At 36.0% G+C, this 72,089-nt stretch overlaps 3 protein-coding genes across 8 annotated transcripts; 1 reads left to right on the forward strand and 2 right to left on the reverse strand.

Annotated features, from left to right (window-relative positions):
- Nucleotides 1-2,697: 2,697 nt before the first annotated feature.
- On the reverse strand, nucleotides 2,698-36,512 carry LOC113494494 (PDZ domain-containing protein 8). Of its 6 annotated transcripts, none has more exons than XM_026872862.1 (15): nucleotides 35,428-36,512; nucleotides 26,947-27,118; nucleotides 21,003-21,185; nucleotides 18,991-19,183; nucleotides 18,093-18,303; nucleotides 17,561-17,726; nucleotides 16,478-16,678; nucleotides 16,059-16,262; nucleotides 15,346-15,977; nucleotides 14,488-14,710; nucleotides 13,811-13,919; nucleotides 7,974-8,096; nucleotides 5,001-5,124; nucleotides 3,233-3,422; nucleotides 2,698-2,873 (listed from the first exon to the last, which is right to left on the reverse strand). In XM_026872862.1, exons 2-15 carry the CDS (start codon nucleotides 27,097-27,099, stop codon nucleotides 2,724-2,726), a joined length of 2,862 nt encoding a protein of 953 aa, XP_026728663.1. In that variant the 5' UTR covers nucleotides 27,100-27,118; nucleotides 35,428-36,512; the 3' UTR covers nucleotides 2,698-2,723. The 6 variants fall into 6 exon arrangements, with proteins under 6 accessions (XP_026728663.1, XP_026728665.1, XP_026728666.1 ...); XM_026872864.1 differs by having other exon boundaries at nucleotides 2,804-2,873; nucleotides 3,233-3,438; XM_026872866.1 differs by lacking the exon at nucleotides 2,698-2,873 and adding an exon at nucleotides 4,680-4,721 and having other exon boundaries at nucleotides 3,404-3,422; nucleotides 35,428-36,511.
- A 2,997-nt stretch (nucleotides 36,513-39,509) lies between these two features.
- On the reverse strand, nucleotides 39,510-44,450 carry LOC113494495 (phosphoglycerate kinase). The gene is made up of 10 exons (XM_026872869.1): nucleotides 44,292-44,450; nucleotides 43,998-44,201; nucleotides 43,527-43,753; nucleotides 43,083-43,200; nucleotides 42,731-42,869; nucleotides 42,311-42,445; nucleotides 41,723-41,844; nucleotides 41,433-41,533; nucleotides 40,643-40,741; nucleotides 39,510-39,785 (listed from the first exon to the last, which is right to left on the reverse strand). The coding sequence occupies exons 1-10, from the start codon at nucleotides 44,351-44,353 to the stop codon at nucleotides 39,745-39,747; spliced, it is 1,248 nt and encodes a 415-aa protein (XP_026728670.1). The 5' UTR covers nucleotides 44,354-44,450; the 3' UTR covers nucleotides 39,510-39,744.
- Nucleotides 44,451-44,704: 254 nt separating this feature from the next.
- LOC113494496 (WD repeat-containing protein 5) lies at nucleotides 44,705-55,793 on the forward strand. Its single transcript, XM_026872870.1, has 8 exons — nucleotides 44,705-45,047; nucleotides 45,172-45,268; nucleotides 46,450-46,595; nucleotides 50,168-50,312; nucleotides 52,204-52,306; nucleotides 52,621-52,852; nucleotides 53,534-53,733; nucleotides 55,471-55,793. The coding sequence occupies exons 1-7, from the start codon at nucleotides 44,919-44,921 to the stop codon at nucleotides 53,720-53,722; spliced, it is 1,041 nt and encodes a 346-aa protein (XP_026728671.1). The 5' UTR covers nucleotides 44,705-44,918; the 3' UTR covers nucleotides 53,723-53,733; nucleotides 55,471-55,793.
- Nucleotides 55,794-72,089: the final 16,296 nt, after the last annotated feature.

A 72,089-nucleotide genomic window follows, 5' to 3' on the forward strand; every position in this document is an offset into this window, starting at 1 on the left:
GGTGACTAGCGATGACACAGTTTCAAATATATATATTTTGTACTTTCCCTGATTCATACAGAACAAAGAACTTTGAAGACTATTCAGATTTCCCAACATAATGACGGATGCTTTATACCTACTTCCCAAGAAAATAGCTTGGTTTTGGCTGTGTCATCTCGCATGTGAAAAAGGACATACTGTCCGGAAAGGATGTCTTCTTTCCATTAAAAGGAAACAGAAGCTTGTTTTACAGCCATTTACCAATTACCTCGTCGTCTTCATCCAGACATCATATTCCTGAAAGTGTCATCAAAACTACGGCCCTATCATACGTTTTGCAAACGTAGAGATGACATACAGCATCATGACAGCATCAAGTGTTGTCAGGCAGCCTGTGAGCCAGAAAATGTAGAGTTTGTTCAGAGGCGTCTGAGCACATCACGCACGTGATGACAAATAGCTATCGCAAATATTTTTCAGACATATTTATGATCCGTACCCATTTCATAATCTAGAGCCAAACGATTGTTTTTTAGACATTAGTCTTTTTCGACAGGACATAATATTATGGTTTAGCAAACTCTTGGTAAATACGTTTATTAGAGGGAAGCTGCACCAAAGTTACACTGAATCGCAGATGGGTTACTTTCCTCACAGCTACATCAACAGTTTATGTTCTGTTTCGGCGCACGCGCACCGGTGACGCACCAAATTTTCCGACGGACGACCGCTGACATTTCGCAGAAGTTTTTTCACAACGAAAGTTGAGGTCGATCCTTTGTGCTATTTCAGGAAAATCTGGACAAGAGCCAGTTCCCTCTTCGGTATAGCATTCGACGCAGTTGCACGTATACGGTTCTTTGATCCCTTCGTCCTTGCGTGCGAAATGTATCCTTACTTCGTCGAAATAAGGACCACAATTCTAATACCTGTTGAGTTCTGTAGCTGTTTCTGATTTCAATTTATTAATTTTCTTTGTTTATAGCCTAAATCTAGATGGGAATAATGGCACTCGAGTAAATAATGCATTTTTTATGAGTTCATTTTCATGAGTTATTTCAATGTTAACTTTTTTACTGTTATGATGCCAAACATGAATACACGTGGCATTCTATTTACGCGTAAAAACTTTCAGTCGCGCTCCTAATTCTTAGTTTACCTATAAACAATGTCGCGCGCTATAGACGATTTGAATTATTCCTAATATAATAATATAAAAGGCAACAATTCCTTTCAAAAAGATTTGTCTTAAACCTCAAAGAAAACTTCATTTTGATGAGGTAAACAACTTTGCGGTGTTATTCAAATTGCTGATTATTTCCTTAATTTGGCAAGAGTTAAAGACAAATGTACCTATTTTCTGCTAATTTATTGAATACCTAACTCCAACTCGGAAATGGGATCATTAAATATTTTGTCACTTCTAGTTAATTAACATAGTAGGTACTCTTTCAATGAATTTCGAATGTAGCGAAACCCTCTTGGCAAACAATCCAATAAAGACTGCCAGACAAAACTGTCTACAAGTTGAAACTGTTATTGTTTCGAAATATTGTTCTTTGAACATCTATTTGACTTTTCTTTTTAGGTGGTATTAAATACAAACTAATTGCAAAATATATAATCATAAATCGAATAATCTTAAGTCCCTTGCTCGAACGAGCTACTATTATTGCTTCAACTTCCATTTCTAACTACACTGTGAGATAATTAGATTACATAAATTTCGCCAGAACAGCTTTTAATCGGAAAATAATACATGCTCTTGATATTTGAACGAAATGTATGAAACCGCGAGTCATTCTATACAACGATATGTTGTATGGATGTAACACGCGTGCCCCGTTTTAGAATGATTGATATTTAGAAAACGCTCATCCGGTATATTTACGTACTCACTTTTCGTACTTAATTTTTCTCATTTATCATTTTATCTTTTCATATCGTTAGTTCGTTTTTCTTCTTACTCTTAATAATGGGACGATCCTAACATGTGTCTGACCATTGTGTAAAATACTACCTACGTACCTATCTAGTTAGCATGTATATTGCCTACTGTATTGGCTCAGTTTGCGGTTCTCCAAGAAATAGTCTTCAATTACCTATATTTTATTAATCGTGTCAATCATCAAAATTCAAGCAATTAAGGGCAACACCATAACTAAACGCACTATTAAATAGAAACGACTTGTTTATTTAATACGTAAGGCGTAAAAACTAGCTCGTGTTTTGATCGTCAATGAAGTGCGTAGTTTCGCTATGTTTAATTCGTATTGTACTGTCCAAAATAGAATTAATCTAGCTGTTTCACTAGTTGTCAGTTTTTGTATCAACACGAGAAGCGTTGTCAAGGTCAGTTAAGCGTGAACAGTTGACAGTTTTATGCAAGTGACGAGACTTGTGGCTACTTCCTGATGTTCACCTAATTATTGTGGACTGAGGTAAATTGTTAGTGCAGTACTCTTTGATGTTGGGAAACGTTGTTAGAATAGGTAATGTTATAATTTATGATTGTAAGGAAGTTATTCTATAGATAAGAGTCGAAATTCAGACTCCTCATCTTGTAAAACTGCAAATTGTGATTGGCCATATCTATTTACCTCTTTTCCATTTCCAGTACAAGATTAGAAAAAATAAGCAAGAGAAATGAATACACCTGTAACTATAATGTTTAATTGTTTTAAGGACCTAATATATAAAAAATCAAACTACACATCACAATGAACAATAATTTAATACGATCAAGTGGGTGCGTTGTCGGGGCGTTGCTGCGCGAGTTGCGCTGCTGCACAGCAGTGCAGCATGAGCGCGGTGAGCGCGTACGCACGACCCTCGTTCCCGTCGCCCGCGCTCGCGTCCTCCGCCGACAACTCCTCGCGAACGGCTAGTAACTGATGGAAATAATGTTGGAGATGTATCAACACATTCTTGATCTGTTGGTACTTGATTTACTGTTTGGTATGCAAATAATGCTGTTGCTAAGATCGATTTTATTTGCTGATTTGATTGATACTCGTTCGTCAACTTGACACATTTGGAAAACATTGGGCGGCGATCTTGGACCGAAGCTTCTTTTAATAACAAAGTTTACAAGGAGCACTCGATGCTAGATCATGTTAACATCCATAAGAACCATCAGATGATAGTTCTTATCGAGTCGACGTAAATTTACAGCGAATTAAAATTCTCATCTATCCACCCCTCGAATATCCAAGACCGCGCGAAGTGGAATAGATTGCAGAGCCCTCACCATTTCATGTATCTGTTGCGCGGTGAGCCTGGCGGCCAGCTCAGGCGCGGAGTCCCGCGCGGCCGCGAGCAGCGCGTCCGGCGGCAGCGCGCTGCGCAGCGCCGGCTGCAGCATGGCGCTCACGCCGCCCCTCGCCACCCACGTCGCGCCGCACCCGCCGAACGGGTTGCCCGACTCCAGCGACTGCTTCCTTTACGTCACACGGGCTGCTCGTCAACAAATTGTAGGCTCTTTCTTTCTTTAACCACATTGTATGAGAAGAGTTGGAAATGGAACGACAGGTGAATGGGAGTGACAGAAGTAAACTAAGTGAATTATCCAGGGGTGCTTGCCTTCAGTGCGTGATCCTTTACGTCAGCCGGGCAGCTCGTTGGCCTATAAGTTGTTGGTCTTTCATTTCCTACATCACAATGTGTAACAGGAACATTAGAAAGCGGAAGGATAGTTTAATTTTATTAGTGTTTCATCAGCGCAAAACATTTTGGGATGCGTGTTATTTCATTCTCGTTCTTTCTACAAGTTCTGTCTGTCCCTAACAATGCAATAGCAGCTGTGGCAATGCAACGGATAGCGACATAATATAGGATCAAAAAAGGTATTGATATTTAGGTAATAAGAGCGTGTGGGGGTGCTCTCTAGCTAGCTGGCTGTTGACAGCTTAAGGTTGAATACTGTGGAAGCTTACACAAAACGTTCGGCACAAGAAATTGTACAGAATAAAGGGCTAAAACTGGTACAGGATAAAAGTAAAACAAGAATACGGGTACAACATTAAATAGAAGGATCTAAAACTGCTGAAATACATTTAGTTTTCGATAAATAAAACAATAAACAATCAAGGGTTGAATACACAAACCACAAGAAGAAATCCAAACTACAAATGGAAACATACAGGACCCTATTTTTTTCAAAAGAAGGTTCAAAAGAACCTACACCTCTATCCGTATTGTTTAAAGAAACATTCATTACTAAAAAACAAAAATAATGCATTCGCATCTTTGAATGGCTTCGAAAATTCCAAGATATTTCTTATTAAATTTTTGATCATCCTATTTAGATTTTGGTTAACAATATTTATTATAAATCCATATTTATATCCCGATGATTGATTTACGTAGTAGATCATAGAATTTATAGTTCCCTTTGTGTCTGATTTATATCATACGTACAGCACGTGTAGACTAGGACATAAAGAATGAGCATTCCATATTAGTTCGCAAGACCATACCGATGTAAATGCAAGGTTAATCCATTACTTCTGATCATAGTCTTGTGATTTATCATATAGACTTTTTTACTGATTTGTTGTTTATTCTTTTTAATTAATGTTTGTCCAGCGATCGGGAAAGCGCTCCGATAAATTCTCGAATGACCTTAGCAAAATCAATTGGAAAGGATGGGAATAAAAGGACAAAGAAGTGAGAACATAACAATTACTGTGAAATACCTTGTGTATCTTCAAACGTTGAAGGACAAAATGTTGTGCGAACTAATAAAAACAAAGTATAGTATTATAACGCAACTCTTTAGGAATGTGAAGACATGTACACATTATAACTTGGTATTACCTGTTGTAAAGGTATTTAAAGTAACATATATTACATATGACAACACTCCACAAAGCAGTGACTCCCTTTTTAAGCAACGTCACGACTAAGATTATTGTGAAGGAGACAAATATTCATTTGGCTATAGTACTGGAATATTCAGAAACATTTTTGGAGATGGTAAATCATGGGGGCGGTTTGTTGAGATGCGGTTGACGTACCTGGGTGTGTGGCTGGGCGACGGAGGCAGGGATCTGGAGGAGGCGTTGCTTTTTGGCGCTGAAAGGGAATGAGCGGAGCCGGCGCGTCTTAGTCCAGCCACCAGCGCGCTCATAGCTCCACCACCTAAATACAATCATCCATTTACAAGGTAATACACAATATTTGAGGTGTGGGACAAAATTGGTTAATAATATAAAGAACGTGTGCACGGGAATGGAGAAAAAGACCAAAGAGGACCATGGGTTTAACGTAACGTCTTACTAATATTGTAACAGTGTAATGGTTGACTGGTAGAGAATGCTTTAGGCATTAAGTCCGTGGTATTGTATGAGAAGTGTAAATAAATAAATAATATGTTTGCAATCGTAAAACGGTATCCCTCATCCAAGTGCGCTAATATTATTTTAAGACGCTGCTGTGGGGTGCCTCTTCCGACATTCACAACAATAGGAAAGTTTTTGTTGAAGAAAAAATACTATTTCAGTTTTTTCGTAATTACTCAAGAATTATAAAGAACACTATTTACAAGATTTCCAAAGATCTAATTGGCTTACATAAACCTAATGCAACAAACCTAAATGTAGAAATTATAACAAAATTTAAAATTAATTCTTGGTATTTTGAAAAAGGCATTCTATTTGCCTACATTAGATAGGTACATGCAATCCTTGGTAACAATCTTAACCAGAGCGTTAAAGGACGGGTGAAAAAATTGCTACATTCATAAGGAACTGAACTTTCAACGTTAATGTGTTAAGTAATTAGGAAAATACCCAGTGTCGTGGCACAGGTGGGGTAATATTATAGACTGCGTTAAACTTTGTTGATTTATCGGACGGCGATACTGAAACAATATTTCCTGATGGTTTATCGCGGTCATTGTACATTTGCAACATTTCTTTATTTACTAATTTAGGTTTTTGGGTTTCGTATCCAAAGGACAACAAATTTTTTTTTCTATTATTTTGCGTGCTTTTGGAAGTGGACCATATTAGTTTTAATTGTTTTATAGTTTGTTACCGCTCAGCTTGATATATTAGTTACACAGTATAAGCGTTATGGTCGATTAAACATGACAAGTTATTCTTTTGTCTGTTCGTTTATTTGTTTTTCATAAAAAAAAGATTTGATTTTAAAGCTAACGAGATCGTGTTAGTTCTTCTTTTTTTTAGAGTTTTTATAAAGTTTATTCATATTTAATAAATTCATTTATTTTTTGTCTGCTTCAATAGGCATGATAACTATGAATATATTAGAAAACATGAGACCCAGTGTCTTCCTCAAAACAGAAGAAACAATGGCGTTATCTATAAGAACATTTCGTGAAGGCTCTAAACGTAAAATACTGTTCTTTGACAGAACACTTTAAGAATGATCTGGTAACTAAGCAACCGGCTTACTAACAGTCTACATTTCGCAGTATTATGTACGGTACATTTGTGTGTGACGAAAGTGTAAAGCATAGACATCACAACATTGGACCGGCAGTTAACCAAGGCAGGGCACATAAAACCGTTTCTCTTTTGGGAAGTGACTGAAGTTTTCACACATTGACTTTTTGATTTTTTATCAATACATTTTTAGATCTGGTCGGCAGGTTTTATCCCTGCGCACTGCGATTTGCTAATTTCCACTTTATGATTAAGAAATTCTCGGAATAGTCGTGTTTTTTCTAATAATGTTGATATCCATATCCTTATAATGTTTATATTATCTTGCCTTTTTCCAATAGCCAATGCCTATAGCATAGTTCGGTCCTTTGTGTTATTGGTCCTTATCCCCAATAGGACCAAAATTACCGAAACTATAAGTCCATGCTATATTTATCAATGTGTGAAGCAGGCATAGTCGGTCAGACATCACAGATTAGAAATGGTCTTGTATAATATAATTAACAACCTGTGTATGTCTCAAGGAACAGTGGTTGTAGCCGTCAGCATTCAGATAACTCGTCTGCGTGAGAAACAACAAAAACAACAATATGTTTTAAATACATAAATATAATATACATAACTACATACTTTATTGAATAAAAATACAGAATATAGGCTGAATCAACTTAATTACAAGCGGAATAACAACAGAAAATTTAATAATAATAATTTTAGAAATGTTGTCTAAAACAAAATATAAAACGCCAATTAATACGATGTCAACATGAATGAAGAGATGTTGCCGAAATTTTGTGAGAGTACAAGCAACAAATTAGCTCCACCATTGTTCACAAAATATGAAAAAGGTTAGCTAACAAGCAGTACCTATACCATTACGTCTTAAAGTAAAACATTTGCAATTGTTAAAGCGAGAGACACAAAAAATTGTAGAGCAGCATCTCTTTCCAACAACTGCATAATGTAAGGAGGAGGTGGTATATAAGAGCCAATTGTTATTCATTGTATTAAATTGACCAATGACCCGAAACAGGCTAATTACGGTCTCAATCGTTTGACATCGTTTTGATAATTTAGGTAAAGATAAGATTGAGACGCATGTTATGAATAGGTAATCACAATTTACTTAAAGGCTAATAATAATTTTTGATTAACAAACATTTAAACTATTACAATATAACATTTAAAATATTATATTAACCTTTTTTTTTTTTTCAGAAAATATATACGGTCAAACAAGCCAACTTTGCCAATCAAGGTATCTTTGCCCCAAAAGCAATTTATAAACAAATCCTCTTACATAAGAATCAATTTTAGTTTTATGGCAATATTTATTATTTGGGTGGAAAGTTGATTATAAATATTACCATAAAACTAAAATTGATTCTTATGTAAGAGGATTTCTTTATAAATTGCTTTTGGGGCAAAGATACCTTGATTGGCAAAGTTGGCTTGTTTGAAGGTACCAAAAATTACAAAAAAATACTTTGGATTTAATTTTGCAACGAATTACTTCACACTGATACCATTACTACCAAGCACCAATATTATAAGCTACTATTGTTTTATACATACACTTACCCTCTTCGTGGACGTCTAATGAGTCTTTCCTTTCGGGCTCGTCATCGGAGTCAGGGTCAGCGATGGAGTCAGCTTCAGTCATGATCAACTCCGGTGGTGGACAGCCCAATGTGGCTGACGGATCTAAGAACAGGAGTAAATATGTCTTAATGGGAGACTGATGAGAGAGAGATTGGATTAGAAGCATATGAAAATCATAACAATTTTATTGGAGAATTATCAAGTCTAGATCATCATTGGCCTCATCCCAACTAAGATGGAGTCGGCTACCAGTCTAACCGGTTTCAGCTAAGTACCAGTGTTTTACAAGGAGCGACTGCCTATCTGACCTCCTCAACGCAGTTACCTGGGCAACACGATACCCCTTGGTTAGACTGGTTGTCAGACTTTTTCAAGCTTTTGACTACCTGTAACGACTGTCAAAGATGTAGGAATATCAGCCGGGACCCACAATTTAACGTGCCTTCCGAAACACGGAGGAACTCGTTATGACAAAGATGGTCACCCATCTACGGACCAACCGCGTCAAGCAAAGCTTAACCTGTGATCGATTCACTTATGCGGTTATAGCTTAGCCACGAGCTCCTCTATAAATAATAATCAATTCTAGATCTAATATATAAAATTCTCGTGTCACGGTGTACGAAATTGAAGTTTGAACTCCTCCGAACTTGTCCGAAATCGGACATCTATTTTCATAACCTTATTTTTTTTTATTCTAAACGTTAACGTTTTCAAGCACAGCTAGTTATAATATAATATTTTACAACTTTGACACAACGCCATCTCCTCCACGACCTCCGGTATAGTGATAGACCACTAACCACAAGAGCAGCAGGTCAGTCAACAGATGACAGTGTATGACATCAAATTCTTTTGTAGATACTATAAAATCAAATAATATTTCAAAGACAACACATTTGTTGTAAATTGAATTTGTTTTTCAAATTTAAATGATTTTTGTTTTTATTGACAGTAAGCTAGATTACTTTTTAATAGGAAAGGAGAGCGTAAGAAGATAAGTAAATAAAAAATCATCATGAACGTGATGGGTATCTACAATCACATCCATGACTATTTTTTAGATCGATCGATATAGAAAACAATGCTGACAAGAATTTTATACGGAACAATACCGGCTAGAAACAGCCATTTACTTTTCAATACTGTCACGAACGGGACTAACAATACAGAAATATCTAGACTTTTCTAGATTCAATTCTATGGCTAGCATTGTCAGTTACATTAATGTACGGACAATACTGTCCTTCGATACAAATTGATGCATGGAGCTGACGTTGAATTGATGAGTCCATATTGTAAAATAAACCGGTTAAGTGTGAGTCAGGTATTCGACACTGAGGACTCCGTACATAAACAAGTACGCTACAGAAACAAAAATAACCCAAAAAATGCAACCAACATTTTTTGCCGAACGAAATGTAGCTTAACTTTACTCGAAGTTTGTTCTCAATATTTTTTGTTATACCAGCAAATCTGATGACAGACGGACGGACAGACAGTAAAAGGATTCCATTTTACCCTTTAGGAGCGGAACCCCAAAAACCATTTAAATACAGGATTCACGTTTTATGGTATGATACAGTATTCCATCACACTGACAGCAGGTTAAAGACCTTCTATTGTAGAATCCAAACAGAACAATACAAGTTTCACTTTCTTCGAAACGTATTTCTATCTTTACGACAATCCGAGACCGTTATCCTTATGATTGCATCGTAAATTCAAGTAACTATACTACGTTACATACAGCTCAATAAAGTTACAAGTAAACTGGAACATGCAGTCTTCCGCGTACGCAATGCACGGCAACCTTCTAAATTTTTATAATATTACCGCGTTGGAATACTTCTGCAAGTTGTTGCACTATTTCTTGTGTTATTACAGTAAATTATGCGTAAGTATCTAGTGTTGATTGGCGAAATTATAGTGTAATTAATTACGTAACTAATGTTATTACAAAATTATGTTAAGATAAGTCGTGCGGAAATGGTCTTGTTCTCGTTATTTTTACTGCACGTCTTATGCAGTGCGAAATCTAACTCATTGGAAAGATACTTCTAACACTACATGCACATTGCTCTAATATGTATATTATGTCATAATTGTTATCTACACTATTATTATAAAGCTGAAGTTAATGTTTGTTTGAACGCGCGAATCTCACACATGTTCATAATCACACGAACGAAGTGGCGCACATCAGCTAGTCATTTATATCTCTCCTATTCTTACTTTCATCGCAGTTCCTCATTAGGGATGTCCTAAACATGAAATTATCTTTTTCTTTTGTCTAAAGAGTAGGAAAAAGAAAGTGGTATGTAACTTGTTTTATAACTGATCGATGAGACTTCTATTGGGTTTGGAACAAAGGACCAAGAAAGAAGAACTCAACTAGAAATTGTTAGTCCTTTCATCCAAATACAATTTCAGTTTTGATTTTACTTTGATTTGCAAGTTTCTTTCTGCGTCTCGATTGGAAATCGGGACTGTAACGCAGTCACAAGTCCGTTTATAATAGGTGCTCTCATTTGAATCTTTGTATTGCGTCTTAAACGTGTTTATTTATTTATAGTTTCACGCAACATCACGTGTCATTATCATCAGTAAATATAACTTTTAGGGAACAGGTGAAAGCTAACCTACTGCCAAATTGTAGATTAAAGCACTTTATCGGATAAAGTCTTATTTCTTGTCAATTACAAATATGGTTACAAATACAATATAATTGAAAGAAATCAAATTTGGATAGCCTCAATTTTCGCATTTTTTTTATTTTATTTTATTCATTGAAGTCATTTTGAAGTACATATACGTACATTAGGTATGACGAACCTGCAGAAGCATAATGTGAGATTACGGCAAGTAATGAAGGTATGAAATCTTATCTATAATCTTAATGAAGGAGACCATTTAAGCAAATAGGAGTAGAAGCTGTATACTAATAATAACAGAAAACATTTTCAAGACCAATGTTGCATTATACGTTATGTCAACTTTTATAAATCACCAGTCATAGGTCACTAGATTTACTGGTAACAAATCTATTTTATTCAAACGTATTTCCGAAATAAATAATGCAATTTTTGCAGCTAACATTGGTGCGGATAATATTATTAATATGTAAGTATTAATATCAACAAATGTCAAAATATCCGAAGGTCATCGACCGTATTGGCCATTATTTTGGAGGTGACGTGAACTTTTTGGCGCGATTTCAAACGGAATCACTGAACAAACAAACGCGTGAATTTAATTCCTTTTGCAGTATAATATTGGGTATAAAACATTCCCCTTTTCATGATATGTCAACGTGTTCAGAAATAAATGAATGCCAAAGTGGTTGAAGGAAAGTGGTTTGTTTTTTACGTTTCCCAAAATAATGTTTTCGGGGAAATTCCCGAATGTTTTTATATATAAAACTCGTCCAGCGCCCCGAAGGTGCGATGTAAACATGTTTTGATATAATTACAGCGGTGTTTTTTAAACTAGTAGACATTATGTCTGTTAATTTACAACACTGTTTGCGGAAATTGGGTCACCATATGATGTTTGGAATGGAAAATTTAGGATTTCAAATTATTTCTGATTTCATTTAGAGACGCACCCTAAGAAAAGTCCGTTTTAGTAAATTAAATTGTAACATTCGAAAAAAGTCATAATAATATCAGACATCATTGACACTATATGAGAGAAACATAACGTATAGGATAAATATCATAGTCCTCAGTTCAAAGTTAAACGAAACATAATTAGGAGTAGCATCCGGGAGTCCTTACTCAAAGGCCATAAAATGCCAAGTTTCAGGTAACGTCTGTTCGTGAGCAACAGTTGGCCGCAGTAAACATGACACGCTGGGCTGTACCACGGTCATGGCGAGACGTATGTGTCATCGGGAACTAGGTAATTACTTTATACTAGACTAAGATTTAGCCTCGGATGTCTGGACGATTTAGTGATGTGCACAGTTATAAACGACTAGATATCCCGCGCGAACTACGTACCGCCTAACGTCGTAGTCGCTAGTCGCCTAGTCGTTTATCACAATGCAGACAAATATATATTTTTTGCAACTTTTCCATATTTTATCACCGTTTAAAAGACAAAAAAAAACTTCGTATCACACTAAAAGCACGGTTAAAAAAGAAGATAAAAAAGAAGTTTGTAAGGCCTCTTTAATGATGAGAGTATTGATTCGACTGTTACGGCAAAAAGTTTTCCTTTTAAGAGATGCACGCTTTTGTCAGAGTATGGTAGATCGTTTCAATTTTCTTGGAACTATAATTTAGGTATTGTACGCAGTAAATGGTTAGTCATATCAAGGATAGGGAAAAGCCTATTTGTTGTCTTGCATCCGAGCGTATATCTGCCCGATATCGCGGTATAAATTAACCAATAACCTTTTTTGCAGTGTAAGCTTGCTTCCAGCCAAAAATTGACCAAATTGGTGAAGTATTTTTGGGGAAAAAGATCGGTAGTTTTAATATGAGTGGGAATTTAAGATAAATGTTTAATACAGTTTAATAAAAACATGACACTTAAAGCACTCGTATCTTGAAGTGTTTACGAGTACGTTGTGTGATGCGTCACGTCATTGCACCACTCACTAACAGGAAAACAATGAGACGCACTCATTGTACGTCAAAAGAAAAAGGAGTGTCGTCAGCGTCGGATATGAGTTCCGTACTAAAAATCCCTTCAAGATTGAATAGTGAGGTGTTAGATTTTTGAAAAAGATAGTTGCGGATCCCTTTCATATATTTTTATAGTACATTTCGCACCTTTGCTTACTACAGAAACACAAAAAATTTTGTTTACTCCATATTAGGATTTTTGCGCAGGCTTTTATTATTAAGTTCTGATATTTTTTGCCTGGCATGCTTTACCGTAGTAAGTATTTCCGCCGCCAAAACAACAACAATTAAAATTGAAATCGAGGCTAAGAAACAGTGGTTAAGTCATAAAGGCCATATAGCTGACTTGTACGAAATCCTTAGTTTCGCGAGTATGACTCATAATTGACCGGTTTTTTAAGACTAGTCACGAGCCCTCAGAGCCTTCTCAGAATGCTGGAATAATTATTAAGAAGCAGTGTTTATTTGTACAGATTTAAATATATGTCTACGGTCTACTTATGACCATTAACGAGCCCTATTATACAACCTTCACAGAAGGAACATCACTCTCATTTAAAAAACAGTATTTATTTGCTTAATTTATAATATATATGTACTGTTCATATAAACGGCTCTAGTAGGACAGCAAGGCTTGCCACATCGGACCGGTTGCATTAATCTGCCCGCATATTAATGATATCGGTAAATCAGCGAATCGTATGTTGAAAATAGGTTTATTTAAATATTAACCTACATGCTGTCTGGTATTATCTAATAGTAGAAAACTCAGGGTCGAGGTCTCTTTCTTAATATTTTTTAAGATAAACATTGAATTGATCTGGTATAATATTAAATTCCATTCTTCGGGGCACGTTTCCCGACTTTGACATAAGATATATTTTTTGTGGCTTTATAAATTACATACATATTATTTTCAGACTGTTTTATAGTGTATAGCATAGTTTTGTTTTAATGTAGTTATTACAAGTAGTTTATTAGTAAGCTTTCCAGTATGCAAAATACCTAAAAAATAAACGGATCACGACGACAATTTCTTAATAATATACACATGTATACTACTACCCTCTACACTTACTAATCTCGTCACAAAATTACCAAAATAGTATGTTACTCCAGGAATGAACTAATCTAGGAAAACAAAATCCAATAATATCAAAATACAATATCCATGTATCTCACCTCGGTCCTGCTTGGTGATACACGGCGAGGACTCCTGACACTTGGTGACGCACTTCTTGTGGCAGGAGAGGCCGCAGTTGCGGCACTGCATCGCGTCTTTCAGCCAGATCTGTACCAATAAGTTATGTACTGTTTATATTCTCACAGGTCAAAGCACTGGAGAAAAATAACTTTGGCAGTAAATGTCTTGGAATGCGTCCGTAAATATAAGGTGCATTTAAAAGTACGGGAATTTTTCACAGTTTATTTTTAGTATACTAAATAAATTTATGCATTTTTTTTGGAATTGTTGAAAAGGAAACCAGTGCAAACCAGTCATTTGCGCTTCTGCGAGATTCTTTAAGTATTGATTAAATGTTAGGAATAGTAAGCTTTTTAGTCAACACTTGTTGAATGAAAGCCTAACGAATCCTAATTTTCTTCTCAATATAATAGCTACATTAATGCTAATAACCTAAGTCTCATTTAACAACCCCGATCATTTTCATCCAGTGATTACCACATCAAACGTAAACCTTTTGTGGAAGCGAGACAACGCTCTACTACGTGTATTATAACCGTCCTACTCCAACAAGTCAACAAGTCTCACATAGTCTCAAGTAAGTCTTAAAAATCGGCTCTAGATCACTCTTAGAGGCCAATCAATAAAACTCTACACCAATTGAGCATATACTCACCTTCTTATTACAGAAATCGCATTGCGTCGACCTATGGAAGTGCGTCCTCACGAAGTCGTGTGAGGTTCTCGCGGGTTTGGGCGGGCGCGGTAGCACGGGGTCGCGGCTCGTACGAGGTGAGGTGCGCGTCGTCCCGAGCCCCTCCCACTCCCACCAGACCAACGCGTCGCCGAAACACAGGCAGGGTTCGAAGCCGGCGTGAGATGATAGCTTGTGGCTTTTGCTGGAAATTTTATATCTGGTTAGGAAAAGCCAAAAAAATATTCGATTTATGTATAGTGGTGTTGTTTAGGATTCGCTGCGGAGTGGAGGTTTTTGAAAGGAATAGGGAGAAGGGAGGGAAGGGAGAGAGGGACTAAGTATGACCGCTTCTCACTAAAAGTTCAGTGGGATAAAAAAAGATGTAATTCATTTTGTAACAAACCGTAATATGCAACGTCACAAACACATACCTATAAGCAATGCACTTACCGCTCTTAGGGTTTTAGCTCCTAATAATAAACAAATGATTATTTTTGTTTTTTATTACGCTGCGTCTACAAAGCGGCCAGTTAATAATAGGATATATACTTAAATATTAAATGGTTATCACGAATACATACACGAAGAAGAACAACACATAGAAGAAATTTGGAAAATAATGCTTACTTGTCGTTTTGTGGTAGACATGCAAGGAAAGATTTTATGTTTAGTCGAGGAAGATGATGAAAATATTTCATCAACGGATGGACAGAAATGTTGTATGGATACCAAAATACTCAGTTAAAGACGAAATTGATCTGATCAAATATCCATGTCATGTTAATGGAGTCACGTACCTTTGATATGTACGTATACATACATACTCAGTAATCTCACCTGAACTTTATATCGACATCTGGCGGTAGAAACTGGTACCGCTTCATATGATGCGGAACAGTTGAATCCTGACACTCTGCTAACAAAGCAGTCAGGGGTATATTCAGGTATCCCAACAGAATCTCCTCCTTTTCCCCAGACACCGTCGCCCACACATTAATGTTCAAGTATTTGTGATTTTCGTTCAGCTTGAATTCTGTCTGTTCATCAAATGGTATGATAGGCTTTAAAGAAGTGTTTTTAGTCCAAAACATTTGGCAAATCTCCACATGTTCGCACTGTCTTGGGCCTCCGACTTCAAAGATCTGTTCTTCTTCTTCAGACGGCTCTTTTTCTGGTATTCTGCATTCTGAGGAGTCTGTTCTTATGATGGGTATGTCTGGGTGTTTGACGGTCTTGTTGATGACGCTGGCTTGCCGGAGAGGTGTGCTCGCGCCGGACGCTGGCGGGGTACTGCCGGCTGAACTATCGGAAGACTTATTTTCTACGGAACACCGGCGCTTCCGAAGACCGAGGTTGGTCGAGGGAGATTGCTCCGGTTTCGGTTGCCGTGACGGCTCTATTTTTTGTTTGGCTTGTGCATCAGTCTCATTTTGTGGTTCTACTGTTTTCGCTGGACTGGACTCTGAATCCTGATACATAGGAGTACATAATTAATGAAAGCGTCAAAACTCTTTTGGGATTATACTGAATTGATACTTAATACAAGTGACCTGTAAATTGCTCTTAGACGCGGCAGCTCTCATGCCCTGGAGTCGAACCCCCTCCATGACTTCGGACACCCTTCTGAAGGAGAAGTTGGGTTTGATCCGCTTGGGTTCAGCAGCCTCGTCTCTGCGAGCGCACGCGCCGCTTCCCCCACGCTTCACACGTACTGTTACTGCTCGACGCTCGACTAGACGCAGGAGCTTACCCACCTATAGAATAACAAATATAAGTCGGTATTTGATATAACTTGAGATCCATTCTTGGTCATTATCAAACCTCTTTGATTTCGTCACAGGCATTAAAATGAGTAGAGAAAAAAAAACACTTCTAGACAATGTCTTCAAAACATAATGGAATTCGAATACTAAAAGACTTTAGGAGAACCTTATTTACTGTGAGGATAGATTTTTAAGTTTGTAAATACCTGAGCAACGTTATTAACCGGCTTGTTGTCGATAGCAAGTACGATATCGTCGCGGCGCAGGTCGGCGCGGTAGGCAGGCGACATCGGAACAACTGTGTCGACTAACACGGCTCCCACGCCCTGGCAACACACCAGGCCGAGCGGCCCGCTGACCGCTGGCAACACCACGTCTAGGACCAGGACTCCGCGGCGAAGGGATACCTTGGATAATAAATGAGAAAAGTTTATATTTGAGAATTAATAATTGGAGAATTTCACAGATGCTCCTCAAGGGAACAAGTCTTTCCGACAATCGATTTGGGCCTCGCACACGGTAAAGCATGTTGTTATGGAATCAAAGTGTTTTTTTTTATGACATGAGGCGGTATAATATGACCAGGCTCTAAATAAAAACATTATGTTACGAGTACAAAATTACATGAGATAGTAAATTTTAGATAGGGAAAATAAAAACGGCTACAGCGACGAATATTTGGCACTTATTTAGAAGTATGAACGGGAGCCACAATAAAGCGGCAACTTAAGGAAATGAGTTTTAAATTTTATTTCCTATCAGCAGTTTGTTGTTCCTTTGGCCGTGAATTATAATTTCCTAGTCCATTTACTTTGAACATAAAACCAAAAGTCCTAATGTGATTATGACGTCACTTTCCCGGCATCCAATTAACAAATATAATCAGTTTGTGTAATTTATGTAAATAGTAATGAATAAATGTAGTCTGTATTTTCGAGCTGTTAACTGCATTTGCACTCAAATAATCCCAAAATTAAGCATTTTCGGACGTCAAGAAAATAGCACCCCTTAAAGCCCACCTTTTATTGTTTGTTAAGTGTTCTAGTTGTGGAAAAAAATGGCGACACGAAATCCACAACACAGGATGCTTAGGAAACCACATTATCCTAATAAAACCAATTATAAGCTTGTCAATTTTTTTTTTTGTAGTTTAAGTGCAACCCTCAGTAAGGAATTTAATCCTTGTGTCGCGAGGGTTTTCCCAAACACACAAATCACGTGCACGAAGACATGTTGTGTACACAGTGTACCCCTAAAGCCTTTCATTTGTACTACTGCCTAATACTTACCCATCCATGTGAGTCTACAGCTAAGGCAGCGCGCACACTAGCGGGACCCCCCGACCACTGCAGTCGCGTCACCTCCATCAGGCGCACCGTCAGCCGGCCGTGAGGGGTCGGCCCATCGTCACCCTCCGTACTCCCGGGGTCCGACTTCGGGAAGAACGGCTTGTATCTGGAGGGAGAGAGAGAGAACGAGATTATTTAAATAAGGTCGATATGTGTACTACTAAGCAACACCCTTACAACTGTAATATGGATGATCACATACATGCTACTGTCAGTATGATTCAAGAAGCAAGTAACTGGATTGGGAAAATTTTCGTTTTTCCGTTTTCATTAAAATTCAAAAAAAGAAAAACTAAGTTAATTGTTTTAATTTAATAAAAATTATGTTCTTGTTTTACTAAACTACTGCGAGATATATCACGAAGAACTAAAAGTTGCATTATTAGAAAAAACTTACAGTTTAGTGTTGTTATACAAATGTAGGCGTTAATTTAAGAGTTTTCCAGTTGAAAATCTTCAATAACAAACTTACCGTATTTTATAATTAGGCAGAGAATGCCTTTGGGCAACCGCCCTTCTGATATGTGCTGCGACCAACGAAGCCAATCTAGGCTTGATCTGTCTACCCTGGAACCTTCCTCGCACGCGGAGCTCTAGCTTCGGTGGTGACTCGAATGCTAGCGCCCAGTGTGTGTATGGGGTGCGGCGAAACATTACTCTAACGTTCCCACTTAGGCTCTCCACTGGAAAGGGGAAAAAGGTGTTATTCTAATGAGACATAAGGAAAATTGCGGCAAGATTTACATCCTGCAATGTCTCTATATAAAAGGTTCCGGGGGAAAATACGTTTGGGGCGCATACTTACTCCATTTTACATCTATATTAAGAGCAAAATAATAAATGAGATTGTCCAAAGTAAGAAAACTAAGTTCTGGCTTAAAATTGTAAAGATGAAGCTCGAAAGGGTTTTCAATGTCGTTTGATTTATGTTCATTATCTGTATGACTAAAGACTTAAATGAACTAGGTAACTTTAAAAGTTGCGAAAGATTATTACAGTTAATGAATCATTAATATTGCTCTACATTATATGCCTTCTATATATAAAATGTATAATTAAAAAATAGTTTTGGTTTGCTTATACTATTAAAACTGTAGTATTGCTAGTATCGTGTAATGTTGGTGCATAAACGAATGCAATGCATTGCCATATTCCGACAAGAAAACGCTGACATAGCACGGTAATTCAGGTTTAGTCAAAAGCATGTCTAAAGGATTCCCAGCAAAAAACTGATCTCATCCCACCAAAACCACTTCTTTTTACATAAATCTATCCCTTATCTTTATGAAATTATCTAATTAAAGTTGCCTATATGTATACAAAGTTTAACTTAAAACTGTCGTTCATGCAAAAAAATCTCACGCCCATACCTGTAATAGATATATTGGCGATCTTCCCCAGTAGCATGACTGCGTCGACATCGATCTTGAAGTTGCCATCATAAGCCAGGTCGAAGCGAAGGTCTAACGCCCGCAGGCGCGCCCCGTCCTCTTCCAGTTCACCGGACACTAGCCGAAGGTTCGTGATGCTCGGGAACTCGGATCCAACTTCAAGGGAACGAAGCTGAGAAAGAATGAGACATTTGAGGTTTTTGTGGGAACAGTAGTTACAGCTATGTAGCTTCCTATGTAATTCTCAAGGAGAATTTAGAGAATGAAGAATGTTTGCAAATACCCATTTTTGAATGTCACTTGGTTAAGTTTCGTTCTTCTAACAGGTATGTCTATACTATTAATCAGAAGCAGAAATTAACAGATAAACACATACAGAAAGATTTGAAACGGAATTTCGAGTAGGTTTTTTTAATATGGTGACAAAATTTCCAAATTTGTATGTCACGCAAAATATCCGTCCTAAAAATGTATTAAACTCATACCTATATTACCATCACACAAAAATACTCTTGCAAAACGAAGGATCAGGTTTTCCCCATAAGTGTCTATACTTACGATACCGGCCAAAAAAATCTCAATACCTTTCAAAAAGCCACTGGCAAAACTGTATCGACCAAATACATTACTCATATAAGGGGAGATGATATAACGCAAAAAAGGCCCTAGAAAAGGAGGCCACATATATTGCTTTTACTACAAGTTTTTCATATTTTTATAAGAGAAATAATTCGTTCGTGAATATAACACAAGTTTTTACAACAGTATTTTCTTTAGGGTCGTTAGCCTCCGGCCATAGATATAATAGAATCTGATAAAGATTGCAAATGGAACGTGAAAGTTTTTTGTACCTGAATTTCACCAACTTTTGCCCGCGGCGTATACAACTAATTAGGCTAGTATGCCTGTTTTCGAAAATCTATTTCGTAGGTACAACATCATATTATATTATCCAGTATTATAACTTCGTTTATTCTCGTTACTTAATTTATTTTCAAAATGATTTAACATTTAAAACACTGTTGCTATCCAAAAGTATTAAAATTTCTCTTTTTCCGATTTAGAACAGTAAATTAGGTCAAGATTCGTAGTTAAGTCGCTTCAGAGTATGTGATAACGATACGATCAATACAATATAATTCGTCACTTGTTTTTAAAATTCGTTCCAAAGCGACTGGAGTGTATTCACATCGGACACGATTCGTTAACGTCGATAGAATCGAAATTCTGTGATCAGTGGACCGAAAAGTTCTTTGGTAAACTGAAATAAATCATACACATCGGACGGAGCTGTGTATAGAGAAAATATTTATTTAATAGGGCTGGTATTCATAGTGTTTATGTTACCGCAAACAAAATAAATATTTGATGGACAAACGCTGTTGCGAAATCTAAACAAGTGATTTGAAATCAGAAGTGTTACTATGCCTAAACAGTGATGGACGCAAGCTGGTCAAAAAATTCCATTCACTGAATATAGGTGGTAATAAAATCAGCTGTAATATGCGCAATATAACTCACATAGCGTGCAATATGCGTAATACATTGACCACTACAACATTCACCGCATTTGAATTAGTAATGGAAATAGCGTAATGTACACCAACTTTATAGAAGGTACGATTATAACGTAACTCGTGTGATTTATTAGGAAACGTAGGAACCTCTAGGTGAACGACACAACTTCTTTTAATTGAATTATGTTCCGTCAATCATTTTGATTTAGTAATTTTCGCAATTCTACTTTCTTATCGCTTGTATAATGAAATAGTACTAAAGTTTTTATTAGTGTTACAATAACCGTTAATTTTTCCAGTTAATTGTCATAAACTGATTACTACGGCAGATACTCAAACATATCTTTCACTATTTCATGGTATCGTCAATCTATTTCGAATTCACCTTATACCTTATGCCCACTATTCAATCGTTGTCTCCTATATCACCTCGCTCGTCCATCAAATCACTGAGAATGTTTTGAAGTGTCTTACCGTTAAAGATTCAAATATTTTCCCCGAGGATGTCTTAGCGAGTAACTCTGCTAGCTCCGTTGCTAGGCGACGGCGCAACCAGCGGGTGTCAGCCGTACTCTGTTGGAAGATGAACTGCAGCATGGTGTTGAGAGCCCCCTCCGGAGAGTTGCCGACGCCGCGGGTGAGCTCGTTTAGAATATCCTGTTGAAGGGAAATTGGCTTAATATATTTAATGGGTTTGTGTTTTTAGGGCATGGGATAAACTCACGAAGATTCTATACAACGGCGAAAAAAGTTTTATTGTATCTCTTGTTATCTGGGACTATAGTTAAATAAAAAATAGTTAGTAAAGTTTAAAATCTGAGTAAGCTAGAGTACCACCTAACTTTGTGTTCATATTGATCAAAAACAAAGTTATAATTATTGTACAAAAACCACGTTCAAAATACCCAACTTTAGTATTGCTCTATTTTAAATGATTGCCATTTTAATCAACGCTTTGAGGCTTGGTCGCTTCCAACTTACTTAGTAATACAATATCACCTTCAAACTCATTTCTAGACAAAAGAAAACTTAAAAAGAACAGTTTAATTCAATTCGCATTGCTGAGGCATCTCGGCCCAATTAATTTCCTCTCCAGTCGCACACACAATGATTCTCATCCCGGGGGCGTGACCATGTTATGTAGACAGTAACATTGATTATGCAAGAGCGGACACAGACCGCATGCATGCAATTTACATGTGACCCGTTTTGATTGTGAATGACGGACAAAGGTAATATAGATAACAGAAGGGTTAGAGGGCATGAATTTTCAGTTCAATTGCACTTTGCACTTGAACTTTCGAATCAATAGCACCGCTTCGCATTCGTCTTAATTTTGTATTAAGAGAGATCTACTATTCCTAGTCCTACTATAAGTTTCGTTATTTTATTAAGGAGAGACTTTTGAGAAGTATCATAATTATTATAATTTAAAGACTTCACTGACAATAATGGTATAAACAAAGGCAGGTCTATACCCAGCTGTATGATGAGGAAAATGATGACGCCGGGTAACTCACCTTTGCATCCCATTCTGTCCTTATCCTCGTCTCATTCAGACCCAGCCCTAAACTTCGATTACAATTAACAAATATGACATATTTTTCTTATCCAATTTCAACTGTATAAAAATCATACTTGCAGCAATCCATCCCTTTATGCCACATGGATGTAGTTACAAAACAAATCATCACACTAGTCCAGAGAGCCAATCAATTCTCGACGCGACAAATCTACAGCTGCTTGTACGTATTGATAATTGTACAGCATGTACAGACACATACAGGTGCTGTACAGGTGCTCTGAATATGGCCACGTTCGATCAATTAACTGCACTTCCGCCGTTTCATGAGGGATACTGCTCTATTTACATGGACTAGTTTCGTTATTGATTTCACCTGCCAGTACCTATTGGACACGGTTTCAATAAAATGCAGCGACATCTAAACTGGGTGAACGAAAATACTTAACTTGTTCGTTAAAAACACCTTTTGTATTTGCAGGTACTCTTTCCGCAGACTGAATGTTCAAAAGATAGGGACGAGTGTCAAAACAAAGGCCCTTTGCTTATCGGGCTGTCATAATTATGGACATGCTATCAACTGTGTTATATAAAGTCTCTGAAGTCCAAATACAAATAATAAAAGTCGCTGAGCTCGGCTCTTCTGCCGTACTTCAGATAAAGAAACTCGAGGTCTTATCCCCGATTGTCTGTTAAGTTTGTACAAGTATTTAAGTATTTTATCCCCCTAAGCCATAGTCGACAGGCACTTTATTGCGAAGAAACCGGCATTATATTTTACAGATGTCGTTATTTCCTGGAACATATCAGTTCTATTTACACTCTGGCAGACGATATATTGATTTTCTTGCCACGGACTATTCCCTAGATGGTTTAAAAATAATAACGAGGTAGACGATGTTGTTCTGAGAGCGAATTTGGAATTGCAGTTCTCTATTCAAAGACTGTATATTGGGGTCTACTTTAAATTTGGAAGTTCAGCTTGGTTGATTTGTTTATTGTATTTTATTTTTTAAGTATGCCGTTATGCGGATAACTAAGATAGATCGCAACAGAGTAAATATTGACAACATGTATGATGAAGTCGTTTGCGACTTTCACGTCAATTTATCAATAAAACTGGTGAATAGTTAGAATATATTCTAATCCCAAAATCAAAAAGGCTTTAATAATTTATTTCACCTGTAAACTGTAAGCATTATGAATAAATCCAAGCGAATACAAAAGGAAAATTAAATGGCGCTCTATCTTGATTACAAAATCGCGTTTAAAATTCTCTTTAACGGAGACAACTAGGAGAAAGAAAATAGCTTTCACCCGAGAACACAATCCACGTGCTCTTAGAACTTAATGCTCCATAATCGTACTTCATATAATAGATTTGAACCTTATTCATAAAGTTCTCTATACGAGTCCAACAACTAAAACACTCTAAGCTCAAGAACTGTCTAGTTTTATTCAATAGACGCGCATGTTTAATAGAAATCGATCCGCTCGTTAAAAGAACTGTTTTACCGACCAATATTCTTCAGTTGATTTCTTTCGCGATAAAAAAATATAGCTCTTGGCATTTTTACGAGGATTGTATTAGATCTATTAATCCAAGTTGCTGTTGGAAAGTATTGTTTTAACTTCAGTATAGCGCCTAGGATCATAATCGATGGTTTTCGTTACTCCTTCCTAGCTACCTAGCTATTCTCAGTACCAATATTAGTCGAAAAAGGTGGCTGGGGTTAACTAACTTTAAGCTTTAGTATTAGAATCGTTTGTGTGGAATTAAATTCGAACGTAAACATTTAGATTAATTTCCCAGAGGAAAAACCGTGGGAACGTCTCCATATGGCTAAGTCCCAGAGCGAAAACACATAGTAATTACGAACGCTCTATTATTTATTATGTTATCCGTACTTATACATACAGGAACATTGAACAATAGGCGTACCGTATTACGGCACAACCCTCATCAACCATTAAATCACAGCGGTTGTTTTTAATTATATTTCGTAGATTGAGGTCAACTTGTTTAATGACAGGCTTTTAATTGGGACAGCCAGTTTATGATGGATGTTGGTGAAATATACATATAAGGCCGCTGAAATCATTAAAGGTTGCGAAACACTTAAACAAACATCTCAGTAAGTATATGATTCATGATTCAGAAAATGTATGCGCGTGGAAATCCGCGGTTTCTTTGAAAATCTCCGGGAAACGACTAAGCTATTACGTATAGTTATTATCTAATTTACTCAACTAAAAACCATTAACAGGGTTGAATAAATAAGCGGGCGAAATTTTGCCTACAATAATATTACAATTAAAGGTAATCTTCTTTTCAGAATCTGATATTTGAAGGACGGATGCTTCAATTTATTCTGAAAAAATTATAAAACCAAGAATAAAAAAAATATCTTAAAGGTAAGTTGCTGAGATAAGTATAAGTCCTAAATTGATGATTTCGGCACGAAACAATTGCTCATCGTGTCGCTCACAGCGACGCCAATTTAGACAATATTCCCATAACTTACTTAACTTTGAAGAAAGAGTAAGTAAGTGCAAGTGATAAGTACATGGTACATGTACATAAGTACATGGGCTAAAGAACTATGTATCTATACTTCCGCTTTTGGATATTTTATTGGAATGTATAATAATTATTATGACAGGTACATAATTTTGGTTTATTTGATAATCATACTGGCTTTCAACAGTTAATTGGCAACGCCACCACATTGACAGATTCATTATATCACACAGAAATGACTTAATAAACCAGTCAATTGATTATTCAGGCAATTTAAAAAGTTTTTCGTTCGGGGGTTCCTCAGGAATCGCTCAGATGCGGTTCAAGAATACGAGAAAGAGGGATTGGCATGGTTTCGGACATGATTGAATCGACTAGGCACGCGTCGCTTCAATCGAGATAGGGAACGAAGGGACGTGTCAAGACTTTTTACGACGTCTGAATACCCACAGACGTAGGGAAAAGAACGTTATGGGATTTAGGTAGATATGTACAAAAACCGAATTCGTAGATTATGATAATTTATTGCTTTGGAGCTGGTAGCTAAAGACGACAACTAAGAGAAATTAACTTAATGTATTTATTTGATTGCAGTTATAATTCTGTTGTCCTGAATATTTGCATCCCTGGTTCCTTAAGAGCTCAATCATCTATCATTCGTGATAAACGGTATTGATTGTAAGACTTTTGGTCAACCAGTCCTCAGGACCTAAGCGTCACATCTTAGTATTATCATTACAGTTTTGGAATAGAGACATTGCTCTACGCACCCTGTACAGAGCGCATCCATAAGTGCAATAACGTTAGTCAGTTATGAGTAACCGCGTTTGATCGGACAGTTTGATTTGACAGCAGATTATAATCAACCTTTCAAAAGCCTGACGAAAGTAGCACTAACCACAAATGAATTCACTGTTCGTATCACGATAAGCGTTTATTAAAGAATAAGTTACATAAAGCAAACAACTAACATTCCGCATTCTTCATATACACTTATTCCTATAAATTAACGCACATTTTACCGATTACATAAATTAAAAAAAAACGAAGTGTTTTTTCTAATACTTCATAGCATCGAGGAAGTACAACAGGCTTGGCTTCCGATTCCGACCTTGGCTAACGAATTAGTCATGCGATATGGGTTACTAAGCCATAATACACTTGTAACGCAAGAACATTGTCACACTATTACGCTAGTACTTATTCTATTAAAGCAAAACTTTTGGAGTGTGTGTGTTTATTGTATCTACGAGCTCAAACTGCTACACCTATTTTAATGAAATTTAGCATAGAGCTAGATGTTATCCGGCTATTACAAATGGTTTAAAATTTTGCAGCTTTATTCGACATTCACGACGACGAAGTAGCTACAAATTAAATCAGTAGAGAAGGCCCGAAACTCAATTATGGCGTAGTAATTAAATTTATTTTTTTTGCGCGAAAATTTTACACCTTTAATATTAAATTTCCCCTTCGCGCCATTATTCGGTAATAGTTAATAAGTACATGCTACTGAAATCTGACAGCTGTTTATTTTATACCCCTCGTAAACTTGACGAAAATGGCTTAAAACCTCCACAGAACTATACATACCATACATGGTTAAGTTCCAAAACGTATGTGTAAAGGTACAAGTGTTAAATATTCATGAAAACGAAACTATAATTCCAAGAATTATGAGAGCCCAGAGTTTTTAATATTTATGACCACTATCACGATAAGGTTCTTTTACGTTAGCGGGCCACTTGAAATTAATCTTTGTTTTTAAATCTAAAGAGGTTTTGCTACTTTCATGAAGTTCTTCTTATCTGAATAATTGAACCTGAGAAAGTTGGGTTAATCGCGGCGAAACTATAAGAGAGGTTTTGGACGAAAAACAAAGGACGGTCAGTGGAATGAGATTCAGCGTTGATACCAGACAATTGTTCCTTGATCTATCTTAAGTATTAGATATAGAGATCCCGGACGGTACAGAACATTAAGATTCCAAGCAGGTTTTATGTAACGGTAAGATAAACAATGAGTAGCCTTTTGTAAACATCTTTTGCGGGGTTAGTTGAACTCAATATTGGCAGTGCTTTACTTAAGTTCAAAGTAACAACAAGAAAGAAGTCTTGGGGTGCGAGACTAGTACTGAAAAGATTTGTGCTTTTCTGCTTATAGTCACCACTGACTAAGGTTGACTCGCTGGATTCCGTAAAAAATCGGGGTTTAGAATCGCCAACTCTCGGCGAGTAAGCTTGGGGAAAGAGGATTTTTTCGAGCAGAACATTTTTCTTCCAAACGTTACACAAAATCTTCCATAAAACATTATTACATGAAGAAACCTGGGCCTCTTTGGTACAGGTGTCTTGTAGTAAATGTATAATACTTACAGCGGGTAATGTTACAGGTATGCTGTAATCCTCCTGCACCTGGGGCTTTTTTTCAAAGGGCCGCACGAAGTAGATGAGCAGCGCCAGCGGCACGGACAGGGCTGATACGGCCCCGAAAACCGCCGCGAACACCAACCACGTCCAGTCCGGCATTTTGTTCTAGCGGTATTTACTGAGGACAAAGAACATGAAATGGATGAAACTGTTACTCTGCAAATACAATTAATGATCACTGTTATAGTTCAAATGATTTTTTCAAGGAACATCGAAAGATCTCAGAGATTATAGAATCTTTTCAAAAATGGTTAATGAGTTTATTTATCCGCCAAAAAATACGTCCTGGAGAACATAGTATTAAGGAGTCCTATAAAGCAGAAAACCTGTACCCTTCAGATGTAGTCCGCCAAAAATAGCAAGATTTTCGAAACCTGACCAAGAATAAATCAAATATAATTTAGATCCTTGTTAAATATAACTTGAATATTAGATATTCAGGGCAAGTTCCGAAGTTTGACCTCAAGCAACCTTCAATCACATCAAGCATGGAAATATTATACGCTGGGGATCGTACTTGAATTCTACTAAAGAACTTCTAAGAAAACCGAAATTTGTAAAGAGGATTTATGAAGGAAAAAATATATAAAGCCGTTATGACGAGATATGGTATGAAAATTCAGGCGGAAGAAGCCCTCTTGACGAGTCTAAAAATATTTTTAAGCTCGTTAAAATGCGGGAAGATAAACATTTATTCATCACCTATTTAATTTAAATGTAAAAAGATTGGATTCATGTTTTAGCGCGCTTTTAAACATAAAACACGCGTACATTTGATGACAAATAACACGGGCTGAAGATCGTGTTTCACTGGTTAAACCAGGCGCATAACAAACGAAATTTGAATAATTCATTGTTATAACTCGGCGGGATCCGTTTCGTAGGCAAACCATATTCGCGCAGATGATTGGGTCAACGAGATTACGGATGAAGCGACGGGATCAACTTGTTTATAACACCTGGCCTTTTTACGGAGTAGGAGTGAAAGGAAGTACTCAGATAAATTATCTCAATTTAAAAATAATATAATGTTGAGGGGATAAATTGCAAGCACGGCAAAAAAGTGTTAACTGTCTTCGTATATTTTGGAAGGCTGATGCGTTGTAGCGCAACTTGGGGGAGACTAAGGACCAGCAGTGGACCGCTATAGGCCGACTTGATTGATTGTTTTTTTTAGTACGACATTAAAAAGGTATTCTCTTTAACCTGTTATCGTCTAGCACTACTTTTGTTTTTATCTAACATTCGACTACCAGCTCATCTTTGTTTCCAGCATTTACCTAGGACTTAGTTAAAACACTCAGTGTGTAAGTCCCGAAACAGTCTCTTTATATTCTTTTGAATCTTAAAAGGTAATGATATTTTAATTTCCTTCCTTAAGCTTAAGAAAACAAATATAAAGTTTATACAAATACAAGCAAATATAAAGTTTTTAGGAAAAACTATACCCATTCGTATCCTCATTTATACCGTATTGCTTCATCGAAATAGTATTAAAAGTTTATTATTTATTGCAGTTTGACCATACTTTTTCAACATGCGATTCACCTTAAAGGCAATTTATAACTTATTTTGTCCTTACCAGAAGCGTTATTTTCTACATTTTATTCAAGTAAAATCACGCGAAATTTTCTTTCGAGTTCTTAACATTATGCAAATTGTCTTGGTACTGCAGAATTGTCGTCACGAGCTTAGACTAGCATAATAATTACAGCTAGGTCAGCGATAAAAGTAAGTTGATATTAAGAAAATGGGTTCAGTACTAAAAAAACGATTTAGAGCTTTAATGACATCACTAAACATTTACTCGAGACCGGTCAACGATGAAAGGACAAATAAGACAAAACTGCGTTCAATAATATTTTTAATGTACTCTCAGAAAAAAGGGCTGGAATTAAATATGAACGAGAGTAGGTTCAAAGATCTGAAAGCCATCTCTACGTCTTACAGTACCTAATGTTATCGGAGATGTGGAAGAGAGATGCCGCTCATTTTCGTATAGCGAACTGTCACGTTTTCACAACGGCTATCATACGACGTAGTAAGGCGTCTGGAAATATTTTTTAACCATTCGGAAACGATAAACTCTTATCATCCCGAAATTATCCATGTAAAGAGGTATCAAAAATATAAATGAACTATCACAAAAACATTGTTTTTTTTAGTCGCATACACTTAACCTAAAATTTTCTAATTTCAAAGTGTGAATTTGACTTCTTGCCTTTTTTACTTTTCGATCTCTTTTTTCAAAAAGCATCGTTTTATCGTGTCGGAAAAAAGTCCTGGAAACCCACCACCACAGCTTAAAATATTATTGTATCGCACTTGTAGAAAAGAAACGCTGCTCTCCGCCCTGCAGTACGCTGTCACGCTCACACAACCGCAATAAGACGCACGTCCAAGTATACGTACAGTGTTAGATTGGCAACTGTTTCAGGATACAACAAAATAACGTAAACACGGTCATCTTTTGTCCGGACACAAAGACTTGACATGACAACCTTTATGTTTGCGAGAATACAGCAGGCTTTGTTGTCGAGACAATAACGTACAGTTCAGCCAGTGATTGGCTCACTTGTTGATTGACATTTTTGTGGTAAGAGGCCGTATTATGATAATTTTGGGGTACATCTGTACCAGCGATAGAACAGACTATCTTTTTGGGTAAACATCTTTTGGGTAAAAATGTCTGATCATCCGTCAAAAGGCTGTTTATTATTAACCATAAAAGATAGACTGTTGAATTTTTCGAAATACATGACGATATTAACTAAAATAATGCTTGTTTGTAAGGAGCCCTCACAGTTGTGAGTACGATTCGCACTTGACCGGTATTTTCTTAAAGCACGGCGATTTTATCTTTCTTTAAAATGTGCCTCAACTCTTTTTTAGTCATACTTTGCCGGTAGTTAAACATAGGTATGTAATTAAAATGGTCACCAATCCGCATTCAATTACAGGCTGCAGCAAACACGGATGAAACTCATGTATTATTCAAAATTCTATTGTTACGAAATAATACCTTCATAGTATATTCACAAACGGATTACAGAACGCTGTTGCTAAGCTCTATTATCCATTACAACTCCCACCGGAGGTGTTATTAGTGAAACCACACGTTTATACACGAATATAGGTGTAGAAGTAAAAGAAATTAGGAAAACGGATGGCAACTTAATCGTTTCAAGTAAACCCCTGAACAAAGTCGAAATTAATTTGTCTAAAAACGGATCCCTGTTTGTTCAGGCTGCGATGCCTACAATTCCTCCTTCCCAGAAACGGAATTACATTGTTAGCTGCATACAGCGTGGTACATAGTTCCATACAAGGGGGGGGGTGGCTTCCTCCCTCCGCCGCGTCCCTTCCTCGCCCGTGACCCGAACTCCGTATTTCGTCTTGGTTGGCACGGAACTGCACAATGCATGGATAATAGGGTAATAGGCTAATAGGCTAATAGGATAAAATATCGCAGAGCCTGTAATGTTTAGGTGACACGAACGATGAAGTTCTTCGATACGATAAACGATTTTGTATCGACTTGTGAAGGCTGAATGTTATTGTTAAACAAAATATTATTTAATGTTTGTTGATGGTAGGTACTCTATCTATAATATTAGTTTAGGTGTGTATTTAGGTACCTAGTACCTATACAAATTTGTAGGTACTAATAAATTAGAGTGCCCGAAATTAATACATTTTCCAGTTCTAACTGAATATTTCGAATGCTGAAAGCGACTGAAGGGTAGGTAGATAAATGTTTTACATTTAGATAACAAACATTTAATTACATTTTAACTGTAAAACAATATTTGCCTGACTGCCACATCTAATGATCGATAGCAGGTAAAATAAAAAGCTCTATGTATATATCGAACAGACTGGTGCAGGTTTACAGAAACCAGGTATGTTTTCTTATTAATAAAATTTTGTAAAGAGAATCTTTCCGATTGTTGAAAAAATATATTGTACCGTTTATAAGCGAATAGACGAAAAGCCAACGAAATTTTATCAAGAACGCAGTAGCAGTGTGAAATAGACTCAATTTCGTTTTCAGAAAATGCTACGATGTAGCCCGTAGTCCCGCTACGGGAGATAGGGAAATACGAGAGTACATCGATCTTCAATGACGTCACTGCCATGGTTCGCCACTTGCCTACGTAATTTGCTACGACAATTTTACGCTCAGATAAGTCTATTCAGATGCATGTAAATGCTATAAAGAGTCCTCTTTGCTCCTGCATTCATTGCCATACGGTTTCCAGTAAAAATTAGTTCAAAAGTCAAAATATCAAATCAAAAGTCAAAGTCAGAAATGTTTTCAATCAAAAAGCAATTTATTTCATTGATTTGATTGAATCACATGAATTCTAAATCGAAAACACGTTTCCTTTGATATTGGAAAACTTTTTAATCAAAATTTAAAAATATCTAGTTTGCGTTTTCCGCTAAATATAGGAAAAGTAAAATTGAACAGTCCACTCTCTTATCAGATCAAAAAAGCAAAAGTTTCAGTTTGTTAATTATATTGAGTAAATTATATCACAAGTTTCTTGAGACAAAAAAGGTTGTTTATTTTATTGGAATCTTGTTCAGTATACATTTTCGTTAATGAATTATCTGAAATTGTTTTTATTCAATTCTTTACTACAATCAGGCTGAGATAATACTCGTATATATAAAATCACATTTAGTCCCTAGAGGAAACAAAGAAATCACGAACTAATCTAGATGAAAACAATACCATCTTTCTCATTCTTTAGCTATCAAAGTGGTATTAAGGTATTCTAAACCATACCTTCATACTTATTAGGGTGATTTTCCAAGTTTTAGCTCCGAAGGTGCGACCTGTGACCTGACGCCCACCGAATTGATTTGACGTTAACGATAATACGGTAATACTAATTAGATTAATTAATTTCTTGTGGCAATATTGTGGGCTGGGGAATATACTATATATTTCTACTGTATTGAACGCGAAAAGTTACGAAATGTCGCGTTTATAGTAGAAAATATGTTACTGTTGGACGTATTTTAAGAAATGGTGGTGGATTAGCATAGCGGCCTTCCTTTTTTGAGGGAAGGCGGAGAAGTAGTTACACACTCTTACCAGCTAAAACCACCGGATTCCTTTAAGACTCCAGTGATGTGTGGTATAAAGGAAGGGTCCCTAATACCACAGGATCGTTAGAGAAACTACCGCGATCCCCGGTAGATGGATACAATATGTTACCTACAGCACTATACAATAATAATATCTGAAATATCTGGTAATATAAGGATACATTATTCTCCGCCATGTTATTAAATTATGTTGAACAATTTACATTACTACTGTAAATAGCATGGGAACATATGCTAAGATAAAAGACTTTGGCAAGCGAAATAACAATGATAAAAGGTAAAAAAATACTGTTTTGGTTTTATCTAAATTAAAACTTATTTTCAGTCTAATTACCGGTAATCTACAAAAATAAACTACAAAGCAAGTAATATAAAAGAGAGCTACATAACCAAAAACATTATAATAAAATAATCTTTTATTTCAGTATCATTACAAGAACGCTGAACTAGAAGCAATTCTGAATAATCCCTGGTTTTGACACGACACTAATGAGGGCTTCAGCGTACCAATTACGCAGTTTAATAACTTTCGACCTTAATTAAAAGTCTAAAGGTCGGATTTCCAGTGTTATGGTTTTGTATATAAAACTTCAACTATTGCGATTAGTACCCAACAGGTAGTTATGCAGTAATCAGCTTTCATTGTAGAACAATTAAATGGCTGTTTCTTTTATGCGGGTACTTTCAACACGGTATAATTAAGAACTATACTGCTAGAACTATTACACAGTATTAAATGGAAGGAAATACATGAAACCAAATGAATGAAAAGGCAGAAGTGGAAATAAGTAGAAAAGTATAGGACCCGGGGAAAAGCTACGCCGATTGGATCCCAGCACTTAAACTTGATGATGACGACTGAGAATAAATTCACTGACTGAGAATACACGAACAAACTGAACTGTAGTACCGTAGAACCAAAATGATATTAGTATTTAAAAATTCAAATCATATTTTTTGAGGCAGACATTGGTCATCAGTAGACATATATTATAGAGCCCATATTCAGGTACAAAGACATCACAGGTCTGGGGTTGAGTCTTCAAGGCTTGGCTGAATAAAAGACGTAACAGCAGCTAAGAGAGGCTTTCACCCGTAAAACCACTTTTGATCTGTCATCTTTCAAGCTCAACAGGCAAGCGGTGGGGCTTTCCTCTTCTCTTGTATCAAAAAAGCGAAACAATATGCTGTGATAGAATGCCTTTGATAACTAATATAATAGAATCTTTATACTATAAATTAACTGTTAACGACTCCTAAACGGCTGGACCGATTTGAATGTTTTTTTGGATGCGTTTTGATGATGCCCTGGATTCTCTAGTTTTACAAATCAACGCGGCAAAAGTTGACAGCAGGAGAGAGCAGGTTGAGTAAAATTGACACCATATTAGCTATAAATGTTGATGGTTTGTGTATTACAAAGTACCTCATTTGGCTTGAAACTGGAAGGTTTCAATTGTTCCTGTTCCTGTACCGCCCGATAACTTAATGGCGCTTTTGTATACAGAGGTCAAAGAAACACAATGCTATCATTCTGTTTGTAATGTGAGGTTTTATAACGGTTAAGCGGGAGTTTTAACCGAAATGTTGCCAAGCAGAAATTGAAAATTATTGTCAACGTTTTTTACACGTGCCGCAGTATGTGAAATGTATATTTTCAACTTGGATGTTCTGGTTACAAGCTCCATTCCGTGAAGCTAAAGAGAAAAAACGAAATAATTAAACTGAAACCTTTTCACTTAAAGTAATGATAAAGTTTTATCTTATCTTAACCTGCTCCGTACAATTAAGCCGAAGAAAAACAAATCGAAAAACAAAAGTTATAAATAAATTTGTGGTATCCCGCTATAATTTAAATTGTTTAGCTATCACGGTACATTTTGACAGACGAACAGACAGACGTGCAGACAGCACAACCTGAGTTATAAAGTTTCGTTTTTAGCCTTTGGGTGGAGACAGGATTATTCCCCTTAAACCATTAAAATAAAAAATTGAAATGTAACATACCCTAAACTCTTTCTCTAATCAAAATGTAGGTAATCATACCTAAAATAAAGCACTATACTTGTTAATATTATTAATAATCGATGCCGACTTCGAAGCGAAACAAAGAAAAGTGCAGCTGCATTTTCATGCAAAATTTAACACCTTATGAATAGCTTTCCTCACAGATTCGCTTTACTAATCCCATTTATTATTGGGATATTTATTTGCAGGTACAGTGTTAATATTCAACATTTCAGCCGTCACCGACAATATTTTAAGCACCTTTCTATGGAAATGAATATCGTTACTCTCAAAGGGTCGAGGGTGGTCGTTTTTTTTATTATTATTAACAGTATCTTTTGTATACCACATAAATATTTTTTTTTTAAGAAAACCATCAATTTTCTCAATGCCTCTCCATATGAAAAAAAAATTGTTAGCAGATCCAATTTTTTTTCGGAATAACAATTGCTATTGACTATTGATTACTGCTTTTTATACATTTATTTTATTTTTCAGGCATATGTAATATACGGGTATAATATGGGTACCTGAACAATGTTAGCTCCAGAACACTCCAACAAGATCACTATTGACCGAATTGCTCTATGTGCACTTTCGCTTGCATAACGTTTACGTGGGTGGAGTGACCAATACATGTATGTATATGACCACGTTTTAATGTAAATTTAGAATACTATATTTCATTATAATCTATCTTATACAATATTGAACATTTTATGTATTTTTATATAGAGTGGACTTTAAGTCGTCGATAAAAGGGTAGAGTCTTTATATTTATTGGGTGTATGAAAAAGAGAGATTTCTTTTTGCCAGGTATGCCCACGTTTTATGAAGCCCTTATTTTTTATCCCGCCTTTACCCATGCCTGTCACAGTATAAGTTTACGATGTCCACACAAAGTCACGTTCCATAACAGATGGAACTAAATTTTATGTACGCATAAAACCCGAAAATAAACATGTAGAGCGATCGACCTGTAGCTTCACTTATCCATAATAAGATCAGTTTTTCAGAAATATGGAAGGCAAGATAGGAAATTTTCTCGTAAGTAGAAAATAGATTAGAAGCCAAAACCATTAAAAACCCGTTTATTAAATTCAATAAATTTAAATATATTTTTTTCATTATTTATACGACAATTTGTTTTATATAAATATTTGTGACTGATAAGCAGAGTTCCGTAAAGAAAATGATAAAAAATACTACATACTAACACAAAAGAGAATGTATCATGCAAAAACTGGGTAAAGCCCAAATAAAAACAAATAACTAGCTAAGGCATCACACTAGACTTACCTGTTAATATATTATCCTAAAACAACGATATTTCTACGTACAATCGATATACACTATAACAATTGACATGAAACGTTCAACTAAACTAATCGTATGTTGTCTTTCAGTAAGACTATTTGACTACTACATTTTTCACGCCAGCCGGGTCGCCCGGCGGCGTTGAATGTCCTTTACATCACTGACACTAAGTAAAATTATTATTTTTTGATAAAAAACCACCTTTGGACAAACTGAGCATGCGCGAACCCTCGCCAATTGGACCAGAGCTCGCGTATTGGAAAGCATTAGACCCAATTGGTATGCGGTGCACATACACCCGTATTTTGTTACGAAAATATCATTTACAATGCATTAAACCTCTAAGTACATCCGCTTCGATATTAAATGATGTGTTTCCATACATTCATATCATTTCGCTGTCAGTTCTGTTAGAATTCGTGTGTCGTGACGCCTTGCATGTATAGAGACGCTTGCGCGAAGCATCGATCGATAGAACCACATGTACAGCTGCAATAGGTCCGGTAACAATGCCGGGATTAAATGAAAAGCTGTCTTGTGAGGTCGACATAAGGTGTAGTTAACATTGATCTTAGGTCCTAAGGACAGCGGCTCATTCATGAAAGTAAAACAAATTGTTTACTCTGCAAATAAATGTCAATAAAGTTCAGATTGGTTGTGTCAACCAATACAAAGCCGTTGGTATTTACAATTTAAAGAGTCCTGTAGCCTTTCGGATAGGTCATAGTGGGAACTACGAAGGATGCGACCCGAAGGTGTATTTACGTCGAGTCTTTTATAGCCAAGGTGGGACTGTAGGGTACAAAGTACACTATTGTAGTATCGGGGGTCATTTGTACATTTAAAACAATAAACTAAAAGAGCAGATATTAGGATAGATGATTTTTGTAGGCCTAAAATGTTATCGATTGTTGTTAACGTTTAAGTATATAATTCGTAATTGGCATTCTGTTTTAAACTAAAGGAACTGAACCTCTAAAAGACTTGCAATTGTGGAAGCGAGGCAGCGCTCTACACGAATTATAGCAACATCCCTTCCTTGCGTTTTGACCAGTGACCAAGACCAGATGTAAGTTATTAAATGATGTAACGGTTTACTCACGCGTATTTATCCGGGTAAGGACTCCGGTTGGGTCCGAAACTAGTAGGGCTACCCCGATAAATACGCGTGAGTAAACCGTTACATCATTTAATAATGAATCATTCTCACGACAGTTACTATCAAAATACCAGATGTAAGTGTCTAAGCTGAAGATAGACCACCTGAACAAAGTAATATTAAAAAAAAACGTCGGGTAATGCAAAATCGAAGATATATTTTAAGAATTTTAACATCATTATTTCCATAATTCGATTTGGAAACATTAATATAAAATTTATCCCAGCTAAAAGAGATTTGTATTAAAGGTATAACCTATTCGTTCAAATGAATTATTGAATAGAGAATTAATTTCAATGCTAATGGCGTCGGGTAATGGACTGGAAGGATATACCGGCTTTCATAATTAAGTTTACATCTATTCCCCGATATGAATGCGAATAAGGATTTTACTTAATCATCTTATTGTTCCTGTTTTCGTGTCGGTGATAGAAATATAAACTACTTGGATGAGGTAGCTTATTTAACATCAAAATCAAAATGGTCAAGTTTATGTGGAAATTAAGCTTGCTTTGAGAGCTCATAGTAGAAGTTGCTTTCAGCATCAGCGCGCCTCCTGACTTACAAGGTAATTCTATAGCAGCTGTGAAAGTGATATGGCGTCTATATGGAGTAAAACGGTTCACTGTTTCACAACTACAAAGGTCTTACTCTAAGACCTGGTGGTAGCCCCTTAGCTATACAAGCACTAAGAGTCAAACAAGACCTATTCTAATTGAGTCAGGAGTACCCTTAGGACAGAACGGGTTTCGGAAGGATCTATGACTATTTACTTAGGTACGAAAGCGACAAGGCTTCAAGGGATCCACTTCTTCTAATTAAATTTACCAACGCCTTTATGTTCTATTTTTACGATTACTTGGAAATTGATTTACTTAAAGAAATTCTTTCTTAGGTGAAGTTTATCAGAACTGTCAGAAGCAGTTCTTCTTTTCGATGAAGCGTAAATACCGTTATGAGGTTTATATAAATATTGTTTGGAGTTTTAGGTAAATCCGTTGCTAGGCGCTCTCCTGCTGTGTCTGTTTGTGAAGGGGTTTTGTTTAGGTAACCATAAATATTGTTAACGAGGGAAGTAGAAATTTCTGGAATTTCCGAATCGTGTTCCACTGGCGGGATGGTTTCGATTTACTTACCATACCATACCATTTGTTTGTGTATGTGTATTTGTTTTGTTTGTCTGATTGAAGTTTGGGTAGCCTTTGTTTTTCCTTGCGTGGTAGTACAGTGTGGTTGCACTATTACTGAAATAATTGGTATACATTGAAGAATTTCACTAAATCAGGATTGGTTTAAAAAAATGGGTTTTTAGTAAACTAGTAAAGGTCCTACATATTCCATGACTACCCACATCATATTGAAAAGAGAATTTAATTTCCATTTGGTCTTTAAAAGGCACATCGAGTGGGACATTTTATGAAAATGTATTTATTACCTGACGTTCTCATAAACATCAAACGAAATTTCGTACGAGTACATTACCGCTTGGTAAATCAATTACCTAACATTTTAGCAGAACATTTTCTAGTACCCAAGTCCCAAGCATATTTATATTTTATACAAGATCGGCTTATGGGTTTTTGATTGAGTTACGAAGCATTAATAATTCACTCCGGCTGACGTAATATCGTGTAAGTGAGCGAGAAGACCCCGTGAATAATGTACTCAGAACTTAGGAAGCTTCACTTACAAATAAAGTTAACGTACCTGCTTGGAAGTTTCTAGAAAGTTTTCCGTTTCGTCTTTGTTTTGTTCCCTTCCTTTCAAGGATTTTTGTAGTTCTCAAAGAAACAATGATGTGCCGTTGACACGGATGAGTAAATTGCGTCTCATAGAGATATAATTTAAGATTTTGAATTTTAGACAAATACTAGCTGACTCGGCAAACATTGTTTTTGCCATGTACCTAAATTGTTTCTAGGGTTTTTTGGTGAAAAAACATGCTTTACAAACTTCATTTTTGGTATTGGATAACCATGAGCAAAACCACCTTTTTGAATTTATTAAAAATATATCTTGAAGAAAAACGTGAGCAAAAGCTAAAAAGCAAAATCTAAGTCGTTGGAAAAACACAGGACAATTATTCAATATAGCTTCTATCAACAATCTAAATGGAAAATCTACGAGTATTTTTTATATTTTCCCTTAATCGTTCGGAATAACTAAGAACTAATAATAAGAGAAAAGTCTTACGTCTGTAACGACCTTCGTTACGTTACCTGGCAACAGTGAGCTAGGACGAGGACGCGACCTTAGATAAGGGCGTAGCGTAGTACTCATTTTTGATGAAGATTGATTTGTGTTTGTATAGAGGTGCCCGCTATATCTTAGACTAAGTAGGAATGAGTTTATAATAATAGGCACATGGTATCCGTCGCACGTTTGCACGCAAAGGGTAAAAGCGAACGCGTGACTAAGGCCCCGCTGCCTGTCATTAGGCTGAATCTCATGAACCACGATTCCCAGACATTCGAAATATTCACAGATGCTGTATTTTTGTTGCCGCCATCCAAATAATGAAAATCTAAATCGACGGTTGGTGCGAGCATAGCATTTGTGAGTGAGCGAGTCCCTTTGAAATATTATTATTTCTTTAGCTTACACATATACCCGATTCATGACAACAGTTTCTTTTTGGCAACCTTTGCTGATAAAATACTAGCAGAGATACAACTTGTACAAACAATCCAAAATTTGAAACAGGGTAGACATAATCCTGTGTATTAAGGATTGCAACCCATTGCCATACACCGACAAAAAAACGCGGATGACGGCGGTTCAGGTTTAGTCAGTAAGAGTCTGACACTACCCATTTCCTCCCCCAAGGGAGTGGGTGTCTATGAGGATTCCCCCGCTTTAACAAAAAAAAAATTACACATAATCCTAGGGAAATAAAATACAAGGATGTTAACTGTTTAACATTTAATTCGTGGTAATAATTTATTACACTATGCCGTACATATGAGACATTTTTGTTGACTAAAACTTAACTTATAATGTAATTTACATACATATCACTTAAATAGATCATAATTTCTTGATTTCATTCGATTTCCAAATAGAACAATTACATATACAACAGGTATACAACGCTAATAAGCAAATATATATTTTTAGAATATCATATCTTTGCTTAAAATTTATGCGTCAGATAAAGCGGCAACACCAGGGAGTACTTTACCTGAAAAATAAAAATAAATTAGTATATATATTTTGAAGTTTTGTACTACGAACTCTAACTAAAACTAGATATTATTAACTGGTACTAGATTTGATCAACTGGACTAATGAATATTTTGAACAGACAGACAAAATACTTATTGACGACGACTAAAGATTTTAAGTCTTTGTTATCCCAGCACTACGTAAACTACGAGAGATACTCTAAAATACACGTTGGAACCCTAATCTACAATTTTAATTAGATTTATTAATTAATCAAAATCAATTAATACTACCAATACATTTACTAAATTTCAATTACTACCGGACGACATAGGACCTACATTACACAGTACACAATAAAAAAAAGACAACAATTCTACCAAACAAAATAAAAATATAAGGAAAATTAAAGTTACTTATGACAAGGAATCTTCACCTTCTTTCTTCGAGTATAAATAGTGTGCGATAAATAAACACAAAAGTCTTCAACATACAAAACAAAATATCAATGAAAAGTGCTATGTATTGATCGAAGTAAAGCTTTCATTCAAGAAAATATAAAAGTAAATTGTGCAGTTAAATGTCTTGCATTCATTACGCGTCATGGGGTATAAACAGGGTCTACAAATGGCCTACGAGGGCCTTCTATGCACTTGTAGAAGAGAGTAATGAGGTGTCTCGCTTCCACAATTGCATTAGTAGCTATTTTAAATTTTCGAGATAAGCCCTAATCTCTTAATACACCCACAAACGCGTTAAGAAGGTTCTATCAGTTATTATTTTAAGTGACGGCGATAAGTCCTCTTAAACTACAATCGCGGTGAGAAGGTGCACTTTGCCCTAGGTACGCGATATTAAACCTTATGAACTCACCTTCGAGCAATTCTAGGGAGGCGCCACCGCCGGTGGACACGTGCGACACCTTGTCCTCGGTGCCCCACTTGGCGCAGCAGGTCGCTGTGTCACCTCCACCTGTTGCCAATTATATGATAGAATATATTCTAAGAAGTGAAACTATTGACGGAAGCATGATATAAAAAGCAGCTGAAAACGATTGAGCAAAATATGTATATCCCTTGTTTGTCAAGTCAAATGTTGAGAATAAAAACCTTTTAGAAGAACGTCTAGCATTGGAGAAGCTGTCATTCATTGGCCTAGCCTTTTCCCAACTATGTTGGGGTCGGCTACCAGTCTAACCGGTTTCAGCTAAGTACCAGTGTTTTACAACGAGCGACTGCCTATCTGACCTCCTCAACCCAGTTACCTGGGCAACACGATACCCCTTGGTTAGACTGGTTGTCAGACTTTTCAAGCTTCTGACTACCTGTAACGACTGTCAAAGAGGTAGGAATAACAGCCGGGACCCACAATTTAACGTGCCTTCCGAAACACGGAGGAACTCGTTATGGCAAAGATGGTCACCCATCTACGGACCAACCGCGTCAAGCATAGCTTAACCTGTGATCGTTTCACTTATTCGGTTATAGGTTAGCGACAAGCATTGGAGTGTAAGGTCCTCTCTCTTTTGCTTTTATTGCTGCCAATAATGTAAACATACCTAATTGTTTCAAAATGAACATAATTTATATTCATTCCATCATAACTTATGTTCAGAATTAAAGTCGTGACCTTAATTACTCTGAGAATTAACTATGGTACATACCAATGATGGTGATGGTTCCATTGGTGGTTGCTTTGACGACACCGTCCATAAGAGCGCGGGTGCCTCCAGCGAACTTCTCAAACTCGAACACACCAGCAGGGCTAAACAAAATTGCACAATACAGGATCGAATATAAGGTCTAGATTTCAACACACAGTAGTATAAAAAGTATCTGTAGAGTTAATCAAAAATGGTACCGTATTCATACAAAATAAGGTCTATTTTTATATAAGCACAGAAACGGTACACAAATTTTAAAATTTAAATATTATATTCTAAAATATACGTACCCGTTCCATACGATGACCTTAGCTCTGGCGATGGGGTCAGCGAAAAGCTCCCTAGACTTGGGTCCAACGTCGAGACCCATCCAGCCCTCAGGGATACCGCTTTCAACGTCAGCAGTACCAGCCTAAAAAATTAAAAGTAAAATAAAAATAAAATAAGTTTTTTTTTCTTAATAATAAAAACAACATCCATCGAATAGTTGACATTTGCTTTTAATCTATATGTTTTCTCATAGACATTAGCCTCATGGTCGTAAATTACATTATCAATGTTATCATGAATGTTATGTCTATTAAATGTTCTAATGGATATTTATTATATCCATTGGATAAAGGTAACTGATGTAGAAAGACAGTTAGCCTTTCCTACCAAATTTGTTCACTTGCTTCCACAGATTTGAAAAAGAGTTAAAAATAAAAATGTTATATCTGAGAGTTTCAAACTTATATTTTATTTAAAAAATCCCCCTACCCATACCTATACTAATATACCCAGGCTCATGACAAGCATTTGTGGATGCTTGTGTTTGGCGTGATTACCTCAATCACTCGTCCAAGCGTACAGTCAAAGTTTTATAAGTAAAGACTCACCTGTGCGTTCTCATCAAACTTGTCAGCAGTGATAAAGTCTACTGGGAGGTGAACTTTGACATTGTTTTTGGCAGCTTTCTCCAAAAGCTTAGCAACGATTTTAGCGCCCTCAGCGTCATACAAGGAGTTTCCAATCTGAAATGTATCACTTTATTAATAATATAACTGTGAAATTAAAGAAAATGAATATTCATTATGTAAGATTGATTAAAAGATATAAACAAGGAGCCTCCAAGGTCAGAAGGGCCCTTCTTTTTTCCTTTCTAGATTTGTTATCAGATTAGGAGGCAGATGTAGAGTAATCAGACAGAGTGTAGAGTAAGAGACACAGCAGTGAGGTCACATAATAATTAAAATCCCCCTCATGAATGTCATAGTAGGATAATAACTACACGAAAAATATTTTATTTGTATACTTACAGCCATCCCCTTAGTTTCCTTGAGGAAGGTGTATGCCATACCACCTCCAATGATCATCTCATTAACTTTGTCAAGCAAGTTCTCAATGAGCTGAATTTTGTCCGCTACTTTAGCACCACCCAGGATGGCAAGGAATGGTCTGGAATACACATAATAAATGAAGATTCTTTCACTTAACTAAGAACAATTGAGTATTGAATGAGACCAATAAATTATGTGAAACGGGGATATTGCTTTGCTTTTGTTAACATAATTTTCATTAACTAATCAAGGTTTAAAATTAACAAAAAATTAATTTAGAAATCAATTATCAACGATTTTAAGACATGCTGTATAAAAAGTAATAATTTACCTTTCAGGCTCATGTAATGCCTTAGCGAAGTACTGCAGTTCCTTCTTGAGTAAGAAGCCACTGGCCCTCTGCTCAAAGCCCTCACCCATCATGGAGCTGTGGGCCCTGTGGGCTGTACCTGTTACCAATAAAACAAGTAAATTAGAGTTTACTCTATTTCATCCACATCTCTATTATTATTATTTATTATTTTATGACTCCCACACTAAGGAATTTAATTTTTGCAAGCAATTGGAGATCTACTACTAGAGCATTTCTGACAATCTTATATTCTAAAGTGTTCTCTGTTTTTTCTGTTGATACAATGAATTTTGTCCTGATGAAAATATATTTAATAATTGTAGTTAAGTTGAATATGTATTTATAGAATACCAAAATCTTATCTGAAATTTTATTACGAGGCCTTCAAATATACAATACCTACTATTAAACAAGCCAACTTACCAAATGCATCATTGATATAGACATCACCAAGTTTCCTCAGACTGGTCCTGAATGCCTTGACCTTCTCAGGGTCAGCCTTGGCCTTAGCACCGGAGGCATCAATACCCTTGCCTTCCTCCTCAATGTGGAACCGCAGGTTTTCCAACAGGATGATAGATCCTGGGGCAGGGTCCGCACAGGCAGCTTCCACCTCAGGACCAACACAATCTGCGAGGAATGTTACATCCCTGAAACATAATATGTTTTAAAGTTAAAAAGATTGTTATTATTATTACTTAAATAAGAATTAGTAATTTGTCAATGCTTTTATTATAATTATTTATTATAAAGTGCGTAGTGGACTATCATGTTGAACTTTATATAGTTTAATTATCAGAATGTTTTATAAACATGACTTATCAGTCTGATCAGAAACTCATTAAATATTGTTAAGGACATTGAAAGCCATTTTTCAAGCAATATAGTACTTACTTGTTTAGGAGCTTCTTGAGCTCTTCGGCGACCGGCTTCAACGTATATTTAAGATTCGCTTGACCATCCGGCCTGCCGAGATGTGACATAAGAACGACAGACTTGGCACCCTTTTCCAATGCATATTTTACAGAATCCAATGCAGCTACGATGCGCTGGTTGTTGGTGATGACTCCTTCTTTCAATGGAACGTTGAAGTCTACCCTAAAATCATACAATTTATTTTTAATTAAGTAATTAGTAGATTTAGCGCAAACTTTGACTTTAAGTGGATTTTAAGTTACTATTACTAACCTCATAAGCACACGCTTGCCGGCTAGGTTAAGGGCATCAATACTTAGTTTGTTTAAAGCCATTTTGATAGAAGTTTTATGGACTTTCTTATATTTTCACAGCCAAATCTGCAAGAACTCGGCAAGCGAATTCCAAAATGTCAAATATAACCTTGGGTATGTCAAAGAGGTCATTCTTTCTTGCCAACGTTAATAACTTACAATGATTATTTTATTTTTTAGCAATACTCGCAAAAAAGCTTTAAAATATTATTTTTTTAAATAAATTAAAATATTAATAAACACAGAAAAAAGCATATGAAATTGATAAATACGGACAAAATTTAAGAAATAGCCATCAGTTTTTGCCAAAGACAATAGGCTGGCCAGCTAGAGTTCTGCGGGAGGTAATAATTTTTAAACTATGTTGGCACCACTGATTGCTCTTCGCGAAATATGCACGCATTGGGACGCCCGGATTTAGAATGTTCTTTGAAAATCTACGTTGAAATAAATGTAAAAACTGCAGTGAGTGATAAGTTTCGTGTGTTACCTGTTCTGAAGTTTAATTCAAATTGTTGTTCATTGTGTAATAGTGACTGTGTTGGGTGACGAACAAAGTAAAGCGTAGTGCGTCGAAAGTTGAAACATGGTGCCGCTAGGTCCCGGGCCAGGCCATCCTGCTGCACACCAAACACACGGTGGGCCCTCTGCCAACCTTTCCGGCCCAAATTCGCTATCACAATCCGCTCCACAATCGAACAAGTCTTCAGTGGCGGTAAGTAGCGGTCTATCTTTGCATTTCATTGGTTTGCGTCAGTCTGGCGGGCGGCACATGTTTATGTAACTTCAACTTGTATGAGCACGTGCGATTTGGCGCTAATTTTGATGTCGGTTTCCAGAAGCCGAATTACACGCTCAAATTCACACTTGCGGGGCATACGAAAGCCGTGTCTTCTGTTAAATTCAGTCCAAATGGAGAATGGCTGGCAAGCTCCTGTGAGTATAGCAGTTAATTGCATAAATTATTAGCTTGTCTCAGTTATTTATTTACATTTGATGAGCCCATATGTTTAAAGTGTTTATTTTTTATTGTCTAAATGAGGTCTCTATTGTTGTTAAATGTTTATCAGTTAAAATGATAAAGAATATCAATTTCCTAATCAGCTTTATTTTTTAATTGACCATTTGAGTTAGTTACCTTATGTTATTTGCATAGTGACCATTTTGATAAGCATGAACCATGTAGTGTTTCCCAAATTCTTTAAAGATTATTGTATGTATATTATGTTTTATTGCAATTTCATTACTGCATATTGAGTAACATAAACAAAGTACCTACTATGTAATATTGTGTTCTAAAGGACTGAGGTGTAACTAAAGCTTGGGCAGTAATATTTCTTTGTACTAAATCTGTAGTATGAATTATTTTCACAGATTAAAAATATCTTGGCAAAAGTTTGTGTGAAGTTCTTCCTATTAGAAACTTTTTTTACAAACTACATGACACTACCAACCTAACTGAATATGACCTAATTCCAGTACTAATAATATACACCCAGCAGGAACTTCTTTATTCAAAGTTTCACAATGAACAGTCAGCAAAATTGAGGTAGCAACAAAAGTTGACCTTGAATATTAGTTGAAGTAAAATTAAATAATACCTAGTTTACATCATCGTTTTTTGTTTCCTTTAAAGTGATGTAATGTCTTTGAGTCTCATTAAGCCATTAGTCAAATTCATTTAATACAAATAAGTGTCACAATGCTAATCATCAATGAGCTTAACACTTTTAACAAGGTCACTTGACCTACTCAACCAATTTCTTATGTATCTATGCTTGTATAAAATAAAATGTATTAAAGATGTAGTTATATTAAACACAAACACCTGTAAGGTTAATGACAGGATGTGTAACCACCAGTCATTGCTCAAATTCCCTTGTAAATTACATGCAAATGAGGTTTTATTAAGAATGCTTTTTGTAGAAAGAATTGAACAAAAAACTATCAGGTGATGGTTACACATTCATAAGAGCGTTGTTTATTATGCATATAAATTCATTTTATTTGCTTAATGATCTGTTGCTATGCTAGCTTGATTTCACTTTTACAACCAGTATTTTTTTCTTGATTTTATGCTTTGAAAAATGTTATCATTGTGTATTTTATGTTTTCAGCTGCTGATAAACTTATTAAAGTGTGGGGTGCTTATGATGGCAAGTTTGAGAAGACAATATCCGGACACAAGATGGGAATCAGTGATGTGGCTTGGTCCTCAGATAGCAGGCTGATAGTCAGTGCTAGCGACGACAAAACTCTAAAGGTAATACAATACTTATATTTTATTTGAGGTACATACAGTACATATAATATTTATATAATAAACTTGAAATTTTAAACCATTCCAAAGGTTTTGTAGGTCCAAAATGAGTAAAAAAATAGTCCTCTCTTTGCCTTATTGGTGTTGTTGCAAATCATTGGCCAGTCATACCTTTATTGAGTTATGAGTTAAGAAATTGCACCACATTGATCAATCTATTTGCAATGTGTTACTAAAAAACTATCCTTAAAAATACATTACAAGTATTCCTAACCATCTCTTTCAATACCAATTTTGTATTAGGCTGTGGACAAGAAATAAAAATCCTAAACGAAACTAAAAACGTTAGTAATATGACTCATTAATACCAAACCATAAAACGTTTCATTTCTATTTTATCAGCTGTATAGCAACTACTTTTACAATGACATGTCGGCCGTACACATTTAAACTAAAGGTCACTTCCTTATTCAAAGTATTTATAACCAGGTACATCAAAAGCGCGCGAAATTCGTATTTCGTACGTTAGGGATGGCACCGGCGCGCGGTGAATGCTCTTTGCGGGGGAGGGTGGGTTACACGAACGATGGGGGAGTTGGCTTTTTGAATAGCGTGAGGCCCTTTCCATACACGCGATTTCCTTGTTATTTATCGCCGTACTTACGGCAACCGTTTGTATTAAAACGGTTATTAAAGGTCATGCATATGAAAAAAAAACGTTTATATGTATATTCAATTAGATTCAATACACTGTATTGAAGGCTATTCGTAATCTTGGATTTAAATCTGTGTTATAGTTATAATTCGATCTTCTAGCTCAATCCGTTTTCTATTATTACTTATTAGAATCTGTTATCACTAGGTAATATGAGCTTGTTAATTAGTTCGCTGTTAATGCAATGTTTAATGAAGTCCACTGAATTAAAAGTACTGTAGTAGTACTAGTATGTTCAAAGCTTTTTTAATGAAGTTATTCGTCATATTATCAGTGTGTTTAACATTAATAACACGAATATTCAATCATCGGTAAGAAACACGCTGTTGTCCGCGGTCCCGCCCGCTACAAATCGAAAATGATCCGACAGGAACATCAAATCCGGACAAAAACTATCGTATGTGTTAATCTAGGTTTTGAACTATCTGTGTACCAAGTTTCTTCAAAATCTGTTCAGCTGAACATCACTGAACGTGAAAGAGTAACTAACATTCATACACGGAAGTATTCCGTACTGAAATTGTGCTAAATAAATTGATATTTAAAATTCTTAATTTGTATTAGCTGCATTCTGTTTTCAATATCCCTCAGTCTCTTTGTCTGCTAAAAAAATACCTTTCTTGTACTTTAAGTGCTAAATAAACCATTATTTGTAACTTATTTCAGTACCACTATCAAAATTTCCTAAAGTACAAAATATGATAAATAAAAATGACGCAGCGTGCTCAAAATGCCCTAAAATTGGCACATGACCCAATTAATTATCACTAAATCTCAGCTCTTCACACGAAATTTTCTTTGTCAAAATGCGTGTACGTCTGAGAAATGCAGATAACATATTTCTCAGGTTAGTGAACTAGTCGATATCGCAGATAACAATGTGTGTATAGGCTGACAAAATGTTACGATAAGATTCAGCGCTTTTTAAGAGGCTGAACCCCTCAGGATGAATTCTGTGTAACCAAGTTACATTAAAAAACTAGCCTTGGAGATGTTATAGTTGTGTACGCTGTAGGATTAATAAGCAGTTACCTGATATGTATGATGTTAACACGTGTAACGAACAAAGACCCGGGTGAAAATGAATATTTTTCCATTGATGATATTAACGAAATCTGATTACAGAATTCATAAACTTTTCCAATAAAAATAGAGCAATAATTTGCTCAGTAAATTCGCTTTGTCGTGTCACGATAAATTACAATTGACACTAGATAATGTCGTAGCTCACTTATAAAATTAGAAAATATGAAAGGGCGTATAAGAAACTTTGGCAAATGCAATAGCAACTTTAGTAAGAAATTGGGATGGAGTTTTATATAAACGCAAGTACCCTTTTACTTATTTATGAAAGCCATAAATAATGTCGTAAGCCCAATTATTATGTGCGTATAATAAAAAAAGAATAAAGTACAAAGGTTGCACAGCTAATACTGCTAACGGCATAGCGAAAGTTAATGCCCTATGTATCGGTAATTCCGAGGGTTAATTTATCCGTTTTTATCACTACTTTGTCTCAATAGAAAAAGAAAAAGAAATAGAAAAATCTAAAACCATTTTTATTATGTTCTGACACACAACATATATCTTTAAAAAGTACGACTGACCAGGGTTACGTGAATCGAAAACAATCTATTTATAAAGTCTTCTAGTGCAATAATTTATAAGTTCATAGACCTTACAATTATCTACGACATCGATATTATTATCAATCGTATTATTCAACACATGTTGCACAAGAGCAAATGTCATGGTATTATTGCTGAGATATAAAGTTATTTATAGATTTGTTGTCAAGCTGTTTCGTAATAATAACAATAAATTAAGTTCCGTATTGATGGCGTAACCTTGGCTACAGTAAAACATCTTTTTAATAATAAATAAATACTATTTAACGAGACTAGCAAAGGTAGAATAGACGGTTGAACGTTTTTTATTCATTCATGCATTATTTTTATCTATGGAATATAGTTTAACCAAAGTCAATAAGAAAACCGATAGTAATAGTGTTTTCGAGTGGAAATATTTTTTATAATATTTATATACTGCTATAATTCGAATATGAACGTAAAATCGGGATAAAAATATCCTGTGCTATTCTTGGTTATAAACTATCTGAATACCAATTTTCGTGAAAGAGGAACATAGGTATAAAAAGTACATAAAAACTTTCGCATTTATAATATTAGTAGGATATACGACAAGAAATTAACTTGTAATAATGGCCCGTTTTATATTTGTCTTAAGATCTATAACGGAATAATATTTAATACATTGCATTTGTTATTTATACAACTCAGTATCGTTTGACCTCAATATCTGGTAATGCATTAGCAATAATGATTCAATTTATTTATGCTAACAATTCCCTAGTCTACTTAAAATGTGTTGCAGGGAGTCAAAGGTTATCGTAAAAGCTTTACGATATTATACACAATAAGTTTCAGTCGATTAATGTGCCAAATTATGATTATTTTTCCACATTCGTTCAATTTATTTCCTTATGAAATTGTGACGAAACTTTGGTTGTGCGTATATTCATTATAGAAGACAAAATACATTGAAACTTAATTTACCAAGTAGAATTGCAACTATTCTATTCACAAAAAGTTTATTGATATTAGCAGATAACGCCAAATGTTGCTCGAACTATTATGTATGCCATGGAAAACTACAAACCTCTGTACCACTTAAACCACTTACGTATTCAGACTTACGCGGTCAGTGCAGGTCACTCGCTATTGTGTAACGGTTTTCAATTTTCGCCTCATTAGAGTACGACCGACCTAAAAGCTGAAAGCATTCTGTAGCTACCCAAATAGCCACCCACACATTTTAATGATCTATTTTTACGTTACAGGTTTGGGAACTGAGCTCCGGCAAATGTTTGAAGACACTAAAAGGGCATAGCAACTATGTATTCTGCTGTAACTTTAACCCACAAAGCAATCTTATCGTATCGGGCAGTTTTGACGAGAGTGTACGGATATGGGACGTAAGAACAGGTAAGCAAAAAGTTATTATTAAGTATAACAGTATTCAATACATATAAGTAAACTCTGTCATATTTCGCCGGCGACTCATTATTAGGTCACCTTTAATCAATCAACAAAACCTATCACATCTTTTGCATAGGCTTTCCTGAGGTTACGCCGCAATACTCGGCCCTCCAGTCACCTTAATAAATATGCTTTTTAATTACAGTAATAATGGCACATTTTTTTCATATTATACAATGGTTAGTGGACGGCGCTAACGGTATAACGAGCGTTCTCGTCCACTGCACATGTTCATGTATGGTCATGTGCAGTGTCGGTCATAGGGTTAACGTCACAATTTGTCCGTTATTTTCATCATATCACGCTTTAAATTCCTACTTTGTATACGAGTAACATAAAAAGTACATAACAATATACAATTAGAATAACGCTCAAACTCATAATGTAGAATTTTATTTTAGTTAGCTCGTTAAATCCCGATGCCAGTTTTACACTGAAGTTTAAAAATAATTAGAAAGTATTACATTTTACGAACGCAAGTACAGTTACGAGCAAATTAAATTATGGTGGAAAATATCAAATAATATTTTTTTTACTTTGTTTTGTACCTGCAGTTATGGAATAATCCCCTTATAGTATTAGTTACAAGTACCTGTACCTTTATGTCGAACAATCAAGAAATTTACACAACTTCACAAATAACCGTCGTAAAATTTCGACTGTATCTCTTTAATCGTGTTTTTGTATATTTCTTTGTGACTATTTTTTTCTGCTCTCCGTGAAAACGTCATTAATTCTAATTTCGTTACTTAAAACTAATTTAGACAATGAATTTTCGTAAAGTAATAATTACAAAAAAAAACTGTTGCACAATGTTTACGATAGGATTAGCGATGCTACATTAACCCTGCACAATTTTACATGCCAATGCGCAATAGCATCTTTATTGCGCTTGCACGTTCGCGGCGGCCATTGGCTTCTAGGACGGTATTTACATCATATTGTCTCGGTGATTTTATTCCACAATTATGGGACTATTTCTTATTTTAAGATTTTTTATTCGATTAAAATCTGTTTAGATTGTATCTACAGAATATGTAAAAAAAACAAGTATTATATGCAATCTCTTAGCTACTATTAATTTGAACATGTAGTGTATATTCTTTTCTCCAGTATCTGTATTAGAGATGCTTCATGTATCCATCTTGAAAGTTCGTATATTTGTCAAAGAGCTCGCTATCCCTATTAACACAACAGTGTGAAAACATTTCACCTTTCACATCGTGACTTCCGACAACATGTTCATAGTAACTATAATTATTGATAATTATATGTTAGAAACATGTTATTAATTTGAGGTCACTGCGGTTTCCGCATTGCTGTATTTTAACCATTTAACTTAATATCAAATGGCAAGGTAATACTAATAATTTAAACATAAAGTTTCTATCATATGCTTGATGCTTTTAGTCTTAAACGGTATTTATTCAATCAATATTTTTTGTGAAAGCACACATCTCCACATTGTTACAATTAAATGTATCACAAATTTCGTTACTACGCAGCTGACTGCGGTAATTTATAAACGCATAGATTACGATGACGATTCAGTTGACGTTCATTACGCATCATTCGTCATCATTCTGTAGATTATATTTCGATAGCGGTATCACGCGTAGGTAAAAGTCATCAGTAAACAAAATCGTTACGTTATTACAGTATTTCCGGATTTATTTTGTCATTTAGGTAAATATACCAAAAATAATATTGATGGCATGTTGCGTAAAAACAATAAAGTTTATTCGCCTCGGTATCAACATTTTTGACCAAAAATGTTTCCTCCACAGCATTGTATATTTCAGCATTCATTAAAATGAATATTTATTGTTGTCCATAGGCAAATGTTTAAAGACACTACCGGCACACTCAGATCCAGTTTCAGCGGTACACTTTAACAGAGATGGCAGCCTTATTGTATCATCCAGTTATGACGGATTATGGTAAGTCATTAATTTCATACTAAACAACTTCAGGATGGTAAGCACAGTTATAAATACTACGTGCTTCTGTTGTACACGGGATTTGATTGCAATAGACAGAAAAGTAATGTAAAAGTGAGCTATGCCTAGAATGTCCTTAATAGTTAGGCTTCAGTTAAGCAAGCATTACTCGAACAGCAAAACTAACTACTACATGAGTAATCTATACTTGTATGCGGAACTTTAGTTTGGCCTTTCTTTAAGCTATATCACAGTCAGCCGAGTTACACGATTCAGCTCAAGATTAAAAACTAATAACAATTTCTTTTTTTTAGTCGAATTTGGGACACAGCATCAGGTCAATGTCTAAAAACCCTCATAGATGATGACAATCCTCCAGTATCCTTCGTGAAGTTCTCACCGAACGGCAAGTATATCTTGGCTGCGACTTTGGACAACACACTCAAACTGTGGGACTACAGCCGGGGCAAGTGCCTCAAAACGTATACTGGACACAACAACGAGAAATACTGTATCTTCGCCAACTTCAGTGTCACTGGTGGAAAGGTGAGTTCAAAGTAGAAGTTGACGTGTCGAAATTGCAAGTAATGTGCTTATAAAGAGAATCTGCTAGTGAAAATGATATTATTTGATTTTTATATCAAGTTGACGTAGTAGTACGAAGTACTTGCTAACTTGAATTTATTTGTACTTATTATTGTTTACTCTTGCTTTTTATATCGGTTTTGGTAATAGAGAAGACTGTTTTTTTCATACAAGATTAGTATTATTCTGCATGAGAACCAACGAATGAGTTGTTCATTGTTGAAATATGCATTCATAGTGTTTCTTTAAAATTTGTTACACGTTGATTGCCAAGCCAAAATGCTAAACTTACATAGATGACCAAAATAAAAAATAAATCGTTGAATTCGGTTTTTATCGTGCCGGTAGCGCTTTTACGTATGGAATATACCGATATATATAAGTTCATAAATACATAATGTTTATTTTTATCACGCGAAACGTACAGCACGTAACGTAGGGAAATCTTTTGTACTAAAAATAAAAATTTGGAATTACACTCAGGGAGGTAATATTAGTTGTAATCAAAAGCTTTATCTACGACACAGACCATTGTTGACCATGTTACATTTGCTATTTCTTTGATTTGATTCCGCCCCCCTCGACTCATTTACAAAACTGACAGCACCATTACTCAATATTGACCAACTCTTTTTGTTACAGTGGATAGTGTCAGGCTCTGAAGACAACCTGGTCTACATATGGAATCTGCAATCGAAAGAGATCGTGCAGCGGCTATCTGGTCACACGGATACCGTCCTGTGTACCGCATGCCACCCCACCGAGAACATCATAGCGTCTGCGGCGCTCGAAAACGACAAGACTATTAAGCTTTGGAAGAGTGACACTTAAAATTAGGCTTTGTGAGTAGTTTTGGTTGAATGCTAAGTTTATTTATATAATTCATTTATAGGTGCAATTAACCTCCGATCTATCTCAAGCTGCTATTATCGTAAAGTCACTTGTTTAGTGTCTTTCTCACAAATAAATGAAATTCATATGAATTTTATACGTAAACAATTGGCTGACGAGGCGTGACGCCAAATTTGTTTCGGACTCAAACTTAAGTCGCGATCGCAATCCTTCAACTGTTTGATAATGCGAGAATACAAAAGTCTCGTTACGTGTATCGTTCTGGCTACTTTTGTTCGGAAACAACAGAAGTAAACGCCTTGAGTAAATTAAGTCATGTTCTTTTTCTACAACTAAGAATAGATTGGTGGTTGACTGTGCCTGTGATTGAGGTTATGTATAATCGCCTGACTCTGAATGAGATGTGTCTTATGCTTACAACTACAGATTTCGTAGTCAAAACGTCATATAATTTTTCTCGTCTAAAACGTTACATTTACTTTGTGCTCTATATAAGATGGTTTTTGTGTGTTTTGTATAATTTGAGTTAATAGCCTGCAGATATTAAAGAATGGTGTGTGATTTAAAAATAAGACGCGTTAAGATTTCATAGTATATCAAAACATAGGTTGTGAAATCTGTCACAGCAATAATTATTTACATCTGTAACATAGTGTTATAAAATTGTAGAGATATCAGACGCTAGCATTATTTGTTTAGAAACCGAGATAGGTAAGATTAACTTTGTTGCTAAGTGAGTTATGGTCACCAAGTCCCCTGGAAATGTTCCTGTAAATGCTGAGACGTCTTCCGGTCGATCAATTTAGCTATAAAATAGTGTTTTATATTTCGTATTGCATTTAGAAAAACGTTGATTATTGAATGATGAAATGCAGAGATGTCCAATATTATATTATGCAATGCCAAAAACAAATAGTGCAAAAATTAAGGACTGATCCTACTCCACTTTAAGGAGTGGCTAAATTTTTAGTGCCTAGTCCCACGGCCGATATTTGACTGTGATTTTAACTTTCTGTCTCTGTACTTGCATTGTTGTTCATTAAAAATTCTGTTGACTGTCTTCAAAACTTTTATCAAATTAGATTAAATTATGCTGACATAGCGTGTTTACATTGTTGAGCAATCCACAAATTTATTGCACTGTATCTTGATAAGTAACGTGTGTTTTCTAATAAATTATTACATATTGCCTTTTGTCAGGCAAATTGTATATCAGCTAGTAGTGTGTTTATTGTACACCCATATTTCTTCATTGATAAATTGGATATAAAGTATAAATAAGTCAATCAAATGGACAAAGATTTATTTATTAACAAATGTTACCCTTTCTGTAAATCCGGCTTTATAATAACGGACAAATGAAATATGGGTGTACAAGTATTTTGTAGAATGAGCCCGCTTTTGGGAAAACTGGTGTTTGTTCATTTATTTTAGAAAAATGAAATGATTTATTGGGTGTAAGTTTTACCGAAAGTTTTGTCTGTTTGATATAAATGGAAGAGAAATGAAAATGGGTTCCATTAATTGACGGAAATATCTATTAATCTAGTAACGATTAATCTGTATTTGTACAAAATCTTACTGTTAAAGGACCATATTCATTTACATGAAGTTAGTCATACGCCCTTTCTATTATTTGAACCCGCTGTTTTCAGCACGTTTAGATAATACTGATTCTTTTCAAATGCTCCATAGTTGTTCTTAATAAGTCAAATGTTCTCTTGCAGACTCCAACCAGACAGTGATCTGTACTCCGTGGCTTCATATTGAATGCCGTCGCCACTGGCTTGTGAATACATTTAATATTAATGATACTAGTCGAGTATCTGGACGATGGACGCTGAAATTATGAGTGCGTTGTTTTATTTCAATAAGTTTAGTGTATCACACAGTATGAATGGTTCTTCTGATGAGAATATGATATAAATATTTTTGTATCTGACATACAAATGAGAAAGATTCGAGTTAGCGATTATGTATTAGTTAAGATTGATTTAAAATTATCGCTTAAGAGTACTTGTTGGAATAATTAAAGATTCAGTAGTTGGTATGTATTGTTTTATTGACCCCTTTATATTTATAGAGCTATTTTACTTCTGTATTAACAGTAAGAAATTAAAAACGTTTTATAATGCTAAGATGAAATATATCATACTGTTTTACATGTAAATTGAAACTTAACATGGTTTGATTTACCGATCCTACCTTTCAAGTGTATTATTTTCCCACTAAAGAGGTTGCAATACTGATAAGGGAACTTATGAACATGATCTGGAAATGTTGCAATAGTGCTCAATAAAGCACCATTGTTTGTTATTCATAGTGATGTAGTAAATAAATGCATTCTCTATTTTCCAATAACTTGTTAGATCTTGTATCGTGGGAATAAAGTTAATAAGGCTTGAGCAAAGACGCTATTAGTGGGTGCAAAAGAATTAGGTCAAACAGCCTTAGGGATATTAAAAGACAATCATGGATTGATGGTCTGTGGTATACATAATACAATTGATGAGGGCAAAAAGGAATACCTATATGAAGTAGTCTACTAAATCCGAACGCGGACAAAAATTTACGGGAGAAAATATGTTGATATAATTATATGCCTTTGGTATTCTCATTTCTAAACAAATAAAACTACACAAAGACAAAATACACTTAGATTTTTTACTTAAGTACCTAACCTAATCAAATGAATATGGTTTATAGGGGTATACCCTCCTTTTAGAATCTACTGACCTAACCAGCAAAACATCTGTTACAATATCATCACGAAAATGTTCGCAATACTACCCACCATACGATAAATTTTCCAATTAAACTCAAGGGAATGCTAATAACTTTATAGTCTAAGATACGAACGCTTGGTAGTAAACTGCGTTATGGATTCGAAAGTAATTACCGGCGCTATTCCAATGCGTCGAGAGCTAAGCATTCACCGTGACTGACATTCGATTAAGAATTTATACTCCGCAATGGAATACAAACGGAGGGCGTGGGATCACTACTTAGCCTGCCGTTGCCGTGTCGTGAAGATATAATAATCCCGACCGTGGTCCGCCTGTAGAAAGTTTTTTTTATCTATGGTTACTTTAGAAAAGATCTATTTTCGAATAGTAAATTATTTGAAATTTCACGTTTGAATTCAGATTTGTTTTTTTTTAATTTCGTGTAAAACAATAAGTTTTCGTTATAAATACTTTATGGATAAAAATGAAAATTCGTTGCGCAGTAGATCGAGGATTGAGAAAAATAATATTAGGTTAGAAATTTCGAATTTTATATTGCGCCATCGGATTTTGCCGGACCAGTAGTAGCTATTTCTCCTCTTAGAAGTATAAGGACTTAAGGACGCACCGTTTACGAGATAAAATATTGTCTTTCATTTTTATAAGTGGTTATAATCGTATGAAGAACTTACCGGAAGAATATGCTTCTCTAGATAGTAACTCAAAGATTCAGGGCATTTTTTTGGCTTACATAATAATAGCAATAATAATGAAGTGATCCCGTGACTATAAAGAGATAGCAATAATAATAAAGGCTTACAAAATAATGCTTGAAGAAAAGCAGATTTTAAATTACTTATTAAAAATGCTTATTATTATAATATGTGCCTAGTACGCTTATTAAAAACATGCTTTATTTCGGCTAAAACTAATTTTGACCATGCAACAAAAATAAATCCTCAAAAAATAGGAACTTCCGTTCATGTAATTCTATATCTATGGGGTATTACCATGCCATAGATAAAGTAATTTTCTAAGGATTTTTTTTATTATCGTATTGACATACTTACAGATATTCACAGAATATCTATGTAAAGGTTTCCATTTAACTACGGGCGGTTAAGAGCAAATAGGATACTTTTTACGTCTTTCATCAATCAAACGAATTTTCGACCATTCAATCTAACCTCAAAGGTAGATCAAAAGGAAGATTACTCTAAAAACAGATCTTACAACGTTTTTGACAATATTTATTAATACTGTTTGCTTCTGGTATTTTCCTTAATCGTATTTATTTCATTGTACACCCATATACAAGGGTTATATTTCATATTTTAATTAGCTGCACATTAACTAGACTTGTGATTATCTAGCGATACGATAGGCAGTAGCTTATGAGTTTGTTTGAAATCAAGAATTTAAGGAACTATACAGTAGGTCCGATGTGAATTTATTGAAGGAGGCTATTAGATACATAATACTTACGCTATGATGAAAGAAGTAGAATTTGCGTGCATTGTCAAACTATTATGTATACCTAGATATTCTGATTTCGAAAATACCTATGTATTTAAGCGTGCGAGGATTCGCATGCACCAGCTAGTTAAATAATAACTGTCTACTTATCTTAAGATTACGGTTAAAGATTAGAGTAGTTCCCTGTTTCATCAGATTCATATCCAATGAACAAGTGCCATCGCTGTCACGAAATGCCCATCAGTCTATGGAAATGCGGTACAACTTAAATTGTGTTGCCAGGTAAACTGAAATCTGTCAGGATGTATCAAAGTTCCAAGGATCAAGACGTGCATCGAATAAAGTTTGTGATTGGACACCGGTTCTACTGAAGTTCAAAAATACATTAAGATAATTACTTCTTAGGGACCGACTGAACTTACGATAGTATTTTCGTTTTTTTTCGATCGTGAACTTGTCATTTGTTGCTGCGTCATTATTTCGTAGATTTAGCTAAGTTGGAGGTCGAAGACGATGTAATGTAATTAAATTTGAACTTATGAAACAATTGATTATTTTTATTCGTATCGTGGGGACAATATTACTTTATTGATCTCGTAGCGATTTCAGGTTTCATCAAAAATCTCGGTCAGTATGTGCCAAATAGTTTGACTTGAGGCCTCACTTCTTCCTGCAGTAAGCCCCTTTTTAGCTACTATAGACATTAAATTACGCTGCAACGTACCTTCACGTACACAAACAACATACATATTTACAATTCAAACATAAAACAAAGTTATTTGAAAGAACATTCTTATTTATGGTCCTAGCTACAACTTGGATGCAGATAAACGTATGCTAAACTTGTATCCTTCTTCATACGGTGGTTAAAAACAGGACTTATCACAAACGCGACCTCTTTTTATGTGATTTATATGTTTAGGACAAGTTGTTCTTTCGTAGTTTTACTGCTAACAACTTTATTTGTTTAGTGCAAGAGTTTATTTTCTTGTAAGAATGATGGAGTATTTGGTTGAATTTATTTTTGAAGGGTTTTTGAAGATTGGTCGAAAAACAAGCGCTGAGCTGAGCTGCGGACGATAATGATATCTAAAAATATATTAAAAATAAACTATAATATTAGCCTCTTTATATACTGCTAGGAACAGGCCTCTTCCCAAATATGACCACTTCGCGGGCTCATGGGGGATGGGCGATTTCTGTTAAAAAAATGGAATTAAGGTTTCCTCACGATTTTTGTCGTTACCTTTTGTCAGTGGCGTCTTAGAATAAAAAAAGAAAGTGCACAAAGAATCGAAAAGGGGTGTCTGCGTTGGGATCGAACTTGCACTTCTTTAAATACGAAATCCAGGATCCATATATTAAACTAAATGAATACATAAATAATCAACTTTAATTCACAAACTTTCAATTGACGAAACATTAGTTCTAAAACTCTGACGTGCCAATAATGTTCTGCTTCCGCAAACAGACCGGAGCAATGAAGGGCTAACTTTTAGGGATTAGTAAATGAGAAAAGTTAAAACCTGGTTGGCGTAGGAACGATAAATGTTAGCTGGTGACGTGTAGCTATGGGTATTAAACCTTCATGCTTTCAACTTTAGCTTTATACGCTTTTTCAAAGTGTTTGTGTGTGATGTATTTTGCGAATGAACATGGAAAGTTTCTCTAATTCTTTCTTTCTCTTTCTTATTTTTTTTTAAACAGCTTCCACATTGAGAAATGTATTCCTGGTATTGAAGGGGTTTTTACAAACATTTAAGTCATACGCACAAATACATAGAGACTTTGGATAAGCATTCGTGAATCACACAAATGTTTGTCCTACGCGGGGATCGTACCATTCGATCGAACCATATGCTATTTGCTATTGAGTTATTCGGGTTATGCCTTATGAAAGATAGACGATTTAGATGTTATGAATATGTTATTTATTTATTTTACTAGCTGACCCAGCAAACGTTGTTTTGCCGAATATTTATTCTAGTTGTATGTATTTTTAATGCCACATAATAAAAAAAAATAAAAACAAACAATTTTGTCCAAAAAATAAAATATTTTTTTTTGTGTGAGCAACCCTTATCACTTAGGGGTATGAAAAATAGATGTTGTTCTATTCTCAGACCTACCCAATATGTATACAAAATTTCATAAAAATCGGTCGAACCGTTTCGGAGGAGTACGGTAACTAACATCGTGACACGGGAATTTTATATATTAGAAGATTAGCAGTTAACGTTTTTGGACAATCTTAAAAAAAAATTGAAAGACCTTTGCCTATGAGTACCTATAGCATCAGCGGTCTAATAAAAAAACACTTACAAGATTACCGCCTTGTCCTATTGTTACTTTATCATTATATTACTATTTCCAATTTTTATGAATGCCTGCTGTAACCATCTCTTGGCCAGTCTAAAATGATCAATATAAGCTTCTGTGAGACAATCTCGTCATGAGGCATGCCGATAAAGCTGGCAACATTACGGGGGCTACGTAATGGGATTTACTTCCTGACTCGATAATGTCAATCTCAGTTAATTTATGGTGTGACATTCAGAATTTAATTATAACTTTCTTTATTTGGCGTCTGTTTGGATTGAGACGTATTGTTCTTATGGTTGGTGTTTTCATTAAGGCTGTCTTCATGTGCGTATGTAGCAATGTAGATAATATGAAGTAGGGGTAAGGGTAAGTAGGGGGTAGGGGCTTTCGTGTGGATGTCTCTTCTGTCGGCCGGGTCGCGAGTCGTACTGATTGCTGCGTCAGCTCATGATTAAGGATTCCGGTTGGGTCCGAAGCTATGTAGTCGGGCATTTCCGATATATACGCGTGAGTAAACCGTCACATTATTTAATAATGTAGCAAGAAGTTGCATTTGTATGTGTGAAATAAATCATTACAGAGTAGAGGAAGGTCTCCCTTCCAAACCTGCTATAATCGTACTTTGACGGTGGTAGTAAGCCGTAGAAATTTTATGTTGAAAACGATTTTTTTTAGGACCTTCTTTATAGTAGCACTGACTATTCTATAAAGCCGCTTTATGTTATTTTTTATCTTTAGACCATTACTCAGAACTGCAGTGAGTTCTCATACTATTACGATGTCATAAAGCAACAGCCTTTCTAGCCAAGTGACATTTTTAGAATAGTTGAATATAAAAGAAAATTCTCGAATATATGGAAATGACAAGTGAAGTGAACATTTCTAAATTTTGAATCAGTATAAAAAAAGTTGGTAGGTTCCTAGATACTTTGTTTTTTCTCGTACATCGATCTTACTATCGATATAGATTTATTTGCAAAAAAAATACTGGCCGTTGAAGATAAAAATGTAAAGAATATTTATGGAAAAGGATTGGTTTTTATTTTTATTCTAGTTTAACGATCGTCATATGAGTTTTCAGTGCGCTCTCTCGGCCGGAGTTTAGTCATATAAGTCCAATTTGCTGTGAAAACCTGATCGCGGTCGTGCTCTAGGTTAGGACGTGGAGCTACGATTTTTTCAATATCCTTATATATTATAAGGTATTGGGATGACGACTAGATGTCAAATAGATTAAAAAAATAAATTGAATACATATAAATATATACCTTTTTCAATGACATTTTTTATCAGAAAAACAAAAATTTTAGCAAAATCGGCCCAGCCGTTTTTAAAGTTGTAAATTGCATTGTCATCGGGTTTGAAGCTACCCTGAAAATTTCAGGGTAGTCGAAAATCTTATCGGGAAGTGTCTCAAAATTCTGTTCCAACCGGAACAATAAAGAAAGAGTTTACAAAAACGTTGGAAAATAAGCATCCCTTTATTCGTTCAGTTCCACAGTGCCAGCCCCAGTTAACAGGAGTTGCGATGAGGGGCATGTGTGACTGGCTACTCCCAATAAAAAAAGTCCGTCGGTTCATACGTAAAAATATAACGAACAAATTTTTGAAGTCATTTGAAAAATAAAAAAAATGATTAACATAAACTGCTTTAGAGCGTTGGGGAAAAGGCTTGTGTCAAAGTAGAATTAATACAGAGAAGTGAGGTCACGAATAATTTTAATTCACTGTAATTTGGTCATTTTGTGTTTGCGGGACAAAATAAAGAATACGAATCCAATATTATTCATGGAACTACATGATTCTTCATGTAGTTTAATCCTAATGATATTGAAAGAAAGAATGTCGTCATACCTATATCTAGGGGCTAGATTGCGGTTCTAATAAGTGGTGTTCCTTCTAGTTTCTTCTTTCTCAATCATTTCTGATTCTGCCACAAACTGGTTATACTATGTGCTTTCGTTTATAGCGCGGAAGGTCACAACACTTATGACAAGGATGGTAAGTCCAATTTTGTTTTTGTATTTTTTCTATTATCTTGCAGTAAGCGTAAATATTTCAGATTATATGTCCGATGGTTAACAGGTTGTGCAGATAAAGGCCATTGACTACTTGCAACTGTTCCTAGTCTTTACATCACAAACAACCAAGCGCAGCGTGTCAAACACTAGGGTTGCGGTAAATGCTAAAGCGAAACCCTTGCCGAGGTAACTCTAGTGGTTTTAACGTTAGAAACTAGAGCTCTGTAGGTAAATTTTAACAAAATAGGTCTAAGTGGTAGTTTTTGTGTTACATTTTTACTGATGTAAAATCTAGTAGCTACAGTTTTTCAACTCCTAAAAAAGACCCTGTAAGTAAGTACGAGTTCGTGGACTTTTAAAATTTGAATAGAAAAAATATGAAAGTGCCGAGAGCTGTTGCATGTTATTTTTTTAATTCGCAGTAGATATGCTGGCATTGGAAAACATCGAACAAACGAATATAGAAAAAAAGAGGTTTATTTTCAATAACGTCAGATTTCATTTCCAGGTTTTTGTTTACAATTTTTATTCAAGTATCGAATACATACAGAAGCAACATTTTTACGTCAGAAAACGAAATATATTTTACTTTTTTGTTTCCCTTGTGTTCTTTTAACACTGAAAAATTATCATAAAGTGAAATGATATTTTCTGGAAAGTACTACGATATTTTTCAATTAAGCTGCTACAAAAAGTGCCTGTTTTAATAAGGGTTGCTTGACCCAATTCCCTAGGGTTCCTCAATTAAAAGTTTAGTCTATTAAGGGCGTAAATTAATAATCAATCTTGAAAGTAAATTTTGCTCAAGTGATAAATTAAAAATAATGAATACGTAAGTTGAAATTCGAATCAAGATCGGCCTAACGTTCAAAGCCGTAATAAGTGATCAAGAGATATTGTTTTAGGTAAATTCGAGTTTCTCTTTGTTCTCACTTTAAATGTCACATAAAGTATACCTATACTTTAAAAAGGTGACTGTTTTTCTCTGTGTAATAAGATTTAAGGTTTTTGGTTCATTTACTGTCTTTCAAGTGTTATTGTGTGTGTGAGTGTTATATTTTGTTCTTACACGCAATTACTTCCTGCTTCGCTGAATATTTTAAAAATACAGTGTCCTTCTGCGTATGTGAGTGTGCTAAAATATAAAGAAATTTCAATTTCCCTAATAGGTGGCATGTGGAATAGTTGTCAGCTGATCAAAAGTTGAATTCGAGGACATATAGAGCACTTAGTTTCGGGACAGATACTAAAAAATAGTTCATTTCGCAAACCGAATCCGAATTTTAAAACGTGATCCTACTCTGTTTAAAAAAGTGTCCCTACCTACATACTGTCATATTCAAAATTTGAATTGATCACTCGTATCAAACATTGCCATTAAATCCCACGCACGTATCTATAACTTTCCAATATCTTCAGACATGAAGGTTGCCTGCACAGTGCACAGGTATTATTTATTTTGCGGCGCATTCTCGGAATGCTATTCATTTCGCTTCGGTTTAGACGAGAACCTGCGGTATATCTACGGAGGTATTTAATTGCTCAATCAAATATGAATAGACTGTTTTTATAATGCTTTATTTGTTTTTAGGAGCGTATTAATTATAGAGTTCTTGGTAAGGACTAGCTAGAAGCCATGTTTTCTGTTTTTTTTTCATTTGTTTTAAAGTGTGTAGTGTTGTAGCTTATTAGTAAAGTCTGGTGAAGTTGACTAATGCTCAGTTTGTACGAACGAAACCAAAAAAATACTAGAACTAGTAGATGTGTGGATGATGTTCGATGTGTGGTCTTGTAAGGTGTTTCATCCAAGAAAGTCGGTTCACTATACAATAGATATTCATAATTATTTGACATAATAGTTTTGGATACTAGTTTTGGACCTAACCGGAAACCTCTATCTGATAAGGAAGGAGATTTGTGAAATTAAATAATATAAAGTTTTACCGTGTTAATTGACATATTTGTAGCATCATTCTTACGTTTTTTTAAACGATAACAATACTGTGATTTTTTACCGTAAAGTCATTGTGCAATTATTTTGACTTAAGATTAACAAACTTAAAAGTGCAACGAACCCTTTAAAAGTCTATAACTGTAATGTATATGGACGTTGCGTATTCGAAAGTCTACGCTAATTAAGCTCTCGATCGATACGGATCAGCTTCCCCTGGCACAGGTAACTATATACAGCCAGGACGCTGCCAACCGAGGTTTATTCTACGGAGAAAATAATAAAACCTCATTGCATGCCAATAAAAAGGATCTTGCAGTTTTAGAGTTCAATAGAAATGTTTTATGTTTCACGTAGGGAAATAATATTATATTGGTGTTTGAAAATGGAATGCAATATGTGTTGGTTTTAAGTTTATCATCACCGATAAAGCAAACAACTAGAACTTATCCATGTTGTGTTTTGTAGAAAAAAAAGTCGCTTGAAATGGAAAACATACGGCGTCCTTTCATGTTTTCCAATCCCATTGCTGGATTTTCTTGAGAAGTTGAAAAAGGCTTTCGAAAGCAAACTGAAGTCTGTCAAAGAAGCGTATTTACCCATACTAAAAATGCAGCTCTCTGAATTTGTAAACAAATAAAAAAGAGCGAATCTAAAATAAATTCAGCCTTATATTCATACACAACGTGAGTTTCTGAACGAAAAAATGTTATAAACAATCACGTCGTTGCGTTCCTATGGTGGTCTCATTCGTACCCAACTTTTATAAATTCAAAGTTGGAACTCCATACGAAAAAATCGAATTGCGTGTCGTTCCGCATTCTAAAGAGTTCGAAATACAAACTTTATTATTTGTTTACACAAAACGCGGTAAAATAAAAAGAAGTATTTTTTTGTATTGGATATAGGTAACATATAGGAAAATAATATCTATCAATGAAAATGTTTATCATTTTACTAGATAATAATTTATAATGAGCGTAATAAGTTTTCAATCAAATAATATTATGTAATCATGTCTTCAGCATATTCATCCATACCATAAAAAATGAGGAAAAATGGATAACCGTCCTTCGTTAAAAAGATAAGAAAATACGAAAGGAGCTTTGATAAATGTATACAAATGTCCGTACGAGACCTTGTCTTCAATCAAGATCTTTTCCTAATCTTATTCCAGAGAAAATGTATTTAAAAGATAGGGAACCATCATGAAATATATCTTTTTGCGTTTGGTTGAAATCAAATCGCGATCGTGCTCGACCTCAGGTCGACGAGACTTAAAATAAAAACAAGTTATTATATCTTGGCTTGTCGATCAAAAAAGGTGCATTCAGTGATTTTAAACCTTCTTTAGAGTTTAGCATACTACAATTTATTGAACCGAGCTCAATTCTTAGACAGATTGAAATACTAAATTATAATATTGATAATACCTACTATTGAAATCAGTAGTTGGCTAATTTTCTAGCTGTTTTTTCGTTAAATTATTTAAGCAAAATATTTCGACTTAAATATGCTTTCAATTCGGGTAATAAACCTCTGCAGTTAAAGTATGAATAATCCTCATAAAAGTGACAATATAATTATATTTCTACGTATCGTTCTAACAGCGAATTTTGAGCCATCTTTTTGACGATAAATCTGAGCACCAAACGGATCAAATGATCTCTATGATCAAACCTCTGAGCCTTACTAGAAGCTCGTAGCTATTTATATTTGGTCGAAACATTTCTATTGAATACAACAACATCTTAATTAAATTAAATTGAACATTCTACATTCAATTAAATTTAATCGGTTCTTAGAATTTGTAAGACAGAGCTTAAGTTATCAGAACTTAGTGAAAACAGATTTGTGCCTAATTTAATTTATAATAACACTGGCAGGTTAATATTTAAATGAAGAATTGTGGATAACTTCATTATGATTAACAAATTAACATATCTTACCTAAGTGTCAGTAATTAAATCTGCATAAAGAAACTAACGTAGTGAGTGGTAGAACTATTTAGTTTTATAAGGTCTTTGGTATTATTATTTTCAATTATTTAATCTTATCTGTCTCCTTGGCAGATTTAGAATTATGTTGGTTGATGCTATCGCTGGCTGGCTCCGTATGAGGGTCATCGTCATTGTTTAGACAGTGTTTATATTCACTACGATTGGAGAAGTAGGGTCGTTGAGACTTGAGTTATTTTGAGCTTTAATCGTCACGCTTTGTTGTTATTATCACGCCTGATAATTACCCAGATAACCAGAGTATTTTGGTGTTGTGTATAAAACTTAAAATCCAGTTAAAACGGATTGAAATAGAACCTTATTGATTATTTACACGTGTTCTTGGCAGTAAAAATACCTCACCTTATTTTGACGAGCTAAAATAATTCAGTAACTCAATCCCAGGTGTTGACTCCTCCGAAATAACGTTCTAATTATAAACACAACATTAGGGATCAAATTAAACATTACATTACTTTACTATTATATACTTGAACATTAAAATATTAGACTGTTTTGTTGTTTATTGTTCCAGCAAAGAGGTTATGTATTCATAGAGATTTCGGCGCGATGCGTGACAGCAGCTAAGTCGACATGATGGCGCGACATTCAATGTATGACATCCCTGAAACGTCAGAAAATCACGGTAATGCTGTGACAGATGTGTAACTGCTGGGTCTTTATTGTAATAATCCTAAATAGTGTTATAAATGGGAACGTGAGTTTGTTTGTTACGTTTTCACGACTATCGGTATATGTTATGGTTGGCTTCCAGTCTATCCGAATGCAGGTAGGCAACAGCGTTTTACAAGGAGCTACTGCCAATCTGATCTCCTCGACCCATTTGCCTGGGCAAAACTGAAACTTATACCACCAATCAGATTAGAAAAAATCGGTCAATTATGGAAATCACACATAAAGTCACATCGTCCGGTTGTTTTACGGGATGCTAGGAAAATATTTTCATTGGAACTTCAACTGTCACAAAAAAAAGAATGGCTTACAATTGAGCTATGGCAACCCGTATTTATGGGTAATTTTGTTTAATGCAAAGTTTGGGTTCCGGTTCAAATCGTTATTTGGAATTCCAGAAGCTAACAGGAATACTATACCTAAAATTTGTAAAATTGTTTCTCTGATATACTCTTTAATAATAAAATACATGAATGCTAGGCATTTTTTGAGTTAATATATAGCCATCTTATGCTTACTTACAAGTGCCTTTTTAATAAGTTAAAGAAGGTAGTAAGTAAGAAATCAGTTCATTCAAACAATTTAATAAGTCATGATATTTCATCCATGTTGTCTCATTTTTTGGAATATAAATATGACGCTGTGATAACCTAGTGGTAAGCCATTCTTTTTTTTGTGACAGTTGAAGTTCCAATGAAAATATTTTCCTAGCATCCCGTAAAACAACAGGACGATGTGACTTTATGTGTGATTTCCATAATTGACCGATTTTTTCTAATCTGATTGGTGGTATGAGTTTCAGTTTTGCCCAGGCAAATGGGTCGAGGAGATCAGATTGGCAGTAGCTCCTTGTAAAACGCTGTTGCCTACCTGCATTCGGATAGACTGGAAGCCAACCATAACATATACCGATACTCGTGAAAACGTAACAAACAAACTCACGTTCCCATTTATAACACTATTTAGGATTATAACAATAAAGACCCAGCAGTTACACATCTGTCACAGCATTACCGTGATTTTCTGACGTTTCAGGGATGTCATACATTGAATGTCGCGCCATCATGGCGACTTAGCCGCTGTCACGCATCGCGCCGAAATCTCTATGAATACATAACCTCTTTGCTGGAACAATAAACAACAAAACAGTCTAATATTTTAATGTTCAAGTATATAATAGTAAAGTAATGTAATATGTAGTATTTTAAGTGAACAGCTAAAGCAAAGTGCGTGTGAAACCCTGCGCCCCTTCCGAACATAGATCTTGTAATAATCTGTGTAACCCAATTTTACGCGTTACTACACGTAAATTAGCGACGGAACCCAGGTGTGCCGTGTCGAGTGCGTTTCATAGCTTAGTATTGCCAGCAGAAACAATATATTGTCCGTATTATTGTACCCTCCATTGTTTAATACGGAAGGAAATATAAATTTCTTAAGTGTAACCCTGGAAAACATTAAACCCATTAAATCAGAAAAACAGCTTGAACTTTCAGAGATGATGCGATCTGTTGACTCTATAACAACGGATTGAGGTTAAGCAACGTCGCTTAGGTCATAAATTTGATTGGTGACCGTGAAAATCGAAAATGTAATTCATTATCTACATATAGTGATGATAATTAGTATTGCTTCTTAAAATTATAAATTTTCTTAAAATAACTTCAGAATAATATCGCTTCATCTTTTAATTACTCCTAAACACAATCCATCTCGTCATTTCTCTTCATACCAAACATTAAGCAGTATTATTTTACTAGCAACACTATAAGCTTAGTGATTGATGTTTTCCCGCCTAAAAGAATTACTGGCCAGTTTATGAATCATGGCCGACATGTTTTACAGTCATAATAACGCCTTGTTTCTACCGCGATCGAAATAAAAGATAAAAATAAACACGTTATCAACGCACCTTTTGGTTTATGACTTTCTCAGCACATTTTTCACAGTTGCCGACTGACGGAATGTTTAGACATTATTCTACGTAAAAAAATATTTGCATCTTATCTTTGTTGGAGGTAAATCAGCAATAGACGTATTGTAAACACCGACTATTGTTTCGATGTAGCGAGATTTAATTAGCTTCGGAATTTAAATTGGGTTCATATGTTCTTAGGGTTGTGCACACAAAAAAATCGTACCCGGTACCGTATGACTTTTGTCCAATGTCTTATTTTGGACATCTGTCCAAATGTTCGCGCGGTTTGAAAACCTGGAGGAGCGTTTGCTGCCTGAGAAACGGCTAAGACCACCACTGTCTGGAGATACACGAAAGACCCCAACTTCAACCCAGCAGATAGCAGCGTCGCCGGCTTCGACCCAGACTGTCCAGCTTTATAGACCTGAAGCGGGAAAGTCCAAAAACAGTAATAAAAAGAAGGAGACAAGGGTTCCTCCTACCATCGCCGTCAATATCTCGGAGCCAGTAGCAACCACTAGTACCGGCACTGATGGCTGGACTACGGTGAGTAGAAGGAAAGCCAAGAACGCTAGAGTGCCTTCTACAAAGTCAATAAGTATAGCACAAAAGAAGCAGATGGCATCCAGGCCTAAAGCAGTACGAGTTCCTAGTAGTTCGGCTGTAGTGTTACAACTACAGCCAGCTGCAATAGAGCGTGGCGTAACGTACGCATCTGTGTTAAGTGAGGCTTCGGAAAAAATTGATGCAACTGATCTTAACGTTCAGTTCAGGAAAGCGGCTTCAGGGGCCCGAATACTTCGGGTACCGGGAACATCAAGTGGGCCAAAAGCTAATGCTCTTGCCGAGAAAATTCGCAACGCAATGGGCGATGTCTTGAAAGTTTCCGTCCCCATTAAATGTGCAGAGATTCTGATGTCGGGGTTAGACGACTCTGCTACCCCAGAAGCTGTAGCAGCAACCATTGCTCGTATTGGAGAATGTGCCCCTGAAAGTGTATCGGTGGGACAAATCCGTGAGCATGGAATGAGCGGTGGGTCAGTAGTACTGCGAGTTCCTGTGGTCGCAGCCAAGATGGTGGCACGAAAGAAAATATTGAAAGTCGGACTTGTGTCGGTCAAGGTGCGTCTCTTAGAGTCCCGACCAACGCGCTGCTTTCGTTGCTTGAGAATAGGGCACATTGCGGTGATGTGCACGAGTGAGGTGGACCGCTCCGGTTTCTGTTTTCGATGCGGAGAGGCTGGACATCATTCAAAAGGCTGCAATGCGGATCCGCACTGCCTTGTCTGTGCTGCTGAGGGACAAGCAGCCACGCATATTGTAGGTGCGAAAGTATGTAGAGAGTCAGCCTTTAAGGCAAAGACAGGTAGTAGGGTTACAGGGAAGGCACTTTCTACTGCGGCACCCACCACCGTAACCGGGAATGAAGAGCAGCCTATGTCCAATTAAGTATGGCTCTTCGATTTTTACAAACAAACCTAAACCACTGCGCAAGGGCACAGGATCTACTGATCCAAACCATTGCGGATTTGTCAATAGATGTAGCGGCAATTGCCGAACCATATTTTGTCCCTCCTAGTGACTACTGGCTTGGCGATTCTACAGGCTTGGTAGCTATAACGGCGCGAACTCCTCTACAAGTCATCTCACAACGTCCTGGCTGTGCAGCGGCTTTGGTGGGAGGTTTACTGGTTCTAGGAGTGTACTTTTCACCCAACAGAGTACTCGCAGAATTTGAAGCATTTCTTAGCAGTGTAGGCGCTTTGATTCAGCAAAATCGGCCACTCCCAATTTTGATTCTAGGGGACTTCAACGCTAAATCAACGACTTGGGGTTCTCCCGCTACTGATGCCCGTGGTGTCCTAATGGAAGAGTGGCTTCTAGAGATGGATTTGTGCCTCCTCAACAGAGGTACAGTGCAGACGTGCGTGCGGTGGCAAGGGGGTTCAATTGTGGATCTGTCCATTGCTAATCCTACAGTTGCAAGCAGTGTGCGAAGTTGGCAAGTTCTTGACCAGGTTGAAACACTTTCAGACCACCGTTACATAACGTTTGAAGTGGCCACCCCAGCCGCGCCAACATCTACGATAAGAGCGTTCACATCATCATATCCACGATGGACACTAAGCAAGCTAGACTTCGACATTGTCAAAGAAGCAGCTATTGTCGAAGCCTGGATTGCTCCAAGAGCTGTGTTCTCGGATGTCAATGAAGAGGCCCTTTGGCTCCGACACGCAATGTCACGAATATGTGATGCGGCTATGCCCCGGTCCAGACCACTTCCACCGAGACGCCAGGTTTATTGGTGGTCTCAAGAGTTATCGAATTTGCGTTCGGCGTGCATAATAAAGAGGCGCGAGTATACTCGACAACGTAGAAGGAGAACCACTGATCGTGACCTTGAGGCTCGATTATATGAAAATTACCGCGAGGCGAAGATAGCCCTTCAAGCAGCCATTGGTCAGGCAAAGGATGCAGCTAGGAAGGAATTGCTGGCGTCGCTTGATCTGAATCCCTGGGGTCGTCCGTATCGTATGGTGCGTGGAAAGCTTCGGTCGAGGGCTCCTCCAATCACGCAGACGCTCGAGCCCCAATTCCTGGAGCGAGTGATCACTGCCCTTTTCCCAACTAGGTCCATTCACGTATCTCCTCTGATGTGTTCTCATAATGACCTTATTAATGACTCTGGCTCGATTGCGCCTGAGATAACCTGTGCAGAGTTTACTGCAGCTGAGGCGCGACTGAAAAAAAAGAGTACCGCTCCTGGCCCCGATGGAGTGCCTGGCCGAGTGCTGGCAATAGCACTTGGGACTCTGAGGCCACGAGTACGGAGATTGTTCGACGCGTGCCTGCAACGAGGTGAATTTCCGCAGCTGTGGAAAGAGGGTAAGCTGGTGTTACTTCGCAAAGATGGGCGACCCGTAGACTCTCCATCTGCGTACCGACCTATAGTGTTGCTGGATGAGATTGGGAAACTCTTTGAGCGGATTATCGCCGCTCGCCTTGTTGAGCACTTATCGAGAATAGGACCCGATCTTTCCGATAACCAGTTTGGATTTCGAAAGAATCGCTCCACGATTGACGCTATCCAGCGTATAAAAGCACTTTCGGACGAGGCAGTATCGAGCGGTGGAGTGTTGTTGGCAGTGTCGTTAGATATAGTCAATGCTTTCAATACTCTACCGTGGAGTATCATTAAAGAAGCTCTCCTTTATCACGAAGTGCCTGCGTACCTCCGTCGT

The sequence above is a fragment of the Trichoplusia ni genome, chromosome 5 (genome assembly GCF_003590095.1).
Source record: "Trichoplusia ni isolate ovarian cell line Hi5 chromosome 5, tn1, whole genome shotgun sequence".
In the NCBI taxonomy this organism is placed as follows: domain Eukaryota; kingdom Metazoa; phylum Arthropoda; class Insecta; order Lepidoptera; family Noctuidae; genus Trichoplusia; species Trichoplusia ni.

Bases quoted from the DNA above. Each gene is read 5' to 3' on its own strand.
- LOC113494494 (XM_026872862.1), bottom strand. From the start codon at position 27,099: ATGCCGGACTGGACGTGGTTGGTGTTCGCGGCGGTTTTCGGGGCCGTA. The intron at 18,304-18,990 runs GTATGGGCGTGA...TCCCCTTTCCAG, and splicing joins CGCCAATATATCTATTACAG to TGGAGAGCCTAAGTGGGAAC. The intron at 5,125-7,973 runs GTAAGTGTATGT...GATTGTATTTAG, and splicing joins ATTAGACGTCCACGAAGAGG to GTGGTGGAGCTATGAGCGCG.
- LOC113494495 (XM_026872869.1), bottom strand. From the start codon at position 44,353: ATGGCTTTAAACAAACTAAGTATTGATGCCCTTAACCTAGCCGGCAAG. The intron at 42,870-43,082 runs GTAAATTATTAC...TGTGTATTCCAG, and splicing joins GCATTACATGAGCCTGAAAG to ACCATTCCTTGCCATCCTGG. The intron at 39,786-40,642 runs GTGAGTTCATAA...TTTATTTTTCAG, and splicing joins CTCCCTAGAATTGCTCGAAG to GTAAAGTACTCCCTGGTGTT.
- LOC113494496 (XM_026872870.1), top strand. From the start codon at position 44,919: ATGGTGCCGCTAGGTCCCGGGCCAGGCCATCCTGCTGCACACCAAACA. The intron at 50,313-52,203 runs GTAAGCAAAAAG...TGTTGTCCATAG, and splicing joins GATATGGGACGTAAGAACAG to GCAAATGTTTAAAGACACTA. The intron at 52,853-53,533 runs GTGAGTTCAAAG...TTTTTGTTACAG, and splicing joins TCAGTGTCACTGGTGGAAAG to TGGATAGTGTCAGGCTCTGA.